A 71129-nucleotide genomic window follows, 5' to 3' on the forward strand; every position below is an offset into this window, starting at 1 on the left:
ATATAACAGAGCATAATCTATGAGTACAAACAAGTATATTAAAAAAGTACATTATGTTTCAAACTTGGGCAGTGGTGAAACACAGTGTCATAGTATATGCTTGTAGAAAACATTTGGTAGAAGCAGTGGGGTCATGCTATTTGATCAGCATCCATAATAAATTACTCTAGACAATATGCTAGGATTTGATATTGTTTCCCACAGGCCACCAACATCAAATGTGACAGATTGATTGTTACACCATCGAGTCATAATTCTTGATAAAAAATAAGAAATAAAAGAACAGAATAAGGTCCAGCACAAATATAAAATAAACAGTGATTAAGATTGTAGAGCGTTTCTATATCTCTATCAAACCAACTTACCAGTGAAATGCATGCAACTGGTATTACTTGGTCTGCTTCCAATACATCAATTATCAAGTCTGCGTAAACCGTTGCATCGAGATTGTGTTCAGAAATCCTTAAGATAGGAGGAGATGACAAAGAGAGATTCATATTCATGTCATCATTTGGGTATTTCTTGTACAATTGCGGAACAATAAATCTCCATCCAGCGGTGTTTAGAAGAGACTGATCTGGTATTTTATCCACAATCCATTGCATAAATTTTGCCTGGCCAAAGAAAATTACAGATATTAAAATCTAAGTCAGGCAAGTAAAGGATATGATTGTATACCACACTAATCACATATCTTCACCAAAATCCCAGCTCAGTTCTTCCAAAATTACCACCACAAGTTTGGAATTTTGGGGCGTAAGTCTATCAAATATGAGTTGATTGGATTCAGTACTGATGAAAGTAGGGTCATCTACTCCAATATGATGAGATAGGTTAAATGACACTCAATTACCCTCTTCATGAATCAATCCTAAATGTCCTCAAATACAACAGGTTCAGCGAATAAAACTAACTTGAGAAGAAGCAGAAGCAACTGAGAATTCCAATGGTCAGTGTCAACAGGCTTTTGGCTCTACAGCATTAACATGGGATTCAGAACACAACAGATAAAATATAACAGATTCGAAACTTACATCATAATATAAGGCTGAAGCAGAATTGAAAACAGCCTCATCCAGAGAAATTCCAAGCATTTTAGTTGGTTCAGTGCACAAAACTGAAGGCAGTGTATTTTCATAGTAATACATGGGGATTGGAACCTTTTTCCTTGCTGTGAATAACCCGTTGATGTCAAACCCAACAGAAGAATTACTCAATGAAGGGTTGTCCACAAAAGTTACATTTATTGAAGCATCATCATCCACAGGAATCTCTTTCGGAAGAGATTGCAGAAACAAATCAAGCTTTAAAATTCCTTCTCCAAGATTCTGGGTAATAGCATTTTCCACTGCAGACCCTATTTGCTCTTCAAATGCATCTATCATCCTGGAATATGAGAACAAAAGGTATTACCATACATGAGATATAACACTTTGATCCTAAGGATCATCATCAGGTAACTTCATAGAGACTAAGTTTCTCCCGTTCTCTACCCTAAACTAATGGGGGTTGAGGAACCTAGGAATAGGGCTTTCACCTCATAAAGGTCAGGGACTAGACAAGAAGGGTTAACATAGTTAGTACCTTTTGATTAAGTTTGCTAATTTGTAGATTTTGTGAAAAAAAAAAGATGGTCAGGCACTAAAATGGTGTGTGTTATTTATCTCAAAATATTAGCTGATCTTTGGAATATACTGGAAGAGGCAAAACATCAGATCTAGAAATAGGTTGTTGGACAAAGAAAATAGTAAACGCTGGCCTATAGTATGCAAAACACAAAAAGCTCAGCCAAGCATTAACAGAATATGGAAGCAACAAATTAGATTTGAGGTAGCATGGTGCTTCGCAATCAAATGGGAGTTTCCTGTAAAGAAGAGCCTACCCTTGATAGAACCAAGATGCTCCTCCATCCAATTTTATAGATATATCTTTAACATAACAACCACAGTCCATAAGGGAGAGCTTCAGAGTTCCCTCCTGGTTCTTCAGGCCTAATGTGAGCCCCACTTCCATGCCTTCAACCTTACCCAGAAGCAGCACTGATCAATTTCCCTTTGTTATCTAAGCGACAAAATATGAGCAGACAAACACAGAGGAAGCAGACAATTATCCAGCTTACATACAAAACATTATACCTTTTGACATCCATGTACACCTCAAGTTATATAAACATTTAAAGAAAAAAAGAAGAGCAAGTTTAGGAACAATCATGAGTTCAAACATTTTAGCCTTGTCAAAATATCTCAACACACTAGCCTAACTGCCCAAGTATTGGTGCACAACATAATCAAACTTGAATTGTATTTAACGCCGACAACGCTAATCAGGATTAAGCCCCGCTTTAACAAATTAAATAAATGGCATTCAACTAAACTTTGAACTCCCTAAGCTGTATACCTTTCCCAGGTCCAATAAAGTCAAATCAATTAAGAAAAACGACATGATAAACAACAACCACATTTGTTCAAGAACACTCAATGAGAAACTCTTACAATGATTCCAATTCATAATCTAATTACATTCCTTCCATAAGCAATTATTGCAACTCAATCAACACAACATAGCAACTAAAGTCCACCCCTAAACACAACCGCATGCCATAAAACAAAACCCACTTCAATGCACTCAAGAAAAGCATCAAGTTTGCCCATTAACAACTTAAACTTCCCTGTAAGCCTAAAAAAGCAAAACCCACAAGCTCAAAACCAATAAATACTACTCTAATAAGAAAAAGAAACTCGTACCTGAACAGAAGCATGGCCTTTATCAGAAATCTCCACAGGAAAAAGCCAAGTACTATATTCATAAGACCAATCCATACTCAAATTACAAGTGGTCCCAGAAGCAACAATTGCAAGGCCAGTATCACCAGGCTTGACATAAGAATCCAATACTTGGAGCTGGTAGATGGTGATATTGGAGAGTAGCATATGGACATTGCCCAAAAAAGGGAATTTAGCAGTTTTAGTAATGTTGGGAAGTTTGAGAGGAATGATTGAAGAAATAGCTTGAGTTATGAGCAAATTCTTGAGGAAATCAAGGCCTTGTTGGGATATGACTATAGTAGTGAAGGCTTCTTGTTCTTGTTGGATTTGCGAGGAGGGAATTAGCAAGAGACAAGTTATTAGGAGACAGAGGGGAAGGGTTTGTGCCATTTTTGGGTTCTTGATTTCCTCTCTATTCTTTTCCTTTGCGTTCTGGAGTGAAGGAAGGAAAAGTAATTATTGGATGGAGAAAAGGAGGAGTATGGTAGTGGTACCGTCGTGTCATTGGCACGTGGCATGTGATGTAAGATTTCTTTGTTACATAATGTCACAAATGCCCATGTAATTCGCTTGGTTTAGTTTACTCCGCACCAACCAAACTAATTTTGAACATAAACTAATTATTCAACCGTGCTATTCTGAGGGTTTGATTAAAAATTGTGTAAGGATTAATTTTATATGTTTAAAAACAACTTTATCAATTTTTAAAAATTATATTGAATAAGAAGAATTTTAAATAATATTTTTTAATATTAAAATAAAATATATTAGATTAATTTGGATTAATCCGATTTAACATGTTAAATTCATAACCTGGATTATGAAATTTTGATAACCTCATAAAAAACAAATCGAAACATAAATTATGAAAATATAACTCTCAATCAATCCAATATTAAAATATAAAATTAAAAAAAAATAAAAAAAAACAACATATAACATATCAAACCTGCTATCCAGGTCATAAAACTGAAATAACATCATAAAAAAATCAAACAAATTACAAATTTCAACTCTTAATTAGTTCAATATTAACGAATGAGATTAAAAAAAATCGATTAAAAATAGCATAAAAAAACAAAGTCAATTAATCAATTTCATGACCATGTCACGAGATTAAGATAACCTCATTGAAAAAAACAAAAAAAAAAAAACATGATTATCCACGGGTTAACCTGCCAAATATGTGAATTTAGTCATGAAACTAATATGTCCTCATAAATATCAAATCAAAATAAAATATGAAGCCCAATCATCAATCGATCTAATTGGAATCCAATATTAAATTATAAAATTTATAAAGAGTTTTAATTAAAAATGACACCAAAAATGAGATAAGGACAACCTAATAAAGCCAAAGCAAAGATGAAGTGTTCATTTCAATTAAAAAGAGAAAAAAATAAGTTAATCGAGTTAACCCGCCAAACCCACGACTCGAGTTATAAGACGGGGACAACCTAATAAAAAACAAATTCAATGTTGAAAAACCAGTGATCATGGTCATGAGACCAACGATAGCCTCTTAGAAAAAAAAATAAAAAACCAAAATTTAACCCATGTAAAAATTACCAAAACTTGTGACATTGATCATGAAACTAAGACGCCCCCTATAAAATAAATCAAAATTAATCATGAAACTCAATTCTCAATTTATCCAATATTGAATGATAAAACTGGAAAAGTTTCAATTAAAAAAACACAAAAAATAACATGAGTTAACTCAAGTTAATTTGTTAAGCACTATTATCAGATCATGAGATCGAAATATCCTAATAGAAATCAAACAAAATAAATTATAAAACTTAATCCTTAATCAAATTAATATTAAATGATAAAAAAATAAAAATTAATTAAAAAAATCTAAATCAATCAAATTAACTAGCCAAATTTATAATCCATATTATGAGAATAAAATAACCCAATAAAATACACACTAATCTAATAAACATATAACAATATATGTAAGAAGGAGATCTTTCTCTTTTAGTTTTTTTTTAATTTTTAATTAATTGCTTTTGAGATTACGATTATATTCTTAGCGAATGTTACGAATTAAATTTATTTAAACCACACGCAAAAGGCAATCGAAATGAACACTCCATCTTTGCTTTGGCTTTGTTGTTGCCTGTAGTTGTCAGCTTGATCTTCCATCGTGATGTGATGGATATTAACTTCAGTTCCTCCTCCCTCCCTCCTAACTCAATTTGTGGCTTGCGTATGTTCTTAGCTCACTGTCTCTATTGAGTAGAGAAAACAATTTGTTGATTATATTATAACCACAATAATTTTGTTATATCATAATAATTTATATTACCATCATTTAACTAATTATCTCAATAATTTATACTTGTAATTAATGATATACAAACAAGTCTTTTTTCAAAAATAAGTTTATTTTATTAAAAGTGTAATATATTTATTAGTAAAAAATATTTTAAAAAAATAATTGTGATTGTATTTTTAAACATTTTTATTTTATATAAATAGATGTAAGAAAATAAAAAAATATATCATTTTAATATATTTATAAATAAAAAAATATTTTAAAAATCAATTATTATAATACTTTCAAACACTCTATTTTATGAAACCGGTGCATGAAAGTGATAAATGAAGATTTCCTCTTCTTATTAATAATCAATGCCACACGTATTTGTATGGAAAATCTATATATAAAATATATTTGTATAGCGTTATTCTGCTAATATTATAGCACATGACTCGATGCATTGTTACATTAAAAAATAAATAAATGTTGTTCATTGAGTAAAGCTCACTCCATATATAAAATAAATTATCTTATCTTTTTATACAGTTTCGCTAATTATTCCATAATTATGAACAATTCATGTGAGATATGGTAACTATAGATAAAAAGAAACTATTCCAAATATTTGCCAACTAATAATACTTGCACTCATTATACCACACCGTAAATAGTTATTATTATTATTATTATTATTATTTTGAAACCTCAATTAATCAGGGAATGATAAGCATGTGTTAAGTCTACATTATATGAAAAAAAAAAAAAAAAACGTACTCAAAAAAAATTGCAATGGATGTTGCTTTATAAAGTAATGATTTTGGTACATATGGTAGTTTTTACAGTTAATATTTAAAAATATAAGTTAAGAAAAGTTATAAATAGTAATTTTTGTAAATAAAATTTTTTTAAAAAAATTTCATTGAATTCATACAAAAATGTGATGTGTATTGATTAATTAAATACTCTCAAAATTATGAGGGTAAAACATAATCTCAACCACGCTATTAAATAAAATTTTAGAGTTTATTTTTATGGTTCAAACTATTTTCTAAAGAGTTTTTCATCTTAAAAGTATCAAATTAGTTTTAACATGTTTACATCAAAAAACTAAATAAAAAAAATTATTTTTAAGTATTTTTAATTAAAAAATACTTTTAAAAATCATTAAACACCGCATTACCGACTATACTTCTTGAACATATTGAACTTTCACTTATTTAATTTTTTTTCTCTCTAACTTGGGGAAAAAAAATAATAAAAGCTTACAAACAAACTTTTGTATAAAATTACATGTAATACATGTGACATACCATAAAACATTAGTTATAAGACACATGCTTGACATGAAATGTTAAAATAGCAAATGAGTGTCATGGAAATTTAACATCATAATGATAGGGCATTCAAATGCAATGGGATGTGCCATGATGGTGTTATGTGGACGCATGTTATATTGAGGGGTTGAAATATTTCTTTTTAAAAATAAAATTCATGACTTAGATTATATAAACCTAATAAGATTAAATAAGTTAATTTTATTTTAATTAGATGATAAAAAATAGATCACAATAATAAATAGATCAAATTAAAAAAAAATCATGATAGCTTAGGAGAAAAAAAACTTTTTTTTCAAAAAAAAATGATGTAAGTTAATTCTTAGTCAATTAAATATAAAATGATAAAATTAGATAAAAAAAATAAAAAAAACAACATTAGGTCAACCTGAGTTAGCTTGATAAACCTGTAACTATGGTAATAAAGGGTGAGCCAACCGAGCTAACTTGCCAAACTCGTGTCCAAGTTATGAGATCGGGATAACCTAATAGAAAAAAAAAAATCACAAAGCCTTTTTTTAGAAGAAAAAATCAATGTTGAATGATGAAATAAAAAACTAAGAAAAAAAACAAAAAAAAATGATGTTAACCCACATTAACTTTTTAAACTTGTGATCCAATTCATTAGATCAGAAATACCATATCTAAAAAAATCATGAAACTTAATCATCAACTAATTAAAAGTCGAATGATGAAATAAAAAAAAATCAATTATACAAAATGATCCAAAACCAAAAATAACAATTAAAAAAATGATGATTAAAATTAAAATAAAAAAAATTAGAAGATAACCATAATTTTTTTTATTGAAAGGTGAAATTAAAAAAAAAATAATTTAATAAAAGAACCCAAAAAAGCAACCAATAGAATGAGAATCAAATTGAAAAAAGTAATATATCACAAATTAAAATTGAAAGATGAAATTAAAAATAAATAAATTATTTTATAAAAAGAGTCAAGAGCAAAAAATAAAAACTAAAAAAATAAAAATCAAAGTGAAAATATTAATAACTAAAAAAACAAATATGAGATTTTGAATGGATGATTTTAAATGATTGGCACAAAATTTAAGGAAAGTAAAGAGAAAAAAAAAATATAAAAAAAAAGTTCAGTGACAAATCATTATATCATCATTGCCATTGCCTCAACTAGTAAAAAGGCACTACGATGAATCCACTAACATGGTAAAAATGATTTTTGTTGTTACACATAGGCACTGTATGAATCACTAGAAGGTAGTGGATGTGTTTCTACTTTTACACTTAAATATTATTTAAAATTTATTAAAAGATCAATTTCACAATCATTCAACTTAATAATAACAAAAAAAAAGTATATAATAAAAAGATGAAAAAGCTCCTAAATGATAATCTTAAAAACTTTGTTTTTGATGATAATTGGCTAATTTTAATGTGATTTAAAGAGTAAAATGACTGGAAAAAAAATAATCCTAGGTGTCAGTTTTAATTTTTTTTTAAAAGTTAATTGAGTTATTTTATTGTACTTAAAATATTAAAAAACAATCATACTCTTGATTAACCTAGTAATGACTATTATTTTTATAAAAAGATTAAAATACCTCCCACACATACCAGGACAATTTATTTTTCATGAAAAGGGCAAAAATGTATCTATATTCTTCCAATGAATAGTTAATTACGTGTATGTGCAGAGTGAAAATGCCCTTCATTTTAACTTCTTTTTTCTTATTCTGTCATGTGATGTATATTAATAATATTTAGTTCATATTGCTTTTTTCATATTTTGTTTTATAACTAGCAAGTGGGCATCCAATGGCTTTCCCCATTATAGCATTAAAAAATTGACGTCTTTATTTTTTGTATATTATCATTGTGCTACTGAACTAAAGAACCAAAAAGTATTATAGAAAACACTAAAATATGTGGTTATATATATATATAGAAAAAACATTGTGCTCCTTTATTCACACATTCATAGATTTGTGTGGATCTATTCTGGTTTTTTTTTTTTTGTCATCAAACTTTTATTTTGGATGATTTTATCCTTATTGAATGTCAATTACTTATGATTTATTGGGCAAAAAAAATTAAAAGGCAAAGGATTGAAATTAAAAAGACACCCAAAATGAGTGGCTTGTCTAGAGTTTGCACAAAAAAGTACTCTTTGGTCATTCATCTTTATAAATAATACAATTTAGATCCCTTTGAATTTCTGAAATTCAATCTTGATCCATAAATTCATTTTTCTTCTATTTTAGCTCCTAGTTAGAAAAAGAAAAGACTAGGTCTTGCTAAATTCCAACGATAAAGGGACAAAGTCATCATTTACAATGATTCTGACCGCGAATAAAGTTGATATTAGATTCAATGGGTTTTATTAGATGATGAGAGTTTATTTTGGGTGTTATTTAACCCAAAAGGTGTTTGATAAAGTAGATCTACTCTCGAGAAGTTGTTGGGTTTTGAGTTGATTTTTTATTTTTAAGCTTATTCTTGATTCTTTTGAAGGCTTAAACAAGTTTATTTAGGGTATTTAAATGGTTTTTATATGTTTTTGGATAAAAAAAAGTTAGGAAATGATTTTTCTTTTTGTTTAAAACCCGCTGGCTTGATTTGTTGATAACCTTCTAGTTGTTGGATTCTAGGTCTACAAACAACAAGTTGTTGCATACGTGTAAGCCACATCGTCTACAAATATAGATGATGTGTTGTCCACACTAAAAGACAATGTGTCATCTAAGTCTATTTCATAGAAAAAAATAAGGATGGACCATGTAATTGGCCTATGTGCCTAGTGTGTTTGCTTTCTTTCTTTTTTTGTTTAATGTTTATTCTATAGTTATTAGGCCCAGCCCAAAACAAGGATAGGGGATCAAGCTAGAAGGATCAACCTGAGCTTACCAAAAATATTCTTTTTAAAAAGATATTTAAACAATATTGTTTTTAATTTTTTTTAGAAAAAGTTAATAGGTATTGTGATGGGTTTTTATTGAATTACTCGAGTCGACCATGTAACAAGTCGACCTATGATTGAATCAAACTGGGTCAATTCCTCCATTTACTTTTTTTTAAGCCTGACATGATATAGACCTCAAGTTAATTGAATTGCATGTCAACCTGTGGGGTCGACTTGGTTTTCATAGCAATGGTGTTTTCAACACTTTAAGCATATAAAAAATATTAACACATTCTTTAATTGGTATTTAAATGCTCCTTTTCTTTTAATTTAATTTTTAAAAAATACTTTTTTCTCAAACTTTTAAAAGGTTAGGTCTGCCTTTTATTTTAGTTTGGTGAACCACCCTTGTTTTTCCTTTTTCATACTTTTTTTTTGTTTTTTTTTTTTATGAAAAGAAACCCTTTCACTTGATTTAGGTATTGTTAAATGAAAAACAAAATTGGATTTTTTTTTTTGTTAATTTAGGTGGGGTGCATGCCATAGATCGCAAATGTGCTAGGTTTGCCCAAGGTTAATTCAGGTTTCTCTCTCTCTTTATTTTAATTCAATAATTTTACTTTCAAATTTATTTTTTGATGTTAAATTAATTGATATGACATTATAATTTATTTTGGTTTGATATTTAAACGTTTATCTTGATCTCAAACAAACACCTCAATATTTAGTTTGTTCTTAATTTTGCAAGTGTCTGTTTTTCTTATCATATATTTAAATAAAAAATTATATAGAAAAATCATTGAACCTGATGGAGTTTATAAGTTGGGTCACAGTTTTAACTGGTTAGCTTTGGTTGGTAAGAAATCAAGTTTTCATAATTTACTTTTTAAATGCACACATAAACTTCTAAATTTACGAAGGAGATTTTTTTTGGTTAAAAAAAACACTTATAAAATGATGTCATATTAATTTTTTAGTTAAAAGAAAAATTTATCCAACCCATAACGATTCATGAGTCAAATAGCTAGTAAATATTGAAAACAAGTCTAACCATATCCTATTATGTTACTTTCATAGTCACACACACTAGCTATTTGACCAGCTCTTTGCTACGGGTCATATATTTTTTTCCAACAAAAAATTTGAGCATGAAGGATTTTTCAATGTGTTTTTTATATAAAAAATTTTAAGTGTAAATTAAAAATTTTATGCACATATCTAATTAAATAAATCAATAACTATTTCTGTTAATAAATGAAAATAAAGTCAATAAAGATAACTAAAGATGTATCTGGAGAAATCGAGAGACAAATGAAGACTAATATATTTGATATCACAATATGGGCTATTTATCTGATTCTGTTCAATCGGTCTGTTTATTGAAATTAATTTTATATTTAATTAAATGATAGTAGAAATAGACACACACATGAGATTGATTGAATAAAATCAAAGATAAAAATATATTAAGCAAGGTAGCACTTATGAGAAATGCTATCCAAAAATAAATATATTTTATTTTAAAAAATAAATTTCATTTATATAAAACATAAAAAAATATAGATGAATTAGAATAACCTCTTCAAAAATTAAATACATACAAAATAATTAAAAAACAACCACTATTTAAAAAATGTTAAATAAAAATATCAAAGATAAGATATACTAATTTAATAAATTATTTAAAAAAAAATACATATTAAAAAAACATAAAAAAGACAAAAATTAAAAAAGGTAAGAGATCATGTATTGTTGGGTCTAACAAGTTAGGCTATCACTCATAACCTATTTGGAAAATACCCTCATATACGGACTCTTATTTTCTTAAAATCCTAATGGGATTGAAAATTATGTAGGTGAATAAAAAAAAAGATAAAAAAGCTCAATTGTAAAATAGCTCGATGCTAAATGATGAAATGTAATAAATATTAAATAAAGAAAAATCATAAACAAACTCAAGCTAAACCAGGTTAACCCGTCAAATTTGCGGTCGGTCTAAATGATAACACCAGGATAAAAGTATAGAAAGAATAATGGAACTGAAAAGGAAAATTAAATCTCAACCAATTTAATATTAAAGCATGAAATAAAAGAAATATCTATTTAAAAACTTTTCTAAAGTAAATTCAACAAAGCATGACAAATAAAAAGAACTGAGATAACATGAGTAATTTTAAAATTTAGTGAAAAACTCCTTAGAAAGCAAATAAATAAAAACAATAGAACCCAATCTCTAATTGAGTAAATGTTGAAGTCTGAAAAAAAGAGAGAAAGAAGCATGCTCTTAAGAAAAAGAAAAAAAAAAACCAAGCAAATCCAAGTGAATCTCCTACATCTAGGTTAATTTCTAAAACTCGCAACTCATAAAATTCTAGATCTGGGCTTAATATTTAATGTTGAATAATGAATTAGAAAAAAAATTAATTTAAAAAAATATCAAAGTAAAAAAATAGCAATGAAAAGAATGATGATCAAATTTGATATGAGAAAAAAACTTGAGGATGAAAATGTAAAAGGAAAATCAATTTAAAAAATTATCTCAAATAAAACAAATAACAATCAAGGAATGAAAACCAAATTTGAAATATATAAAAAAAATAAAGGGGGATGAGGTTGAAAAAGAATTTTAAATTTATAGATTATATCAAATAAAACAAACAATAATAAAAATATGGATCAAATTTAAAGGAATAATAATTTAAAGGGTTGCTTTGAAATTTTGAAGGGAAATACATGAAAATTAAAGAGAGAAAAAAAAAAAAAAAAAAAAAGTTGTGGGCACTTTAAAAAACATACAGTGTCCTAGAGAGGACAAATATAGATGATGGAAGAAAGAGTGTTTTTTTTAACTTGAAAAACATACCTTAATATAGAATCAATATGTGTGGACTTGTGTTACATCACAAAACCAAACTATTTGTTATGTAAAAAATATATTCAGGTGTCATAAATATATTTTAAAATAGAAAAAAAATATATGACTCGAATTATAGACCTGACTAGATCAAATAAATTAGTTTTATTTTAATTAGATGATAAAAAAATAGATAACAACAACATGTGAATCAGATTATAAAAAAATATAATCATGATAATTTTTTTTCAAAAGAAAACAAACAATGTAGCCAACCACTTTTTAATTTATTTTAAAAGTTATATTAATTCATTATCCTTGACCAACCTATTAATTACAAAACAACCTCGAGAAAAAGAAGTCAATACCTCTGTATAAACAACCTATATTTTTTACCCTAAGAAAAATTGTGTAATTATACTATAAAATTAAAAAAAAAATTAAATCACCCTTGAACAACAATGTTAGCTTTTTTAAGGGGTATTTTAATTATTTTTATTGTGCATTAAAAGTTAAATATATAAAAAGCACCTCAAAACAAATTAGTAATGACAAATAAATCTTACAAAAATACCAAAACATTCTTGAATAAAAAGGAATTAATTTTTTAGTCAACGTCATAAACATCACTCCACTATTCTAGTAAATAAGGAAATATTTTCTTGGTTGCAAAGAATTCACCTTTTTCTTTTAGTAACTGTTTGTTTTTGCAGTTAAAAATATGTTTCGTGATTTTTAATTTTTTTTACTTTAATCTTTTTTTATATATATATTTTAAAAAAAAAACACTTTAAAAACAAAACAAAATCATCCACACGTTCCAAAAAGTACCATAGTATATTTGTTACGTTATATTTTTAAATTACAAACCAGCTTTTGACAGCCAAAAAGAAAAGAAGAGAAAATAATCAGTTTTGCCAGGCTGAGGCAGCCTCCATCAAGAAGAAGAAGAAGAGAACGATGGCTTTGCAGACTGGGGTCTCTACGTCCAAAGTTCTCATTCTCGTCGGTGCAGGTCTCTCTCTCTCGTCCCTTCTTTGCCTTCTCTGATCATAAAAGCTTCAACTTTACTTTGACTCTAATGCTTTTCGGCCGCTTCACGATTATTGACCCGATAAACAATTCAAACACCTCTCAATCAGCAATTTCACCCTCTTTTGTTTTTTCTTTAGAAATATAAAATCTCATGTAAATTGAATTGATAAGGTTTTATTTTTTTCTGTTTCTTGTCTGGATGCAAAGATTTATGAATTTTTTCGTCCATGGAATTGTAAACTTACTTGATTTTAGCTTATCAAATTGTTTTCATGTTCTAATGTATGCTATTATATTAATGTCTCTGTGTTTTTTGTTTTAGGTTTGACTAGTTCGATTATTTTGAAAAATGGACGATTGCCTGAACTCATTGGGCAGCTTCAAGAATTACTCAAGGGTGTTGACGAAGTCGAGATCGCTCCTTACAAATACGACACTGCTGTTCTTGCTGCTCGGGTTTTCCAAGTTTTTATTTATTTATAAGAAATGGGTACTCGTAGAAGAGCATAACACAAAGGAAGAAAAAAAGAACATCTTGTTTTGATACATGATGCGAAAAACACATTTTAGCAGATTTCAGTGCATCAAAAAAGTTCCAGAGTTGGACTGTAAATAATGGACCCTGATGCAATGTCAGTTTAAATAGATGCAAGTTTGCATGTGCGATTTTGTATTATGAATTAAGAGAAACTATTTCCTCCTTAGTTCAGGGCTGCTAGTTTAGAGAACCTGGTTGAAATCATCTCACGGAGGAAATCCTAGTGGCCCCTAACTTTTATTCCAAGAATTGAATCAAAGGGGACTTTCTTCCTAGAATCAGAATATAGGAAGCAGAGTCTTCTTAAAATGTTGGGTAATTGAAGTCCATTGGAGGTGTGATAGACTGCTTTCCATGTGTGCTGTCATGCCTGTGAGTTTTGGGAAGGTTTCTGAATCTTCTTAGGTGCACTGGTATCTAAAAGAGGGGATATTAGTTTGTGGAACAGGAAGTGGTTATATTTCTAAAGGAGTCAGGGTATTTGGCTATTGTTAGCAATCTATCATATTTCTCTTCGGATTGACTGTATTTTCTGATGTATACTCATGTGTCTCTGTCTTAGATTCGTCAATTGGCGCAAGAGATTAAGGAGTTGAGCTTATCCAGTCCTGTAACCATCTATAATGGAAATTCTGTTTCTAATGGTAAGTATTTTTTTTAAGAGCTTAAGATTCCAAGTAATTTCCATACTTTTCTTGAAGAGTAATAGATTCTTAATAGTCTACCTTTTGCCATGTCCTTCATTTTATGTTCTTATTGTGTTTTGAGTTGAAATTTCTCTCTCTTTGATCTTCTTTTGATACTTATATGCTGATAGATAACCAACCTTCCAATGGGCTTAGAGTTGATTAAAAGTGCATCAAAATTGCTAAATTTTTGTCCAATCAGTGTGTAAAACTCTTGGTTAGCGTTTCAGGACTCTGATAAGCATGCTTTACTTTTATTAGCAGGTTTAATCTCTTGATTTTACTGTGAGATGCAATGCATTTTCTTATTTTGAAGGACATGTGGATCAACTATTTGCAGAAAAACCAAGTGGCTTGTTAATAGGACATTTCATTCTTCCTTGACCAGTCTCCTTCTCTCCCCTGAAGAAAAGGGAAAGGAAGAGAAAAGGATAAATGCTATTCATAAGTCTTATTTGGAATGACTTAAGAAATAATCAGCAAATTTTAAATCTGTACTGCAATTATTTCAGACTAGAACACGAATTATAAGTTAACTTCAGTTGAGATATCCAAGTCGATCATGAGAAGGCTTTCAGATTGTTTCTTGAATGAAGCCTAAACAAGGACTAGATAACTTGTAAGGTAAAATTATTATAGGATTTAGAATTTCCTCTAAACATTTTCTTTTCCCGATGTTAAAAGGCATTCAGGTTCAGTTATCGTGTTAGCTTTTTTTTTCAGTGCATGGTTCTATTAGATATTTTTGGCAACATCTTGCAACATTTCTATTTTGGATGTCTTGATGGAAGAGTAGAATACGCAATGATGCTTGTGAAATTTCCCGTGCACACAGGGAATTTTTCTTCTTACCTAGTGCCAGCTGCTGCACTTGGAGCAATGGGATATTGTTACTTTTGGTGGAAGGCAAGATTCTTAATGCTTAAAGTGAAAACAATTTCTTATCCCAAATGCCGATGGTATTGCACCTGTTAGCACATTGTCTTTTTGCTGATCAATGGGTGGATGCATCATCTATTTGCTTTGTGGTGCAGGGCTGGTCATTTTCAGATGTAATGTTTGTAACGAAGCAAAATATGGCAAATGCTGTTGCAACCGTGTCAAAACAATTGGAGAATGTATCTGAAACGTTAGCTGTAAGTAGGATGACTTATTCTTTCTAATAAGTCTTATGTCTTAGATAGCAGCTCTATGTTTTGGATTCTTTGCAGTATTCTTAATTCTCTTCGACTGTCAACTTGTGCAGTCAACAAAAAGACATTTGACAAAAAGGCTGGGAAATTTGGACTGGAAGATTGAGGAGCAGATTGAAACATCTAAGCTCATTGCCAATGATGTATGTTCAGTATTCTCCTTTTACAATTGATAGATATTAATCATTTGTTTCTCGCTCTTTTTCTTCCCATTTCTTCCTTGCCTAGGGCATAAGGTATGCTTGGTTGTGTACAAGCCAAGCTAAGGTAACCAACACTTGCCATATCCAGCTCAGCTTGTTGGAATATGTACGACAGTAGGAGCATCAGCTTGAACTTGATTGAGCTACCTAGTGAACCTGATCCTGAACAGAAAGGCAACATGATGTAGATCAGAAAAGAGAAGGGAAAAGGAGAATATTAGAGAGGAAATAGGGTAGAGAAGAGGGACATTTAAGTCAATTCAGAAAATGAAAAATCATGTGCAGAGCATGTTAGATTTGAGAATGAGGTGAAACCAAAGGTTACAACTTACAACAGCGTGATTTTTTAAAACAAGGGTGTGATTTGGAAAACATGTAGTATATAAGCGGTCATTAATAGGTTTCCCTGTTTTATTTCTTTTTTGTGTATCTTAAATAGTTCACTACACTCTATTCTTTGCCTGTCGTCTCATTTGGATTTTAATTTCTACTGTGCATCTGATTCTGTTTCTTATGAATACCCACACCCGAATCTGCACACAATTGGATATGCTCAGAGTAGATATTATTTTAGCTAAATCAACTCATATCAAGATAGATATGTATTTCAGCTATGGTTTTACTTGCATGCAGATAGATGAGATGAAATCAAATCTTTCCCAAATTGGATATGATGTTGAATCAATCCATGAAATGATATCCGGGCTGGTGAGTTGCAATGCTTCTTGTAGCTTGAAATTTATTTTTGATTGGAGGATGCCTTTGTTGATTCCTGATATCTCAAGAATCTCAACAGGAAGGGAAGCTTGAACTTCTTGAAAGCAAACAGGTTTTTTTTTGACTTCCTAATCATTGAGTTCTTTCTAACAATGTGCAATGGCTCAGAAATTTTTGAATCCGTATCACACAGGATTCAACAAACTCTGGTCTATGGTATCTATGTCAATTTGCTGGAGGCTTTAAAGATGGACTTGACACTAAAGCTTATCAGGTCTGGTAACCACCCGCTGCAATTTTACCTCCTTTCTAATTCTAATAATCTTACGTTATGGACGTTTTGCCAAGTCCCTCTCCACTCCCCTCAAAGCCAGCAACCCCCCCCCCCCCAAAATAAATAAATAAATAAATAGAATGGCCCATTTCTTGGCAACCACACGGATAATGCACAGGTTGTGACCCTGCTCTAATCTATGGACTGATTCTGGTCTTACCTTCTCAGTTTTTGTATTTAGTTACTAATTGAACTATTTTACCTTGGAATTCGGGTAGGATGTTGGTGCTAAGCTAGCAAACCATTCAGCTATGGCATATGAAGAAAGGTCTCTAAAGGTATGTTAAGTCACACTTTCTTCATTGTATTCATAATTCGATTTTCCATGACATGGTCCAACGTATTGTTTCAGGGTCTTCAATTTATTGCTGAAACTAAAGAGTCCGTCGAGAAATCTGTAGAAAATGCGAAGAAAAATGATCTTGATACCTTGCCTAGTGAAAAAGCAAGAACTTTGAAAATACACAGGTCATATCCAGGTGGGTTTTCTTTGACCCGAGACATCTTGGGTTCCGGCATATAAACCTTTTGTTATCTTCTGGATGTTATTGATTTTTTTAGCAGATATCCTTTCTTTGGATTCCATAATGTGCATGGTTCTTAAGATTGACCTGTTCGATTCTGCATTGAAAAATGCATGCTAGATTTGGGTTGCTCAAATGTGTTCTTCCTTTCCTTCCCAGGAAAGCATAAAATAGTTGTATTTTTCTGTAACTTCATGTCAATGCTATACGTTTAGAAATAAAGCACAAGCATTTTGTGTGCTATTTGTCAATCCCCAGCATGTAGGACTTTTGGACTAAAAAAATTATATATAAAAAAGTCAACATTTATTTAGTTCTTAAAAATCTTAAGAAGGTTACTTTGCTCTATATCTATTCCTAATTTTGTTTCTTATAAATAATTGTCTGCCTCATCATTTTCAAGTCTTATTTATGAATTTATTTTTCATATTGCAATCTTGAAGGATAAAAAAAATATATAAAATGGGAAAATAAATTTATATAATTACTCTTGGAATCATCTTATCCAAATAAAATTGATATATATATATATATATATATATATATATATATATATATATATATGAGAAATTGCAAATGCAAATGAATAAAAAATGCAAAACATGAAATGTAAACCATTGCATGTATGGGGAAAATAAAAGAATTACAAATATTAAAATATTGCAATTTTCGACATACTAAATTAAGCGACATTTATCATAGGATTTTGTTTAGTTTACGATCGGATTTCAAAGAAAAAAATCAAGCAATTAAAATTCAAATAGCATGGAAAACGTTACAAGCTCAAATGTGCAAGGCAAAGGAAGACTTGAGACCCGTTAAGTTTGTTTTTGAGTTTTTTTTTTATAAAAAAATTAGATTGTTTTAACATGTTATTACTAAACAAAAAAAAAAATTATTTTAATATATTTTAAAATAATTTTTTTTAAAAAACAATAACCACTATAACATAACCAAATACCACACCTGCCTAAATTCAACTCTCGGCTAAAATTGAAGTACATAATACGGAAATAATCTATACCTGATATCATTTATTCCTATTAAAATAGAATGGGGATATGCGGCCAATTTGAAATTTTAACAATGATTATAATTTGAAGTGTTTTTTATTTAGAGATATATTAAAATGATATTTTTTTAAAATTATATTAGTACATCAAAATGATTTGAAAGTATTAAAAAAATAATTTTTCATAAAGTAATTTTTAATTTTTTTAAAATAAAACAGGTGTCAACCATGTTTCTATACAGAACAGATTTCCTTGTATATTACAATGAGACCCAAACAGATATCAAGCTAGCAGCTAGGGGGAGACCATGACTGCCAAGAAGGATTTGAAATAAAGCAGGATCGAGGAAAAAGACCCATCTAGTTGGATTCTTGAACTAACTAATAGACAAAGCAAGGATTAGGGTTGAAAGTAGTATTTGGGGCTGCATTTTTATCTGTGTTTTGCAAAATTTTATTTTTATTTTTTTTGTTAAAATTGAGTGTGGCTTATACTTTTTGGATCGTTTTAATGTGCTGATATCAAAAATAATTTTTAAAAAATAAAAAACATCATTAGCATGTATTTCGGTACGAAAAGCTATTTGAAAAGTAACCGTTATTATATTATCAAACACGCTCCAAATCGAGAGTAGGTGTCATTATTTTCTAGGAGCTGTAATGTCAAGGTGTTCGAAGGACAAATCAACCACCGCATCCTGGAATATGCCGCCCATATATATGTTTATATTTAACCTAAACATTTGAGATACGGCAGCCTCCTCCTCCTCCTCCAGTTATTTACTCAAAAACTAACCTAGACTTGCAACTCTCCATGTGAGGCACAGACATAAAGAAAGAACAAGCATGGGTTATGAAATTTTGAGAATGAAATTTTTTATTTGAAGGGAAGAATGGAATAAACCCTGTTATAATCTAATCCAATTAAAATAATAATAATAATAATAATAATAATAAATATATGAGATGAATGAAATTGAAAAAATAATAATAATAAGACATTAATTAATTTAGAAGGAAGGGATGGGGGCAAAATAGAAAACAAAACACTTAATCTAATGGGGTTAATGTGTAAAATTAGAAAATTTAGGCCATATAAAAGCTCAATTTTCTTCTCTTGGCCGGTGTTTTTCAAGCTGGGGGGGGGGGGGTCCTTGAATTTTCTTTCAAATTCTTGCCAAATTCACTCAAAAAAAGAAGAAGGTGTAATTAGAGAATTTAAGATATCTTTAGGTGTTTAAAAAAAGGCGATTAAGAGTTATAGAGTTATTTTGAAGAGAAAAAAAATAAATAAATTCAAAAGCTAGGGTTTAGGGAGAAAGACAAGAGAACTTGGAGTTTTCTTGCCTTCCATCTTTGAAACATATTTCTATTGAGGAAACGGACCTATTCCTGCATGGATGAAGAAATGCAATTGTTAATATTATGTAAAATTAGGGAATTGTGTTGTGGATTGTTGTAATGATGTAATTTATGGTTTAATGATGATGGTAAGCATGTGATAAGATTGGGTAATTGGCTATTTCAAAAAAAAATCGGAAGAAATAAATTTTTCCTTTTTTGTGGACACTTTTGCCCAAGAGGAAGAAATGAGAAAGAAATCAAAGAATTAATACTATTGATTAAAATTGTCCACATAAATGTAAATGGAGGGAAAGAATAATAAATTAATAAAAAAAGGATCTATCCATACTCTCTTCATTGGTTTCGGCTTACACTACCAAAAAAGAGAGGGTTAAACCTTGGCCTTCTCAGTGAGAGAAACATTTTTATTGGATTAATTGATGTGTTTTAAGAACAAAAAAAAAAAAAACAATAGTAACAACATAAAGAATTGAGAAAGAAATTGTATTCTTTTTGCGAATAAAGAATTTGGCTAAGCTTATAGTGGAACATTGAGCTGGAAAAATTAATGAATCATATTGAATTATATTGATTTTAGATTGAAATTTATATGTAAGATAATATTGATTTTTATGCTGAATTAGCAATTAATAATTATTAATTTTGGTAATGCACATTTATGGCTGAAGAGTTATATCAACAGTAAAAGACTGTGTCATACGCACAAGTATCAAATAGGTATTTAACACCTTGAAATAAACTAGTAGTTTATTTCAATAATTCATAAAATCAATTTCTTTTTATTATAAAATTATAAAATAAAAAATTAGAATAATGGCTTGTCAAATAGGTGTATTGAAAAATTAGGGTTATTGAAAGATTATTTCTTGATTTCAAGGGCATCCATTTCTTATAGGTGAGAGAGAGCGAGAGAGAGAGAATCGGACACAATCGATTATTTCCTGATAACAAAAGTATTAGCGAGACAACCGATTTACTTTCTTTAACAAAAGTACTAACGAGAAAATTAGACGCAATCGGGCTTTTATTAACCAAACCTTCTTGTACATTGAACTCAAGACAAATAAATAGGCCCGTCAACGTGGGCCTGATTTGGATAATATGGGCCTCCAAGCTGAGCCGACATCAAAATGGTGTACAGAAAAAAGAGGTTTAGGTCAAGAAGAAGCTAAGAAAGAATCCCACTGATTGATTTTCTTTTTCTATCTATCTGTCAGCTTCCTCGCTCCTCTCTCACCTTAGCACCACCGCCCAGGTACTGCTCATCTTTCATCTCCCCCTTTTTTTTTTAATTATTTGACCTCATTCAACTAACGCGCAAGCGATTTTATTTTTTTTCCCTGTTCATTTCCCATTACTATCACGCTCTTCAATTGAGAGTCTTGTTCTTGATTTCCAGATTTTAATTTCTGCCTTGTTATTTTCCCGATCTGCGATTGATTCTGTTTTTTGATTGCTGTATAGTTTTCTTCATTCCATTCTTGTTCAGTTTTTTTTTTTTTTTTTAATGATTTAGGGGGGAAAATTCATTTTAAAGTAAAGTAAGATTTAGGTTTTCAATTTATAGAAATGTTTTTAAAATTTTTTTTTTCAAATTATTAGATAACTGATTGGGTATTTGTTATTGGAGTGTGGGAAACAGAATCAGAAAGCATGCCGAAGAACAAGGGAAAGGGAGGAAAGAATAGGAAGAGAGGAAAGAACGAAGCTGATGACGAGAAGCGTGAGCTTATTTTTAAGGAAGATGGGCAGGAGTATGCCCAAGTGCTTCGCATGCTCGGAAATGGTCGTTGTGAAGCCATGTGTATTGATGGGACCAAGCGTCTTTGCCATATTCGAGGGAAGATGCACAAGAAGGTCTGGATTGCTGCGGGTGATATAATTCTCGTCGGCCTCCGCGACTATCAGGATGACAAGGCTGATGTTATATTGAAGTACATGCCCGATGAAGCTAGGCTTCTGAAGGCCTATGGTGAGCTTCCTGAGAATACTCGTCTCAATGAAGGTATTGCTGGAGGTCTTGATGAGGAAGATGATGGTGCTGGTGATGATTATATTGAGTTTGAGGACGAAGATATCGACAAGATCTAGTTTTGTCGTCTTCTTATATTTAGTGCCAAGTGACAGTGAGTGCTGATAATGAAATGCCAGAACCAGAAATGTGCATGATAAGCTTGAATTTGAGATGTTAAACTTGTTATAATTCTCATGAAATGCCTATTTGTATCACTCTTAATATTTCTCATGTGTCCTCATATCTTGTGTTGTTTATGTTGATGCTTGTCTGAATACCCAGTGCTTCATACTGTGTTTGGCCAATGTTTCATGGCTTTGGTATGGAGAGGTACGCTGCTCTGTTTTTCATTTGGTATTTGCATGATGGCTGTAAAATGTAATTGTGTGATTAGGTTGCCAGTCATTCGCCTTGGTTCCTTGTTCGGATTGTGTGTCAGGATGGGGATCATCGCTAACAAACGAAGTAATTTGTTAGCGTTCTTGTATTTACTCTTCCAGGGCTTCGATTTGTAGGCAGTGCTTCTGCGTTTTTATTTATCCTCAAGGGGACTAGAAAGGAAAGCATGTTTCGGGAATTATTAATACTTGATGACATGAGCCTCTAGTAGACAGCAGTTGGTTTCCAGAATACCAGTTCACACTCTCTTCGCACTCGTGCAAATTTAGAATACTAGTGTGTTGCTGATGCCATTAGAGGCCCCATTTAGCGTTCTTTGGTTTCCTTGGGATAGAATGAACATCTATGTTCTGAGTTCTCACATTTTTAGATCTAGCGATTCGAATGTTTCTTGATGTATCATTTGGATTGAGCGATGTTGGGTCATTACCTCTACAGGCAATTTTGAAGCCATAAATCCTTCCGAAATGGATTGCAAGTAGTATGATACAATGTTCCCCTACACACTGGAAATTTCTTTGATGATTATGACACAAGTTACAAGCTACATTGTTTAAGATGAAGCACTGCGTTTCATTTCTTTTCTACCACTTGATGTTGGATTCGGTTTCTGCTCCTTGTCTTGTTCAGTCTCTTTTGAACACCCTTTCTTGATTACCTGATCAACACATGGAAGTGTTAGTGAATTGGAAGTCTGTAAAGAATAAGAAGACAGTGAAGAGGAGAGGAGAGGAGAGGAGAGGAGTTTTGTTATACATGGAAGATGAACTATTACTTGAAGGACTGCAAGTCTACAAAGAAAGGTATCAGAAGCCAGATGCAGTTACAAGAGGTGATTAAAGTGCCCTAGTGATCATATAGTTGCGGGGGCTAGGGACAGCCGACAGGGAAATTTACCTTAGCTTGCTCTGTCGGAAACTGGTAGCTTGGGGCTGTTTTCCGCCTTGATATGGTTCTGGTAGCCTTAAGCCTACTCTTAGTGTGCTTGAAGCCATCCTTGTTTGATGCTATTGATAAGCTATCAAATTGGACAGATACCTCATTAGACCCGCAACTCTCTTTCTCTTCTATTGCCACATCAGAAAATCTCTCCCCGAAATCAAATCTGTAATTGTTGTTTACTGGCTCAAGTTGTTTGCCTGTACAGCTTTCCACTGAGCATTCTGGAACTCGTGTTGCCATCCACCTTTCTAGCCAGCTCCAACTCATGTTGGGTTGGGTGCCATCAGATTTAGTTTGTTTCTTCTTCGAGCAGATTCGTAACTACAGGCAGATTTGACGACGGAAGCAGTGTTAGTTAAAGCATTAAATCTCTATTTCCTGTTTGCAATTCTGTCAGAATTTAAGCATACCTGTTGTGAGAAAGCATATGCCAGTGCCCTTTCTCGCCTGTTTGTTGCTTCCAGTCTGCTCTGAATCCTCTTTTTCGAAATGTTGCTAATCACCGTGCTATCATCCCAATCTTCCTATAGTCCATGCATGTTATACATAGATTTAGTCTAATTCCAGCGGGGTGAAGTTTCAAGTATCCAATTTTCTCATAATTTGTTATGCCATACTTTGAATCTTTATTTATGCTCAAACCATAGAGTTTGATTCATGACAGGTAAGTTAACTAGATCATGTTTCATTTCTGTGTTCACCTTTAGCCTGAAAACCTGAGTTCTGGCTCTCTTTTGCACTCGATGATGCACAGACACATTTTCCTCTCTAACAGAGAGAACTTCCACAGAATTTCCAGTCTGAACTTCAATTGATGTGCCTAGTGAATCTCTACTTGGACTTTCTGTTCCCGGAGCAAGCTCCTGCCCACCCTCCTTTGACGTGGTCTCTTCTCTTTTATGCCTAGCCTGAAATTCAAGAACTTAAGACAACTATCCAAAACAGAAAAGGGCACAAAATCAATGATTAACCAAGTGATGCTTTTCATGATCTTAAAATTTAACCAATGCACGGTCTACTTAGAAATTTCCCTGCAAGATTTCTTGCTTACGATATCACAAAATATTATACCAGAACCAGTCATTTTTGCTCGATGATATCTGTTTATGAATGGCTATTACTTTCATCTTTCTACAATAATCCAGGTTATGGTGTTTCAGCCTATCTGAACGAACCAGAAAGTCTCTGAACGCGGACTGGATGATGATCGCTGCATCTTCTTGACGGAATAATTTGGAAGTTGAATTATGCTTTTCCTTAGGCATTTCTTCTTTGGCCTCTTCATTTTGGACATCTCCTTTGTCTTCAGTGTCCTCTAGCATGGGCTGTGTAACAGTGGCCTCGGAGCTCTTGACTGAAGCTGAATCCTCCTCTGCAAGCACTGAATTAAGCTCTTCACCACAAAGGTATAGCCTAACAGAACTCCACCTTTTCCTGTGATCCCCTGGAGTGATTCTTGCCTGAATTGGTCAACATAACATCAAAAAAGAACATCACAACCAAGTCTCTTAAGTCTTCCTGCTTAGTGTACACTCACTGATCATCAATGGTACAGAAAGATAGGAGGCATCAACAATAACTAGCAAACCAAAGAACTACAAGAAAAGATCGTGTTCATTCTCGAGAAAACTACATGAAAACCAAAGAATTCAGACCATACAGCTTAAAGAAAATCAAATGAAGTATCTAGTTTTATGACTTACATTGCTCTCATGAGTTCCATCGGAGCGGTTTCTGGAGAAGACACTCCTAACCAGCTCTCCGGTGATGCCCATTTTCAAGTGACCAGTAACCCCAAAGCAATGTGTTCGAATAGGGTGCCACCAATTATATTGCAACAACCATGCGCACAGGTACTGAGATTCCCTCAATTATTACTGGTATTGAAAAAAAGTTGAAAATTGCAAGTGACATTCTTCACTCGGTTACTTCACAGGAGTTTCATTAAATTAAGGATTAGTTTACAGGGTTAAGGCAACAACTAACAATAGGTCTTGTTATAATAAGGGACCTGTTAGCTGTCATTAAGCAGGAGATCAGAGAGGATTACAGAGCTTTAGACCTGGAATTGGGCCTTAAATCACATAAATAATTGAGGCTGAAAAGTAAAGATTAGATAGAAAGGATGGGTGGAGTTTGTTTTTTTTATTGCTTTTTGTATCACTTTTTTGCACATGGCTTGTGAAGGACAGGGCAAATAAAGCTTGCTTGCTACTGGGGCTATGTCTATTCCTTTCTAGACACTCACTCACTGCATCTACCCTTCCATTTGTGGTCCAAGTTGCAGCTGTTTAGTTTGTGCTTGGCCTGAAAAGATATCAACAACTTTAAGGACTGTCCAGTTTCATCAGGCTACCTATTGTGTGTTTTAACATTACGCAAAATTGCTGTCATTTCATTGACTTGGATTAAATTCAGTCCACAGCCAAAAAAAAAAAAAAAAAAAAACAGCCATTTAGCCAATGAGCATAGTTAAAGCATTTTTTTTTAATTAACATGGGTTTCTAGATTAATTTGTACAAACTTTAATTAATCTTATAAATCTTGAAATTAATAATTATATAAGTTTCTAAAATAACTACTCTAAATGGCCTCCATTCAAGCACCACAAGATGGAAAGTTGCCCATATTTATGCTTATTATACATGCTATCTAATACTAATTAATGTGGTATATAGCGAGATAATGAGGTTTATTAATTCCCAAAAACTCTTAAAATAAGAACGCAACTTTATTTAAAAAGAAACTTTTAAAATACTTGATTTTTATTTATTGAAGATCTTATTGATAAAATTTATTACAGCTATTTATATAAAAATTAAAAAGAAATAATGAATAAAAAGATAAAAATAGAGAAATTATTTTTTAAAATAGAAGAACTAGAAAATCTCAATAATACTAAATAAAAAAAATGAAATCCTAAAATTATTACTAATTTCTCAATAAAATGATTTTTAAAATAAATAAAACTAACAAATCCTTTAAAATCTTAAAAATTAAATAAATAATTGAATACAAATAATAGTTTTTCATATCCTTTTATATCCTTTTATCGAAGATTCGTACAAAAACCTAGCCAATGCATCTTGTTGATGGTGTGGACAAGGTCTATCATGTCATCAAGCTAGTGGTCATTATTAATCATTTCTACCTTGCACACTCCTTTCTAAACAACTTTATTGGATAATTTAATTAGTCAAATTTTAAATTTAGTTTTTAATAGTTATAGTTGAATTCTTTTAGAGTTATTAGAAGTTTATATAATTATTAACTTCAAGACCTATAAGATTAGTCGATGTGTGCACAAGTTTATTTAGACACCCACCTTAATAAACAAAAGAAGGAACTGGATCATAAATAACCATAAGGGGTATAACTTAACTGGTCAGACTTTAAATTTACTTTCTAAAGGTCATCAGTTCGAGTATCATAAACTTTAGAGTCATTAGAGACTTACCTGGTCATTAATTTCAAAATCTCAAAAAATTAATCGAGATATGCATACATTGACATGAACACCTTCCAAAAAAAAGAAATAAAAAAGAACTTGGCCATGGAATGTTCTTCTTCACTTCGTTGGCCGCTTATTTCACCAGTAAAAATAAAAGAGGGTGATGGGTCCTCAGGATTTCGGTTCCAGGCCATTATCATTGTCTCCCGAGGATCATAAGAGCATCTGCCCACCTCCTCCCCGCGCATGCTTTATTTAGTTTTCTTATTTCTCCAGTAAATAAAAGAGGTGGAGAGAGGTTTGTAATGTTAAGCTTTATTATTATTATTATTATTATTATTACAAAACAATAGTTTAAAATTTGAGACTTTTTTTTATATATATATATATATATATATATATAAAATAACGCCATTTGAGTTGTAATTCATTTGTAGGTTGTTCATCATCTCTTTAATGAAAGAGGTTCACTAATGTTATCTGAGTTGTGAGTAATTGGAGGGAGATTAAGCTTAATTAATACATACTTGTATTATTGTTTTTAGGTAAACATCAAATATATCACCAGATTATTGAGCTTATATCAATTTTAATTTAAACTATCTTTTGTATTAATTTTATCTTGAAACTATTTTGATCTGTCAATTAAGGACTTTTATTATAATTATTTAACAAAATGCTAAGTTTCTTTTTTCAAAATGAAATCGTTTTTACAAAAAAAAAAAAAAAAAAAAAATCCTGGATGGATGTATGAATTAAAAGCCTAAAAAATGAATCGAAGCCCTTATTTGAGAATTTCTATTTGGAACGTGCTTTTGCGTTTTGTTTTTATAAAAAAATATTAGTTTTTTATATTAATATTTAATTAGTATTAACAACTTTTCATTAATTTATCATTTTATGTACTCTTTAATTTATTTTACTAAACATATATAATATCTTTTTATTTTTTAATTAAAAAATTATAATACCCGCACATTTTTTATTACATTAAAAATTAAATTAATATCTTACAAATATTGGTTGTAGAGGACTAGTAATACTGAAAAAAATATATTTATTTGGCGTTTTTCTTTCTACAGCCGTACTAAATTTAAACATGGTCGGGCCGGGTCACCTGATTGGTATTATTGCAGTCTTTAACAAATACAGGTTCCTTTCCCGGATCCACCCGTAGTGACGCGACCACGACTCGAAAACCTTCCCCCTCCCCCTCCCAGTCTTTCGGTCTGTCCAGGGTTACAGTTCAGCGGCAAAAGAGAAGGAAAGTAATTCAGTGGTGAAGCGAGGTTAAGCATCCTCCTCGACCCACGAATCTCTCTCCTTGAAAGTTTCTTGTTGTTTTTTGGCAGTAATTAAAAATTAGAGGAGGAGGAAGCAAAGAAAATGAGCATAGTAGCGAAAGAGACAATCGAAGTGATAGCACAAAGCATAGGAATCAGCAATTTGTCCGAAGATGTTGCACTTACTCTCGCTCCTGATGTCGAATTCCGGATGCGTCAAATCATGCAGGTTTTGTATTCTTATTATTAACACAAGAAGAAAACTAGTGATTCAGTTAATTATTTTTTAGTTTAATGATGAAATCAAATAACAGGAAGCTATCAAATGTATGCGCCATTCCAAGAGGACTAGATTGACTACAGATGATGTTGATGGTGCGCTTAACCTTACAAATGTTGAGGTAAAATTATGAACGACTGATGTTTTGGATAGTTTATTCGTTAAACATCATCAAATCGAAAAAGCTTTAGATGATGATGATGATGATGTATTGCTGTCTTATGCAGAAATATGTTCGTATGTCTGTTTAGGTTTCAATCTATGAACTGCAGCAATTCATTACGTGTATCGATGGGTCATTAGGTTTAAATTTAAGAAAATTTTCAATCGAAAGGATGCAAGTGGCAATAGATTGGACAGGATCATGTGGTCTAATTTATAGTCCAATGTGGATTTTCATTGAAGTGGAGAGACTCTCGAGAAAAAATTGAACTCTTTCTTTCACCTAATGACCGAAAATGAACTTGAGGAAATGCTGGGACATTAGAATGGTTTTTTCAAGCATTATTCTACTCTCTTTTTTTCCCTTTTTGTTTCAGTTTCAACATTATATTTTAGGGTAGAATTTCATTGTCTTGTCTTACAGCTTTTCCATTTGGATCTACTTAATTGGTGAAGCGCTGGAATAGGGTTGCGACAAAAAAAATCTGACTTAACGACAAAAAATGAATCTGACTTTCTTATCATATGGTTCTATTTTTCTTCAGTCCTATGCCTGTTTTAGAAGTTGGGATTATTGATTTTTTGGCTGTGATGAGTAGAACTGCTTGTATGGTAACTATCAAATTTGTTTTTTGTGAATTCCTGGAAATGCTTTTATTGTTAGTGTTCAACCTAATTCTCTTCAATTTTTCAGCCAATATATGGCTTTGCTTCTGGAGGTGCTGTGCAGTTCAAAAGAGCTATTGGTCATAGAGATTTGTTTTATGTTGATGACAAGGATATTGATTTTAAAGATGTAAGGAATTTGAAATTATATAAATTTCTCTTTCGATTGAAATTACTAGAGTACTTTTTTTTTCAATGTTTATGTTTGAGTGATAGGTGATTGAGGCACCTTTGCCAAAAGCACCACTTGATACTGCAGTTGTTTGTCACTGGCTCGCTATTGAAGGTGTCCAACCTGCCATCCCAGAAAATGCTCCATTGGAAGGTCAGTCTCTTAATTTGGGATTTCATCAGCTTTTCATTACTGATAAACATAAGATGATATGATACAAGACCTAAGCTTTAGCAAGCTAGAATATATACCAATACTGGAATTAAGCATTCAGTAGGCTTCTAGTACCTCTGAGCTCCTAAGATGGATGTTATGATCATTTTTCTTCTTTAATTGCTTTGATGAGACAAATCACTTCTTCTAGAACTGCAGTGAGTTTGATCCTGTTAGTTGTCGTTTTTGATAAATTTTTATGTTGCGGTTGATGGAGACAATTCTTTATTCATTGTTTTAGAAATGCTTTTCTGCTCAGTTTTGCTTTTACTATTGGAGCTAATCTTTTGACAGAACATGTTTGTTCTGTAGTTATTGCACCTCCTTCTGATGGCAAAATCAGCGAACAAAATGATGAATTTCCAGTTGATATCAAATTGCCAGTTAAGCATGTATTGTCTAGGGAGTTACAGGTGTGTGATGTATTATCAGCAATTTTTTTTTCCCATTTGTTTCCGTAGTGCAGTGGTTTATTCTCTTTCCCTTTTCTCTTCCTCGCCTTTGCAGCTATACTTTGATAAAATCACAGATCTTACAGTGAGAAGGTCTGATTCTACTCTCTTTAAAGAAGCATTAGTGAGTTTGTCCACTGACTCGGGACTTCATCCGTTGATTCCTTATTTCACATACTTTATAGCTGATGAGGTACTGCTTTCCTGACTATGTCAGCCTCATTAACAGATACTGGATATACATGATCATTCCCTTTGCATTTTGTTTTTCTAAATATTTGCTTATCCAATAACATAGGTTGCTCGTGGTTTAAATGATTATTCTCTTCTCTTTGCTTTGATGCGTGTTGTTTGGAGTCTTCTCCAGAATCCTCACATACACATTGAACCTTATGTAAGTTAACCTGCAGTTTATTTCGTCTTCCTGCTTACCTTTGCAGGACTTGTATAGGTTTATTTATTGACAGTAGTTGTTTTTTCCACGTGGCATATGTTGATGCAGATGTAGCATCATGATTGGATTTAAAACGGCCATTCATAAGAAATGGAATAGATTATAGTTATTATTAGCTTTACGCATTGAAACCTTTGTTCTGAATAATTTGGCATGTTCTATTCTCAAGTAGTCTGGGTTACAACTTCAAATGTAGTTAAGTGAATGATAATGACTTCAGAATTTAACTTTTTCCAAAAGAAATCCTTTACACACACAGACACAGCACACAGCACACAGCACACACACACACACACTATATATATAAACAAGAAGCACGTGCTGTAATTTGTCATTGTCATTGTCATTTTGCCACTATCTAATCAGTACAGCATCCTTAACATCTGTGATTGACTTACTAATTGTGGCATAAGCTTTTTTTTTAACCAGTTGTTTTACACTACGTGCACTTAATTGAATTATGATGACCTATATCTACATTTACATCTGTACTATGTATAAAAACTCAAAAGAGTCAAAACATTTGGTTTGACATAAATAAACCTCTTTTTTTTCTTCTTCTTTTTTAATGACTATATTATCCAACTTAATAGCCTTTGGTTCTATTCTATTCTATTTGTTAATTATACTATTATAGATGGTTTGAAAAACTAACTCTAAAAAAAATGTATTTCTTTTGTGTAATAAACTAGATAATACAGATATACCATTCTATTGATTTTGGAAAGCTCTTTTGTCCTATATAACTATTGCATGAGTATCTGGTGTAAGAAATATAGGAGGGAAATTTAATCTCAATTTTTTTTTGTTACAAATTAATTTTATGTATGATTAATTTAACTGTTATGTTGTACTGAAGAATCATGGCACTTATGAAGTAGGCAATAAACAATACTAATGATTTAACCTGTACAGCTGTCTTCCTTAAAAATATCTATGTTTTCAACTATCATTCATGTTTAGATCCTCCTGTGAAAAGCCAGTGAGGTCATGAACTTGAAATTTCTAATTTGTCTACTGATTCATTTATGTAACAATAGAAAAGATAGTAATCACATTTTCATAAATAAGCTCATCTTCTGTTATTATTAGAATATGACGTGTTTCCTAGTCTTAGTTGGAAAGGAGTCTTTACTAGCAACCTGCTTTTGGTTGTTTGAGCTCATAATTAGCAATAGATTTCTGTTTCCCAGTCTGAGTATTGTATAGCTTTGGGACTGAATCCCTTGCAAATAAAAAGGAAGTCTTTTTTTCTTACCCTCTCTGGAGCCCTTTATCATTTATTCTAGATTTGTCCATCATTGCATTTTTTTTCCCAACAGTTTGAATAGTAAAGTTCTTGTTCCAACAAAAAAGTGTGAATCTAAAATCATGTGCACTGTTAATTTACCAAGTACAGATAATAGTGAACATTCTCTCATTCATATTTAGGATATGAGTAGTATAGATGAATACAAGATAAAGTAAGTCAGCTCACCGACTTTCTCTCTCTCTCTCACTCTCCCCCTTTTTCAAAGAACAAGAAAATTCATGGCGATTGAAATACATGGAATTGATACAATGTACATAATCTTACATGTAATTGCTTATGGGTTCATTTCCCCCCCTGTTTTCTGTGTATGGTTATTTATTCTGACATCAATAACAAAACCAAGCCTATACCCTCTAAAAGGTTATATTTTTTTGTGTTCGTTTTATTATAATAAAAGCCAATATACTAAAAAATAAGTTATTCTTGAAATGAGTGTCTTAAACATGCTGAATTGAATTATACAGTAAAAGTGAAAAAGATGGAGCTTTTGATCTATTTTCGCACATTGTTAAATTCTTTATACCTTAAGAATCTACAGAAGCAAGAATGAAATATTTTACTCAGGCATGTGAATACAGTATTATATGATAAGTGATTTTTATATTGTCAATGCATTGATTTATCAAGTGATATTGCGATGTTCATATGATGGAACAACTGTCATAATAACATTGAAATTAAAAATTTTAGACAACATGTTAGCTGGTCAGGGAAGAAAAGAGATTTTATTAATTGATATAGTAGTTTTCAATTAACATGAAGTAGTTATGAAAGAAACTTTTTAGTAAAAGGATATAGACATATGTTTTAACTTTTAATTGTTCTTTAATATTTTTCGCATGATGGTTATTGTTTGTGTGCTGATAAATGCATACAGCAGCTGATATACTATCAGAGTTTCAGTTGTGTTTTGCTAATGACAAATATGCAATGCAAATGAAAGAAGAAAACTAGTCATAATAAAGGTTTTTGCAGTCTTACAATGGTCCTTGCTGAATCAAAGTCATTGGTTTTTTGGTGCCATCTACTTCTTGAATGCTTCCTTCGGTGAATGCATCTTCTTATTGTTGCTCCCGTGTATGTTTGTTTTTGATTTCCTCCTGTCCTTTGGTGTCTTTAGTTTAAGCATTTCTTCCCGATGCCTTCACATGCATTTGTTTCACTTTGACCAAACAACTTAGACGAAATTTTATTGTAATTATACAATGTAAATGGATATATTCTGTAGTTTTTTTGAAGAGTGCAATCTTTGAAATTGAGAAGGCGGTGGATTTCTTGTCAGCTGCACCAATTGATGCCATCTGTAGTCACCTGCCTTGTTGCGAGAAAGTTAGGGAATAGATTTGCAGACAACCACTGGGAACTCAGGGACTTCACTGCTAACTTAGTTGCCTCAATATGCAAAAGGTAATTCTTCTTGTCCACTATATGTTCTACACACAACAGTGATAATTTGGTAGGGTGCATGGTTGGCAACATTCAGCCTTTATATTATGTAAGCACAGTCTGACTGAGGTTTTTGCTCAAACCATTTGGATTATTAATTTTTATGATCATGCCCGTGGTTGAATAATCTGTGTATGGCCACTTGGACAATTCATGCCAACATTGAATCATTTGATGGGATTTTCCTTGTCTATTTTCCCTCCATGGGTAACAAACACAGCCCAGCATTCCTGACCTGATGTGACTTCATTGGTAACTGCACCAAATTAATTTTAAGTTTGTGTTCTACCTTCACAATATTTTTTTTAGATAACTTGATTAATTCTCAATTGATTGACTTGTCTACTTAGCGACTAAAACTGTCTATTTGTAAAAGTTAATTTGCTTTGTAAAGTATGTTCCGAGAGTAAGTTGGAGTGGCTGTTGCAGATTTGGGCATGTATATAACAGTCTTCAGACACGTTTGACAAAAACTTTGCTCAATGCTCTTTTGGACCCAAAGCGCTCATTGACTCAGCATTATGGTGCGATACAAGGATTGGCAGCTCTTGGACCCAATGTGGTATTTTCTCTTGCATGCTTGTAGCAAGCATAAATATGCAAATTTTGTTTAAATGCTTGTTGGAAATTATTTTCTTGCTCATAATAGTATGAGGTTGCTGTTGACACATAATCTATAAGAATTTAAATAAGCCTCATCAGTTGAGTAATAGAATAAAACTGAAATGAAATAGGAGAAATAATGAACAAAGGAGTAAGCAGAAGATATATGTGACGCGTAGTGATGTTGTCTGCTTTTCTCATTATTCTTACCAGCAGGTGTGCAAACAACTTTTCTATTTAATGATAGAGGTAATGACTTGCTGAGGATGCATTTTGGATTTTAATACAGACAACTGTGAAGTTGATATTGAAGGATATGCTAAAGTAGTTATTCATAGTTTTATAATTAGGAGCACAGTGTCCCAAAATTGCATATTTGATGCTGATCTGAAAAATATTGCATGTAGGATAAGTAGAGATATCTTGATACTTGTATCTCGTGAAGCTAATCAAGCAGCAGATTTTTTTTACCTATTTTGGAAATGGGTTTGGAGATTGGAAGACAAATTATCCTTGGAATTTTGGATAATCTTATAAGTTGAAATTTATGGTAAAGCTTATCATGGGGAATTTTCCATTTTATTTTGTTTTTCAAAAAAGAAATAAAGAGAACTCTTTTTCCTTGAAGATTATTTTGTACCAGACCAGAATTCTGAGCACTGTCACTACTCTTATTTGCTGTCTCTTTATATTTGCGATTCTTAAGAAGCAAGATGTTTAAATTGTAAAGGACATGCTTTGGCCAGATTTTCCATCTTAAATTTCTGGTCCCTTCTTTGTGCTCCCAACCAAATAGAAGTTGAGGTGCTGTACTGTTAAATCAAGCAAGGAGGTTTACAAGAGGGCATCAAGAAATTGTTTGGAAATTGCAGTCAGTCACAATTGGTTAAGGGAATTTTTCTGTGAGCATTCACTTCTAATGCAAACTTTCTTAAACAAAAGTAATTTAAAAATGTAGATCTTAAATGAATGCTTGGACTCCATCCTTTCGGGAGCCATTTCATTTTTTTCCCTTTTGGCCCATGCTAGACCATGGCAATCATTGAAATTGTCACCTATTTTTTTTTTTTTTTTTTTATTCCTGTTTCTTATTTCTACTCATCTTCTAGGATTTCAAGTCATTAATGCTTCTTACTCGACAAGCAGGTTCGCCTTCTTCTACTGCCAAATCTCAAACCATATCTCCAACTTCTTGAACCAGAGATGCTTCTTGAAAAGCAAAAGAATGAGATGAAGAGGCATGAAGCTTGGCATGTTTATGGAGCGTTGCTAGTGAGTTACTGTCTACTTAATATAGAAATGACACTTGTATCCCATTAAGACTAGTTTTACAAGACTGCATATTTTCCAGTGTGCAGCGGGTCAATCCATATACGACCGCCTCAAGATTTTCCCAGCATTGATGTCCCACCCAGCATATGCTTTATTAAGGACCAATGAGAAAGTTGTCACTAAGGGGCCAGGTGATTTTTATGACTTTTCTTTCTTCAAATTATACCATTTGAATGCTACAGTTTGTGATGTTTCCATGCTGATGTATATGTGGTGTGGAAATTAAATTTCAACAGGTAAAGATTGCATGAATGATTCACAATATATTCTTGGATCATATACAAAAATCAGACGCAATTGCTATATTAGTGCGTGCATATTGGCCAGATTGTTTAAGCTATGTTGCATCACCTGCTAATATCGGGAGGGATGCTTAGAGAAAAAGAGCAGTAGTAATTGAGCATTCTGTGAATATCTAAGCTGTAGACTATTTGCCTCCTTGATGTTGTGAGGGTTGCGGGAGAAAAAAAGAGCAGTACTGAGTGAGCAGTCAGTGAATATCTATTTTACATTTTTACCCTTGAGGGCTGCCAAGAAAAGGATCTGTAGTGGCCCTAGTGGGTGAGCATTCTGTGGTCTCATTCGGTTTTGGGCGATTTCAATCTAGTTCTGAAATATTTGAAAACCAAACTGTGATTTAGATAAAACCAAATGACCAGAAACATATTAACCAAAACATATTACATAAAAAATGAGTTAAAGGAATAAACTGAAATAAAACATACAATATCCAATATATGCTACCTGTAAAATTGCCCTTAGCTTCTAACTACATGTTTTTGAGCCCATGCTTTTGAGACTGTTTTTCTTGATTGAGGGTGGAATCTAATCTCTTTCCTCTTATAGAAAACTATCAAGGTAAACGCAAGGCAAGCATGGAGCATATGGAACAGCCGCCACCGAAGAAGATAGCAACTGATGGTCCAGTCGACGTGGTGCCATCGCACATGCAAGTGGAACCAACAGCTCCAGTCCCTTTAGGTGATTCTAAAACAGGATTGTCGACATCATCTGAGCACACGCCTAATTATAGCGAAGCAGGCAGCAGAAATAAAAAAGACAAGGGTGATAGTCAAGCTATAAAGACATCAGCCATTCTCAGTCAGGTTTGGAAGGACGACTTGAATTCCGGGCATCTCCTGGTATCCCTGTTTGAGCTGTTTGGTGAAAGCATCCTCTCCTTCATTCCATCTCCGGAGATGTCATTGTTCTTGTGACCCGTTGTTAAAGCTTGTTTCTTAGGCATGCGAAACGAATCATGATGGATGGAGATACTTATGGTGTCAAATTTAGATAAATTCCACACCAAATTCTCCTCGAAGATTTTATTTATTTAGATTCTCTATTATTTCTGCAATTCTCATCAGTTCCCCTGACCTGATAAGCATGAGCTGTTTTCCCCTTCTGATGCTGTGTTTCACCATTTCCATTCCTGAGAAGCAAAATTCTGAGCTACGATTTTGATGAGGCTTACTCTTAAGATACTTACCACCTTCAGCAAAAACAGAGCATCTCATTTATTTTCTTTGCCACCACACTTGTGAGGAGAAAAAAATTGCGGTGGCAAAAGTAACCTTGGAATACATTGGGAGAGAAAAAAGAGAGAACGAAGACAAGATTAACGAGTCATACATAAGGTAATGGGATGTGAATAATTAGGACATGGAGAATATGAAGCAACCAGCTTAGCAGATTCCCACTCCACAGCTTTCTTCAAGAAACTGTCTTCTTCCAGCACCATCTGAACAGGCAAGAAACCCATCCCACTAGCCATGGCTAGCATCATCTGCTTGGTCTCCGCCTTGAACTCCTCTAAGTCAACTGTCCCGTTCAAGTCATGATCAAATTGGACGAACAGGGAATCATTAGAACCTGAACAAAAGCTCATTCCGGGTCTGTTCCACATCTACTCCGAAGTGGGTTTCCATCACCTCTCAAACCCTGCAGCTCTCTTAACATCTCCTCGTAACGAAAGCTGGCCGTCATTGTTTTGAGTCCAGGGTTGCGGTAAAAGCGTCACAATATCGACGCATTGAAATCGCTTCCTACGTCCTCCAGAAGTTTGACGACGATGGTGGCAAGAACGTCCAAGATCTCCACGCTCATTTTGATCTTTTTGGCGACTAGAACTACAGTAATGTGTTTATTAACCGTAAGATAAAGAGAAGCCTTTAAGAGAATCTAGATTAATGGTGATGAAAGGAGGAGGCTTTGTGCTCATTTATATGGAGGTAATGGCTCATGGAAGTCCAAAAACCACACAAGGTCAAGCACCCTCCTCGGTTTCCATAAAGTATATGCTTTTTGAAAATAGCTTCTGATGAACTCTCCTGCATGCTTCACTTCCTATGTGTAATCTGGAAGCCTTCTAAGGACGGATTCGATCACTAGATTTATTCTTTTGGAACCATTTAAACAGTTGAGTTCTCAGTCGTTAATCTAATGGCTATTGCAAACTTAGTGGGCTAACTCGAGTTGAGTTACCACTGTGCGGGAATGTCGTGGCCTTTTCCTTAATAAAATCCAGTGGGCTAACCGTGTTTTAAAAGTCAAAAATCAAAAGAAAAGTTTGACTTCTTGACAGTTCTAAGACGATATACTGGTAATTTTTTAAACCCGACCTGTTAAAAACAGCGGCCAAGTTTTTCCCTTTTCCTTCAAATAGTCAAACAAGAACAGTTCTTTTGCCATACACGGAGGAAAATTTGTTTAATTTGGGTACCAAATCTTTGATTGATTTTTTTACTTCAGAGCAAACCCAATCTCATATCTACCTGTTTTTTTTTTTTTTGTACAATGAAAAGAAAAAGAAGAAGAACAAACTAACCTCCCCATTACAGTATTGCCAGTACCATAGAATTCAATCAAAGGGATATGAGAAATCGTTTGAAGGATGTAGGATCCATATAAAACTCGAATCATTTCTTTGGTTGATGTTTGTAGCCTTAGAAATATGTCAGTCTACCTATTTATAATTTTCTTCTTTTTAATTCATTTGACTTGTCCGGACCACGTGTGTTTATCTCGACTATTTTCTTTGGGTCTATGAAGTTTAACGACAGGTAAATCTTTTAATAGCCATCAAAAATTAGCATCCATAGAGCTCGAACCCAGAGAAAACAAATCTTTTTATTCCAAGCTTTTACTATTAAACACCCTACTAAAATAATTATTTTAATTTTTTCTTTCTAATGTGGATAGGTGAGTTTTCCTTAAGTTAAGAAGTAACATGGTTGTTATTCGTGCTATCGGGTAAATATTCGTGGCTTGGGTTATAAACATCGAACTGTGTTTTTAATGATGAATTCAATTATATTAATCAAGGGAACTAAAACAACTCTACTATCAGTTTTTGATAATGTTTAAGAAATTGATTGAAATTTTAGAATACAATAAGCTTGAATTAACTCTTTTCCAGAGCTAATTAAACTCTACAAAGAAATAAAGGATCAAATTTTGTACATCATCCTCCCCAGGAGCCAACTACAATCCACCATGGAGTAGCATTAACATTGCATGCAATAACCATTTAGTAGGTGGTTCTATAGTAAGTTATAGTGGTTTTGAGAACTAAGAAAGTTTGTTCTTTATACGTCTTAAAATTTGAGTCTTGTGGTCCGCTAAATGAATGCACTGCTAAGTAATTATATGGTCTTAGTTTCAAAACCCGTAAAATTAGTCGAGGTACATGCAAACTGACCCAACACCTACATTAATTTTTTTAAAAAGGCAATTAAACCATGGTTTTCTAGGCATTTCATAATGCCACAAATACATGTATTACTTCTTTGGACCAAAATTTTCTTTACTTACATGTATTTTACAGAGTTAGAAGTTAAAGATATAAATTTTATTTACAAGATTTTATTATATTATTATATGTATATTTTTGATGATAAAAAAATATTAATATCACTTATTTTTTATTTAAATATCTATATTTATGAATATATTAAGCAATATCATGGTACAATCGGATGGAGACTTTAATTTTGTCGAAAAGTAATGTTATTAAAGATCCTAGATATAAAAACCAAATCCAGTGATCAATCAAACACGTGGTTTTTTTCAACCTCGTCTTTTCTCACCACCTGAGAAACACATGTCAACCGCTGTAACTATTACTTTTTATAAATAAAATTTTGATCATTATTTTTTTATTTGAAAATATATTAAAATAATAATTTTTTATTTTTTAAAAATTTAATTTGATATTAATATATTTAAATTTTTTTTTTAAAATTAAAAAAAAATTTGAAGCCTTAAAAATATAAAGTAAAAACTTATTTAAAAAAAAAAAAATAATAAACTGGAAATACCAAACAAAACATAAAAAAAATTTTACCACTTTTTATATTTTTTTCAAAAATCATTAAATTCAATGTTTAACACGCAATAAGCACCCTTGGTGGAAGGGCTCTTACATCAGTTAGGATGCGTTTTAAAGTAATTTTTTTTTAAAAAATAAGTGACAGTGAGGAATTGGGTTTGGTATTTTTTTTATTCTTGTTTTTGGTTTTTTGTCTAATTTATTGGAAAACTTGGCATTGGTCTCAATCCTGATATTACTCATTTATTAAATGCATCATTAAACGTATAAAATTTATTAAAATTAGGTAACGTTACTTTTCACTTTCATTAAGGTTCGGAATATTATATATCAATATATGCTTTTTTAAATTATAGAATATAAAATATTTTTAAATAAATTATGAGTGAATAAAAAAATAAATATCAATATAAACCTTGGTTATTATAGCATTTTTGACAGTGTGGTTGTGGTTGCTTTTTCAAATAATTTTTCGTGCCAAAATGCATGCTATGATTTTTTTAAAATTATTTTTGATATCAGCACATCAAAATGATTTGAAAATACTAAAAATATATTAATTTTGAAATTTAATGAAAATATAAAAAAATTTTAAATTTTTTAAAAGCGCTTTTGAAATACAGAAACAAACAGATATGATAAAATATAAAACCCTTTAAAGAACTTTATCCCACATTATAAATAAATAAAAATTTCTTAATGGATAGTTAAAAAGTTAAAATTAGGTCTACATAGCACCAAAAACTTTTAAAAAAGAGAGATAAAATTATTTATTTCCAACCTATTTTGTTTAGTCCAGCTCATGAATGATGACAATTTTTTTAAAAAGTATTTTGTACAAAAAAATATATATTTTCAGATTTATGGTCACTATAATTCATATTTTAATTTATGATTTATAAATGATTAATTAAAAGATTAAATAGTGTAGATTAGTTCTTTAACTTTTTAGCTTTCAAAATCCATTATAAAAAAGTGAGGGTGAAAGAAAAGCTTAAAACAATGTTTTGTAGATTTTTATACACTCTTTCTCATCTTATATTTTTGTGTGTTTTTTTTTTTTTTTTTATGCTTTGATTTTCTTTTTAGATCTAGAGTTTAGGTTCAACTTATTGAGATATATTGAGTTACGTAATTTTTTATTCAAAATTTTTATTTAGAAATGTATTTAAATCAAAGATTGTGTTGTTGAAATTTTAAGAGGTATATTACAATCATTATAGTTGCACAAGTGAGGAACAATAAAGTTTTAAAGATAAATAATTCATTCCAAACAAAAATAAAAGATTCATTATTTTAAATGCATCATAAACGTATAAAAATAAAACTTGGATTGGTCTCAATCCTGTATACTCATTTTTAAATGCATCATAAACGTATAAAATTTATTAATTAGGTAACGTACTTTTCACTTTTTTAAGGTTGGAATTTAATATTCAATATATGCTTTTTAATATAGAATATAAAATATTTTAAATAAATTATGAGTGAATAAAAAAATTAATATCAAATAAACCTTGGTTCTTATAGCGTGTTGACAGTGTGTTCTGGTTGCTTTTTCAAATAACTTTTCGTGCCAAAATGCATGCCAAAGATTTAAAAAAAAAAAAATTATTTTTGATATCAGCACATCAAAATGATTTGAAAATACTAAAATATATTAATTTAAAGTTAATAAAAAAATAAAAAAATTTTAAATTTTTTCTAAAACGCTTTTGAAATATGAAAACAAACAGATATGATGAAATAATAAAACCCTTTAAAGAACTTTATTCCACATTATAAATAAATAAAATTTCTTAATGGATAGTTAAAAAGTTAAAATTAGGTCTAAATAACACCAAAACTTTTAAAAAAAGAGAGATATAATTATTTATTCCAACCTATTGTTTGTTTAGTCCAGCTCATGAATGATGATGATTTTTTTAAAAAGTATTTTGTACAAAAAAAAAATATTCAGATTTATGGTCACTATATTCATATTTAATTTATGATTTATAATGATTAATTAAAAGATTGAATAGTGTGGACTTAGTTCTTTAACTTTTTAGCTTTAAAATCTATTATAAAAAGTGATGGCGAAAAAAAAAAGCTTAAAACAATGTTTTGTAGATTTTTATTACACTCTTTCTCATCTTATATTTTTGTGTTTTCTTCTCTTTTTATGCTTTGATTTTCCTTCTAGATCTAGAGTTTAAGTTCAACTTATTGAGATATATTTGAGTTACGTAATTTTTTATTCAAAATTTTTATTTAGAAATGTATTTAAATCAAGATTGTGTTGTTGAAATTTTAAGAGGTATATTACAAACATTATAGTTGCACAAGTGAGGAACAATAAAGTTTTAAAGATAAATGATTCATTCCAAACAAAAATAAAAGATTCATTATTTTAAAGTTTAAAGTGCTTCAACAAGTAGATATCCTCTTTTGTTTTGATTTAAGCATAAATATTTTTATTATTAGCATGCACAATAGGACTTTGAATTAATACCAATTGAAAGTTTGGATACATGTTTAATATACATGCTAGTGTTCTATTATTATATTTTTAAACTTGCATGAACTCAATGCTTTCCTTGAAAATATTCTCATGTTGAACATGTCTTAATATGATAAACTAAATATATTTACACGCTAGTCTAATTTATTTACAACTTTGAAAAATACTTAGCTCTTGAACGATGTTCTCTTGTCAATTCCTTTCAATTGTTTATTATGTCTAATACATATATTTCATTCACTAAAATGATTATTATTTGAAAAACTATTGACAAGAAAATTAATTAATACTAATACTTTCAATCTAAATGCACTAAAACAACAACAATTTGAATAAACTTTGACAAGGAAATTGAAGGGCATTAATTAAAAAAAAAGAAGCTTGGTTGAGAATGTTTTGAAACATAGTTTTATAAATTTTATAGGTTTAGGATTAAGTTGAGAAAGGGTATAGAAGGTGGGACTAAATTGAGGCTTATGTTAATAGATGCTTTTTGATGTATCGTCAAAGCAAAATAAATAAATAAGAAGTTTATTCCCAAATTTAGAAAGAAACAACAATTTGAGACGAGACGGGCTTAACAGAAGACTTTTCTTTTCCAAAATGCGAGACCGTCTCTGTCTACAATGCATTTTCAGTACTTTTATAAGTGTCTAGATTCGATTTTTATACGCCCACAAAAGTTACTTGACAAAGCGGGTCAGATACATTTTTTTTTTTTAAAAAATAAATACAAATCTTTAAAATGTTATTTTTTTATATAAAAAATATAATTATAAATAAAAGTATATGCATGCATTTAATTAAATAAATCAAAACCTTCTGCGTCAATAAATAAATAAAAGTGTTAACATGTCTATTTGACTCACTTCGTTGCAAGTTGAATAATTTTTTTTCTAATGAAAAAGAATTAAGATGTATGTATTATTAACGAGTTTTTTTGACATCGGGTTGAATAATTGTTTTTGGTAAAAAAATAAATATACAAGCTTTTCAAATATATTTTTTTTACAAAACAAATTCTAATTATAAATCAAAAGACTTATGTACGAATTTAATTAAATAAATCAAAAACCCTTTGTGCTAATAAATACAAAAATAAAAAAAGTGTTGATATGTTTATTTGACTCGCCCAACTGCAGGTTAGATAATTTGTTATCTAACACAAAAGAATTAATGTTTAGATGTTATTTGCGTGTTTTTTTTTGACATCGAGTAAAAAATACAAGTGCGAATAAAAAATAGATGCTTACATGTAATAAAATATAATAATGATTATATATATTAATAAAGATATGTAAGATCTCAAGTTAATTTTTAACATATTAGAAAAATAATACAATGTCGTAATTGTTATACTGAAACATCATTTTCTTATTCTTTGTATAATAATCTAAAAAATATATAAAAAAGAAAAATAAAAATAAATCACAAAAGAATTGAGATAAGAACAAAAAAAAAAGGGTATAAATAAGTCAAGTGTAAAGGGATAAATATTCTAAATATAAAGAATAAAAATTAATATTTTTTTTCAAAGAAAAAGTGTAAAGAAAAATGAAGGAAAAAGTAAAATAAAATAATAATAAGAAACAAAATGGTAATAAATATGTCTTGTATAAAATGATAAAAATAACAGTAAAAAAACTCTAAAAAGTACATATTTTTCAATACTACGGTTAAAAATGATAAAATTTATTATTATGCTATTTAAAAAAAAAACACAAAAATTACAAATTTAACACCACGACAATACTCGTCACAGTAAAAGATTTAGCAAGATTTACAATTATGCAAGTTTTGCAGTAACAGACCGTTCCCTTGTAGTAATAATTTGCTTTTACAATGAAAATGTAAAAATCATAAAAAAAAAAAAACAAAAACTCTCAGCTTAAAAACACAATTTAATTTGCTGAAGTGCAAGCGGAGGAAAAGCAGCCTCCTCGCGGAAGGGAGTGTTTTTTTTTGTCACGTGTTTTTTTAAAATTATTTTTTTTGTTTTAAGTTAACTTTTAAATTTTATACTAATATTAAAAATAATAAAAAAATATTTTAATATATTTTTAAATAAAAAAAACTTAAAAATCAACCTCCCCCGACAACATCTCAATTGAGAAGAAAAAGTTTGCCACGCAATTTGTCAAAAAAATACATGAAATCTACAGCAAAGACTGGCAGCTCTTTTCCTCTGGCGGGACAAGTAACGTTTAATTGAAAGTATAGTTATAATTAATTTTTAAATTGTTTTTTATTTAAAAATATATTAAAATTATATATTTTTAGTTTTAAAAAATTAATTTTAATATTAACACGTCAAAAATAATATTAAATTAATATAATAAAAAATATTTTTAAAACATAAAAAAACAACATTATTTACAGAAATACCGGTAGCTCTTTCCCCTCGGGCGGGACGAGGAAAAGCCAAATATTATAAATATAAACCAATCAAGGAGTTGTGTTGGAATTGAGTTTTATTATCACGACAGGACAAGAGCAATAAATTTTAAAATTTCACACAAGAAAAAGTTTGCCACGTCATTCCTCAAAGTACATAATAAAAAAATATATATGTTCATAAATTTAAACAAATGAAGGAGTTGTGTTGGAATTGAGTTTTATTATCAAACAATCAGTCGAAATTATCTCTTTCTGTGCATAGAAGAAGAAACAGTTTGCCACGTCATTCCCGACGCCATCCCTGACCTCTCTCCCTCTATATAATACACATCCTACTTCACATCTCAAGGTTTCAGCTCAAATAACAATGGCCATGAAGCGTGCTGCTACCTCTGCAATTCGCGCTTTCTCGTCTTCATCACCATCATCATCTGTGAGTTCTGGCTCGTCAACTCGGCTTCTCCATGTAAGCAACTCAATTCTATTTCCTTATCTGTTTTCTAAAACAATCTTGACAAATTTTACTTCAATTCAACGGTCTCAAGTCGGATCGAGTCTTTCTCCATCATGTGTGAGGAAAGTTGATCATGATCATGATCATCAATATTTTCCTTTTTTTTTCCCAACTGAATTATTACGATGCATCTGTGAAGTAGAGGGCGACTTCCAACCTAACGCGCAAGAGTAAAGTTGTGGCCTCTTTGTACGTCACACGAGCGCCTCACTTATCCACTCGTTAGCAAGGACACGTGACCTAACACTCTTTCTCATTCGTTGTCCCAGCTCGTCTTTGATGCTCATCCTGGTCACCGTAGCCTTGTCTCGTAAATTGTTTTTCAATGCTGAACGAATATGACCCTGTAGAATAAAAAACTATAAAAATAAATACTGTGAGTTAATTATGATTTCTTAAATTATATTTAGTATTTTTTTCAAGGAAAAACTCAACAGTATTGATGTTAAAAATTTACTTATAATGAGCAAAATAGAATCAATTTCTTTTAAACTTATTTTTTACAAATTACTGTTTGCTAGTTTCTAGAGTGTCTGAACTTCAGAAATGTTTCAATTCAGTCTTCAAGCTCGTAAGTTTTATAATTAAACCCCTCTTAGCATGGCGAGTTACCATACCTTATAACTCAATTAATTAACTGAGTCGCCTTGAAATTCTTTCGGAACTTAGGCAGCTAATTGTCAAAATTAAAAGCTTAAGTGGTGGTTAAAATTGATCCTAAACCACCTTATGGGGATGGATCAAAGTTCAACATGTGTTTATTGTAAATTGGTCCCAGTTGTTGAGTTGCTAATGATATTAGTTTACACTAATTAATGATCAGGTCACAAATAAGTCATGAAGCCAACGAACTGTTACTCAACCAATATTAGTGTCTTCTCCAAGAGATTTCAAGTGTTCGAACCTAACCTTTGTAACAAAAAAGATAAAAGAAAAAAAAAGTCATGAATGATGAATCATTAGTCCACGCGAAATTTGTTAACATGATTGCAGATAGGATGATATCATCTCTTTTATATCACATATTTTTTTTGGGGATAAATAACATTTGATTCTAATTACAAGTGGCTTTCACAAGCTGAAGAATATGTCTCTTTTGATTTAAATTTAAGCCAAAGATACCTATGACTTTTCTTTGAGTCAAAAGTTAAAGAACAACTTAAAATCAATTTGTAAAATTCTTAGTTCTTGCAGCTTATTAAAACTAATTGAATATTCCTTGCAGTGTAATTTCATTGAAACAAACAAAAAATGAAATACACCATTCTGCCTTTGCCCTGTATCGTATATTCAAGTCATTGTTTCATTCATGTGTTCACAGGCTTCGGCAGAAAGCAAAAAAATTGTTGGGGTGTTCTACAAAGCAAATGAGTATGCTTCCATGAATCCTAATTTTGTGGGTTCCTTGGAAGGAGCTTTGGGCATTCGTGACTGGCTGGAATCACAAGGCCACCAGTACATTGTCACTGATGACAAAGAAGGACTGGATTCTGGTGAGTGTGTGTGTTTTGCACACTATTTCGTTGTGTGCGCTCATTTTACGTGTCTGACTTGACATAAACCGAAGTAAGCCTACAAAGCTGGTGTTGTTAAGCATCTAGTTTCTTGGTTCAAGCTTCATTCTTGAATATATAGGATGTTAAGCGCTTCCCTCTTTTCAATGAGAGTAAGCATTTGGCTGGTGGAAGGCGGAGTCATCAATCCAATCGTTCCCTGATTCTCAACTAATTAGGTTAAATATTATAGCCTAACGTAGTGATGGCATTAACAGATGTTGCTCTTTTGGGATATAAGAAAATCACTGTTGAGTTGCTTTAATTACAACTTTAATTGCTTGCTTACCGCATTTTTATATTTAGTGGTGCATGTCTCTGTCTTTTGTCCACCCTGCTGTGATTTATTGGTAATGTTGAGTGGAATATATGCTCTTTTTTTTTTTTTTAACTGTACTTGTTACCATAGCTGCTATGCTTTGTAAATCTCAAATTTTTATCTTGTTAAAATTGTTTGTTTTTATAAACACAATTGTTAGAGAATGTGAGCCTTCTATTACCAAGAATATTAGTATGGCCAGTTTGCTGATTTTTTTTTCTCCTTGCTGTGTAATTGTCACAGAACTTGAAAAGCATATTCCTGATCTCCATGTGCTCATTACTACCCCATTCCACCCCGCCTATGTAACGGCAGAAAGGATCAAGAGGGCAAAAAATCTGCAACTGCTTCTCACTGCTGGAATAGGCTCTGATCATATAGATTTGAAGGCAGCAGCTGCTGCTGGGTTAACTGTTGCAGAGGTCACAGGAAGCAATGTCGTCTCGGTTGCAGAAGATGAGCTCATGAGAATCCTTATTCTTGTACGAAATTTCTTACCTGGATATCATCAAGTTATCAATGGGGAGTGGAATGTGGCAGCTATCGCCTACAGAGCTTATGATCTTGAAGGAAAGACAGTGGGAACTGTTGGTGCTGGACGCATTGGAAAGCTTTTACTCCAGAGGTTGAAGCCTTTCAATTGCAACCTACTGTATCATGACAGACTTAAGATGGACCCAGAATTGGAGAAACAGACTGGGGCAAAGTTTGAGGAGGATCTTGATTCATTGCTTTCTAAATGTGACGTAGTTGTCATCAACACGCCGCTTACAGAGAAAACAAGGTATGATTTTCAATGAAATTTAAATATGGAAGTTTGGATCTTTTGCGTCCTTAAAACCTCTTCATTCCCCCTTCTGAAAATGACCTAAGAGAACAGCAAGATCAACTTGCAGGCATAAATATAAAGGATACTTGATTTCATTTCTGCTACTAAAACTGCTCCCGGTTGATTGGCTTCTGTTCACTAGATTCTAACCTCTTGAATGGCTGCGGAAGACCATTTTGGAAAGGCCATCAATGGTTTGGCAGGCATGCTATCCGATTGTACCCATGTTTGCATCATGCATCAACCATTGAAGTTTTCCTGTATAGTTTTCCATAGCCATTCAAGGGGTTTGTGATTTCTCAAACCTGCTATGTTTATATGATGCGTGGAAAGCACTTTTCCCGAGTGTTGTTGAATCGAGTATATATATGAGTTGAGTTCGATAATGCAACCAAAGGAAACATACAGCTTTATTTGAGTGATGTTGATTGTGTTGTAACCTTCCTGCTCTGGGGTGACAGCTTCGCAACAGTGTGTGTATAGTTGATAAATATGCCGTCAAACAATATAATTTTGTTTAACTTGCTTCTTTCATATTAATCAAATCAATCCCTTTTCGTTTCAGAGGGATGTTTGACAAAGAAAGGATTGCAAAGATGAAGAAAGGAGTTCTTATTGTTAACAATGCCCGAGGAGCAATCATGGACACTCAAGCAGTTGTTGATGCTTGCTCCAGTGGACAGATTGGAGGTAACAAAACTTGGAGCAGCCACGAGGATACCAAGGCCTCAGTTAAAACAACACGAACTATCAATTTGCTGTGTTCCTAATTCCGTCGACACATGATTTGCAGGTTACAGTGGAGATGTTTGGAATCCGCAACCAGCTCCCAAGGACCATCCATGGCGTTACATGCCGAACCAGGCAATGACCCCCCATATTTCTGGAACCACTATAGATGGACAGGTACTTTTGGCTCTTAAATCTCTCCCTCCTTTTTTTCCCCTAAGATATCTGCACTCAATTTCTTCACTTGCTGAATGCAACTCGAATCGTTAATGGAAAATGCGCAGTTGCGATACGCCGCCGGAGTTAAGGACATGCTTGACAGATACTTCAAGGGAGAAGAATTTCCTCCACAGAACTACATTGTGAAGGAGGGCAAACTGGCCAGTCAGTACCTGTGATGCAGAGCACAAGGTCTATGAATAATGAATGTATCTTTAGGGAGGTCTCTAGTTTCCCCTGAGAAATCAATAAGAGAATTGTAATAAGAGAATTCATGATGGTGATGGTCTCATCTACAACCTCGTGATAAACATGCGTGTACCCTTCTTAATTCAGCTTTTTTGGCTGCTAGTGGATTGGCTTTCGTTTGACTCCCTCCTTTTTTTTTCAAAACCACTCCATGCTCGATTTTCTGTGATTCTTAATGGATATATATATATATATATATATATATATATATTTTTTTTTTTTTTTTTTTCTCTCTGAAATGAAACATACGTGAATGATTTTTAGATTAGCCATTTTCAATTGGTCCCACCCATTGTTTCATCCTTGTATTTTATGCTATATAGAAAAATTTATACATTAATTCAGACTAAATCATTTTTTAATATATTATCTTAAATTAAATGTATTTTTTCATATTGAGCTATAGTAATTTTAAGATTAATTATTTAAAAAATTAAAGAAAAGAGCCAAACTTTCTTAATCGGGATTGGGAATTGCTCACACTTTTATTCTACAGTACACGATTAATGATTTGAAATTAGATGGCTAAAAGGAAGAAACATATGCTTAGTACATCCTAGATTACTATTTACTACCATGCTACTCTACATGGTAGACAAAGCTTTTTTAAAAGTATATAAATTAGATTTTTTTAGCCTTGTTATTGAACATAAACATAGTCTGATAAATGAAACTTAAAATTTCTTACTCAATTATTTATCTGACTTGGGTTTTAAATAGTATTGTGTGAGATATTTTGATATTATCTAGTCAACTTGACTGGTTTATGATCTAGAAAATCTAAAAAAAAAAAAAATCAAATCACCAAAAAAAAGTTAAGTTATTGTGATTTGACTTTTAAAAATATCTAAAAATGACTTTTTTTTTCAAAAATATTGAGATATAGATACATTAGTTCAATGATATTTTTTATTATTTAATTATATGATAACAAAATATAAAAATCGGTTAAAAATCAATTAAATATCAAATGATGAAGTTAAAAACAAAAACCAACAAAAACACAATTTGAGTGATAAATTTGAAAAACAATAAATCTAAAATGCCACTTTAGATATGCAAGCCTCAATAGCCCAACGCACCTAAGCCATATTTTTTTTTCTTTTATAAGGAGTAGATGATTTTTTGTTCGCCTCTTTTTTTTTTTTTTAAAAAAAAAAAACAAAATAGACAATGTGTTGTCCGCTGAGTTATATACCTAGATTTTGACCACCACTGTGGTGGTGAGAGAAATGAGAAATGATTTCTTTTTTTTTGAAAATTCATTTTTACAACCCATTGTCATCTAAAAACACCTCAAAAACAATATAAATAAAAATCAACCATCACCTAATAACCCCAAAACACCTCAAAATCACCAAATAAATAAAAATTAACCAAATGAAAAATCTCCTAATCAAGCTCGATCTCCTTATTAAGGATGGTTAGAGAAAAAAATCACCACCATTAAACTCTGCTTGTTGAATGGAACCTGTTGACACCATAAACGATCAGTTTCTTCACTGAAAAGTGGTTCGAGTGACTTTTTCTCTCTCCTATCATTTTCAAGCAATTTTCTCTATCTTCTATCAAAGTTAGAAACTAAAAAATGAACAAAATAATTTTTTAGATGAAAATTAAAATTGTAGCAAATTTGAGATTGGCCATGTGTTTTCTCTTTGTTTGACATTTCAATTCTGTCTTTTTATTTTATTATTTTTATAATAATTTTGAACCTAATTTCATCTAATTAGGCTATAAAAGGATTAAAATGAAAACAAAAATTGTTTCATTGTTCATATAAACTATAAAACCAACCTCTTGTGTTTTAATAGTTTTATTAATTTATTAATATTGGAGGCATGATTTGATGTTGTTAAAGTTGGTTGGTAAGTTAACTATTTTGCATTTGTTTTACTTTTAAGAGATAAATATATCATTTTTGATAATAGATAGATTATTGGCACATGAAGAATCAAATTTCTTTCTATAAAGCTATAATATTTAAGTTATATGCTATATCAACTACACCTACCAATTAGCATGTTTAGGTGAAAATTGAGATAAGGGGAAGTTCCCTTAATTACTTTATTTGATTTGGCTAATGGGATTTTACTTTGATCAAACTTGAAATCACAAAGCTATCTTATATAGAAGATGATGACCTTTGATCCTGATTACATGTTGTCCTAGTCAATGATAAAAAACAAGCACATGTTAGGTATAACATACACTATATAAAGGTATTTGAGTGATTAAAATAAAATTCATCATTCTAGGTAAATTAGAAAAAACTAAATGTTGTACATTTTCAAGTAGTATTTATTGTGAAACTCTTGCATATGGTGAACTAATATTTGAAAAGAGTTTCAAATTTTATTCAAATAACCAATGACTATAGTGCTGAGAATAAACATGATTTTGTAGAGTAGACACACTTCATGCTATAATGTTTAAATTATAATACTCTTAATGAAAAAAAATAATAAACTACACTGAGAGAATGCTCACTAAAAAGTTAAGTCTACCCACTTATGACTTTTTTAATATTTTGAAGATCATGATATGTTGCTAAATGATGCACTTTATCTTCAAATATAAATCAATCAATTATTGAATTGATAATAAATTAAATTAATCCTATTTAATTTAGGATCATGATTTATATTTGATCCAACTTATTAGTAAACTAATTAGTCACATATATAAGAACCATCAGTCAAAAATTAAATTAAGATAATTAATCAAGTGCAACTTGATTGCAAATAAGTTTTAGAGATTAAAGACTAAAAAATAATTACTGCATGAAATTATGATTATAAACCTAGAAAAATCAAGTATAGACTTCATTGAATAAATTTATAAATATATGTGATATTTATTTAAGGGACAAATTGATATCTTGCTTTTAATAAAGTTATCAAATTTCTCTACAACTAGAATGTTATACCTTATATTTTCTATGTAGAGAAAAACTACCAAAGTTATAGAACATACGATAGAAAAACTCTTGAAAACTTGAAAAGAGAGTTAGCATTAAAAAACATAATAATCTTTCTTTTTTAAAAATATTTTAGAAGATTTTTAACTGACAATTTGTATGAATTACTATTAGAAGCTGGATACTTGAACGACTTGTAATTTAAGATAATATAGTCTTAAAAAAATTGATTAAACCTCTGGAAAAAATTTGATCTTTAGATAATTTTTACTCAAACCCTAAATGATCATAGATTATCTAATTAATAGGATTATTGAGACTAAAAAAATTAATTATTATTTTCATTGTGCTTATATGTTTAAGGTAATCCTAATTAACACAAACCAAGGGACACTTATTGATTTTGTGAAAAATATCAACAATTTAGTTTGGATTTGAGATATGTTTCAGTGAAAGAGGGCTATGAGTTGCTTGTTCCCAAAAAAATAAAAAATATGAAAAACGATCTTAATATGCTTAGTGCGATGAACATATAGCATTAATGTTGTCGCCATATAATGTAGGGGAAAGAATACAATACCTAATGTTGTATTAAGAGGTGCATGAACCATATAAGTTTAGTGGTGGTTGTCGCTAACACGCGATATTCTGCCTCAGCTGTGTAATTAGACACGATGTCTTGCTTTTTAGAAAAGATAATATAGAAAACCAACATGATACTGATAAAACATGGGATAAAATAGGAAGGCACCATTATTAGCAGTCAACAAAGTACGAGAAGCAAGTGGAGTAGACACAGGTTTAACACCATCTAGACTAAATTTCTAGAGAAGAGAGAGTAAATGGTGTGTCTGAGTGATGATGGTGGTGGACTCCTTGTGAGTAAATTGCAGTTCTAAAAAGAAATAAACATCAGCAAGATCCTTCATGTGAAATACGGTAGAAAGGTGAGAGATAAATTTACTGGTATGTGAATTCGAGCTGTTGTTATAAGGATACCATCGAAATAAATTAAAATTAAGAGAACCTTGACGATGATAAAAACAAGGATTGATCATGGGGAGGACATTTGAAAACCCATTTGCTGATTATATACAGTTGCTGAACTTCATGTACCAAGCTCAATGTGCTTGTTTTAATCTGTAGAGAGCTTTATAAAGGAAGTGAGTGTCCTTGTTCTTATGGTTGGTTGCAAGATCAGCAACAAAACAAGCAGGTCTAGGTGTCTTGAAGAGAAAAAAGGCTTTGGTCTTAAGTATGCTCATTTAAGTCTCTGTGATCATGCATGGAGTTCTGCAAGAAAAAAAATGGTGAGATAGGCTCAATCTCTAAAGAGCGAAATTCTGATGCATCCTAAATAGTAGTTAAAGGATCCTGACATGGTTGAGATTGAGCCATAGTAGAACTAGGAGCAAGATCAGTAGGATTAAAGTTTTGAACAGTAGTAGATCGATGGAGGATGCAAATGGTGAACAGTAATCTGGTGAGACATGTGAAGTGCACGCACTTTGAAGGAGTGGAAATCAGATCTAATAGAGCTTGTAAACATATGAAGAATGTGAGTTCATTAATCGATGCCTTTTCTGATGATTAGAGCATCCCAAGAGCACGCACCATATGGATTTATACTCCAACTTTGACTTGCCAAAAGGTGGAAGACATGGATAACATGCACAAGCAAAAACTTGCAGAAAAGTATAAGATGGAGGAGACCTAAAAACAAGCTTGTAAGGTGATTGTGATCAAGATTGTGAATAAGCAGTCGATTAATATGGTTTTTACAATATGTCGATGTTTTTACAATATGGTTCTTGGGAAGAAACCCCCAAGGATAAAACTGAAAGTAACAATTATTATCCTTTCGTAGATTAAGAGGCAAATATTAATTTCTTTTTAATGTTAAGGACACAAATTAAGAACATGATGCTCAGCTAGTAGCAGTGTGATGAACTTGTTCAGTATATAGCAGATGGTTGGATCTATTTTTATTTGGAATCTGGATTCAACTAGTGTCAAAACTCAGACTGAGAGCACACAATACCAGAAAACGAGTAATGATTACTTGTTCTTCCTTGAACTTGTTATCATCTTTATTCATCACAGTTGACATGGATAGTGAAAGATACACTGAAACTTAAGTTGCTACTAGGAGCAGGAATTAGCAATGGTAACGACAGACACAAGTGTCATTTGGCTTTTGGAAAAAGAAGCAATATCCATAAGCGCCGGCACCGTACTTGGCCACGCATCCACTGTTGCATTCATCTTTTTGGCAGCCACCTCCATGCAATGGTTTCTCACATTGGGCATCAGCATTCGCCACCATCTTTTCGCTGCCTGCACGCAGTAAGTGATAATCAAGTCAGTGAAATAATCTTTACATAACCTTTATGTAATCAAGTCCACTACTTGCACGTTTTGGTAACAGAGACTGTATTATAAATTTAGGTTTTTAATCTTCAAGCATTTCCTGGAAAATAACCAAATTTTAAAACATGGGTGTGCAGGTTCTCTGTGAAACAACACCTCCACGTTTATATCTAAGCACCCTAGATGCGTGGATGTCGAACAGTTTTTATTGATTTCATACTTTTTTCTGCAAATAATCTGTTATCTACCTCATGAGCGCTGATAAACAAAACAGCATAGGGTAGAAGTAGCATTTTACCAGAAGTGATAAAGAGAACAAGAAAAAGGAGGATGGCGAAAACTGAAAGGTTCTTCCTGGCTTCCATATTTCTTTATGCTAAAGTGTATCCAACAAGAAGCTGGCAGAGATGGCGGTGATATAGACGCTGCTTGTGATTAATTGAGTGTAGGGCGTGTTTGCCCGTATTTATAAGGAGCATTTTTTGCCTGGATTTCTAAATTTCCTGATTTGCTCACCCTTTTTTTTTTAGAAATAATAATCAAAAGTAACCAGGTTTTAATTGTGTTACCATATTATATGATATTGTTATATATAATACCATAAAACGAAGATGCATGAATATATTTTTCTAATTAAGGACAACGAAGACGCATGTATGTACATGATGTTTGTTGACAAGAGAACGATAAAGTCGTTCACTTGTATTTTATTAATATATTTTGTGATGGAAAAGATAAAAGCATTAAAAATATAAAATAATGTTTTGTTATTGTGTTCAGAAAATAGAAATAGAGATAGTAGAAACAAAAAAAGAAAATACAAAACAGGAGATAGATACATAATTTTGTAAAATAAAATGATTGTCTCTATATATATTTTGTTTGATTGATAGTGAACAAGATAAAATAAAATATAAAAAATTTATTTTATTCTTAATACAAGTTAATGGCAGACTTATATATTTTAAAAATAATTAGATATTACTAGTCTAGGTGTCCGTGCTTCACTGCTTCACTGTAGATCTGAACTATTTTTTTTTGTGCAAAAAATAAAATTCAAGTGCCATAAACATGTTTTTTTTTTTATATATATATATAAAAATATGCAACTCAGGTCATAGATCTGAATGGATTAAATACATTGGTTTTAACGGAAATAAGTTTCGAGACTCATCTAAGATTTCAAGTAGACAAAAAAAAAAATAGAAAATAACAATTGATGATCAAATTTAAAAAGAAAAGTAATTAGGATAACATGGGGAAAAATATTTTTTTTCAAAAGATGACAAATAATGTAACTTAATTTATATCCCATTAAATATAGAAGAACGAAATATGGTAAAAAATGACATAAAAAAATCATTCTTGGTTAATCCAAGTTAAAATGACAAACTTGTAACCACGATAATTAAGGCTAAGTCAACTCATGATATCCTGTCAAATCCGCAATCTAGATCATAAGATTGAAATAATATAATAAAAAAATAAAAAAAGATTTTAAAGCTATTTAAATAAAAAACCATGTTAACTTTCCAAACTCATGACCCAGGGTATTAGACTCGAAACACCCAATTTGAAAAACAATGAAGTTCAATTTCCCATCAATCAAATATTGAATGATAAAATTGAAAAAAAAATGAATTTTATATTTGATTAAAGGGTGAAATTGAAAAGATAAATCAATTTAGTAAAAGAATCCAAAAAAATCAAAAGAATGAGGATCAAAACTAACATAAAAAAATAAATCCAATGTTTTGAATGAAGGGTGAAATTGAAAAAAAAATATATTTTTTACAAAAGGGCCAAGAAAAACATTAGAGATCAAAATAATGAGGACCAAATTGAAAAATATAATACCATCAATTTGAATTGAAGGATAAAATTAAAAACCAATAAAACTTCTATAAAAGTGCCAAGGAAAAAATTAAAAATCAAAAGATACGGACTGAATTGGAGAATATAATATTTGGTAAACTGGGATTAAAGGATGAAATTGAAAACAAGTAAAACTTCTACAAAAAAGCCATGATAAAAAATTAGAAATCAGAAGAATAAGGACTAAAGTTGAAATACCAATAACAATAAGAGTCTTACTGTAATTTTTAGAGGAGGAGAGAGAATAGAAGGAAACAAAAAAAAAGGTTCATTTGTAACAAATTGAAACACTATCAGTGACATGTGTTGCACCAATAAAAAGAAAACAGACAGAGCTTCCAAATACACGATGAAAGGGCAATTTTGAAAGTCAGGACGCGCCTCATGCATCGCTCAAAGTGCGATGATGCCTCCCATGTGCCTATATGGTGTTATACGCTTGTCCTTTTTTGTTTCTTTTATTTTATTATTTGGCCAAATAATAAATTTCCCTTTGTTTGATATGTTAATATCAAAAAAGCGTTTGGGAAAAGACAAAAACCTCTTGAGATCAATTTTAATTTTTTAACTTATAAGAACATTTTGGTCATTTCACTTTACTTTTGATTTTTATTTTATTTTTTTATTTGTCCAAATATGAAATTATCGTTCATCTTCCATGATAATAACAAAAAAACTATTTTGAAAGTAGCAAAATTGCCCCTTGATGTTAATATTCAATTTTGCTTTTCAGTCTTTTATTAGTGCTTTTGAAAGGGAAAACGACATCATTTGTCCATATCAATTTGGAAAGGCATGGAAATACCTTAATCCCTTAACAACGAGTTATAAGTTTCTTTTCGTGGAAGGGGCGAAGACATCATATACTATTCTAATGAATAGTGCCTTGAGTATGCATCTACAATATTTTTCCAACCAATTTTAACTTTTATTTTATTTTATTTTAGTTTACATTATGTGTTGAAACTAATAATAATGTAATGACCCTATTTTTCATAATTAAATCCAGTATTTTAGAACAAAGTCAATTTTCATTTCACTATATTATGTATATGTCAATTATTATATTAATTTTTTAAATAATATTATTCATTACTTTTAACAATGTTAAAAAACTCCCTCATTTTATGATAAAATTTCTTCCATGGTTTTTTAATTTAAATCAATTTTTTTTCAATTAATTTTATTCAATTCACAAAAAATAATTTACTCTAATTAATTCGTTTTTTTAATTTAATTGTTACAAATGATTAAATTGTATAAAATAATTTATATTTCTCATGATTTTCAGATATCATAGAGAAAATTAAGTTAATTAAAATTAATGATTTGAATTGAAAGTAAGAATAGAAACTAAAATTATGAAATATCTAAAAGAAAATTTCTTAAAAATTAACTTGTTTGTGCTGAAAATTATTGCTAAGATATTTTTGTCTCCATCTCCCAAGCAAATATATTTTTATCTTTCATGTCTCCACCTCTTTTATCTTGAAATAACAATCAAACATCACTTTAAAAACTTACATAAGGCAACATGCTCAAGTATAGATACATTTAAAGGGCACGGGTGGGAAATTGGTAAGAAATATTAAAGGGTCTTTCACATATTTGTACGTGGAAAACATTTTTTTATCAAGAAAATATTTTATTTCTTTAACAAAAAAAACTAAGAGGTGTAGGGATTTTAATATGCAAACTATTGTATCCTCTTTTACATTTCATCAAGGAATCTCACAATGAATTGTTGTTTTTTTTTTTTTTTTTCATTTTGATCATCAATTTTTTTTTTTTTGTGATTTGATCCTTTTGTGGCTAAACTAAAGATCAATTGCTACCCAGGGGATCATGGTGAAAAAAGTGGAGCAATTAGGTGGCTTTTTCAATACTAGAATGAAAAATTAACTTTATTCTTCTTACTTTTCCATTGAGAGATTATCGGGTCCTTATAGTTTTTAAAAGTTCAAATTTGGTCTAATTTTTTTTTCATTCTTTAGTTTACGAGAGAAAAGAGAGAGTCACTAAATTCTTATTATATAGAGAAAATCTCGGCTTATAATGATTTCAACCACCAAAACGATTGATCTTACCATTAGAAGATCCCACTAGATGAGAGGAGTTTCAATTAGATGTTATTTCACATTGAAATTGCATGAGAAAGTAGATTTGACATTGAAAATTTTTTGGGTTTCGAGTTAATTTTTTATTTTTGGATTTATTATTTTAGTTATTTAAAGGTATAAACAAGTTCACTAGGTTTTTAGGCTGTTTGGGGTAAAAAAAAAATAGTTAAAAATAGTTTTTAGATGTTAAATACCCTTGACCTGATTTTTCAGCAACTTCATGGTCATCAAAATTTAGGTTACAAATAGCATGTCGTATAAAAATCTTAAGCCTAGCTGTACCAGGTCTTGGCTAGTAGGGCCTACATGTTTGTCCTATTGATTCTTTTTTTATTTTACTTAATCCATTTTTCCCCTTTAACTTAAGTTAAAACATTTCATCTTTTTTATTTAAAGGTCCATTTTCATTATTTAACTTAAAAATAATCCTTGTGGTATTTAATTTTTTAAAAAAATAAGCATGCTTTTGTTATTTTAGTCTCACACACCTCGCTTGTTTGTTTTTTTTTTTTTTTAATGCATTTGGTTTTTTTAATGCATTTTTAGTCCTTTAAACTTTCTTTTATTTCAATTCCACATGTCTATTCTATTTCTTTTTTCTTTTTCTTTTTCTTTGTTTTTAACTATTATTTGATACAAGAATGACATGCTTATACACACACACATTGTCATTTAATTAAAAGAAAAACAATCTCATTGACGCAAACTTATTAAATTTGGTGTGGTGCATAACTCGAATTACTAGTTTAACAAATTAATTCAAGTTTACTTAAATTTTTTTTGTGTCTTGCTTTTAATTAAAAATTAATTTTTGTTAATTTACCCTTCAATATTAAATTAGTAGGAAATTGAGCTTCAAGATTTATTTTGATTTGCTTTTTATGGGATATTACAATCTTATGATCTAAGTTGTAAGTTTGGATGATTAATCCAAATTGACTTGTGTCGATCCATTATGTCGTGTCTCAATATTTTAAAAATAAATTTCATTTAATATGTTATTATTTTAATATTTTAAAAAGACTTTGTTGAATATGTGTTAAATTTTAAATTCATGATTAATTTTTTGTAAAAAAACACACACAAGGTAGCGATGTTTTAATTATTTTTTTGTATTAAAAAATAATAATCTGACACATTTAGTAAGTGTAGGCAAACATTCTAGTACTTGCCTGTGTTTTATGATACAATTGAAATAATTAAAAAGTTTAGCTGAAAAATCACTTTAAATTAAATAAAATTTGTAGGATGATAATACTTGCCTGTGTTTTATGGCAGGATTGAAAAAAATAAAAAGTTAACTGAAAAATCACTTTAAATTAAATTAATTTTGTAGGATGATGATATTTGTCATATTGATCAATTTTTTAATCACCAATAATATTTTACTTTTCTATTCGTAATTCCAATTTCAAAGAAAAAAAATTGGTGGAATTTGAATATTTCATTTTACTGTTGTATTATCTCATTTGAAGTGAGGTTTGTCGAATAATAAAAAAAATTAAGGGAAAATTTTAAGGAGCCTCCAATAATTTAAATTTTTTTTTTGTAATTTTAAAAATTTATATTTTATATCCTCAATCAATTTAAAATTTTTAATAGAATAAAATTTCAAATAGAATAAAATTACTTTGCTTCTCTTATATATAATATATTACAAATTAAAGAAAATAACAAAACACTCTCTCTCTCCCCCTACCCCCCCCCCTCCCTCCCACCAACACACACGACCTCATTTTCATAGTTCATCACTCTTCTCTCGTATTCCTACACTGGATTTCAATTTTGATTTCCCCATATGAATTTCAATCCTTCAATAATTTTAGGGTTAGGGTTTTTTCTCTTCGATAACTTCCTGTTTGTCATTTCTAATGCGGATCCGGAACAAGGATACTGTCAGAATCGTGACTTCCATCTTCTGGCAAACCATAATTAAACGGTAGAGAATGCCTGCACGAAAGAATTTAGTGCAAATGGAAAATCAAAAGGAACAATCTAACAGAATCGAGCAATGCCCCTGCCATGATAGAGACCTTCGAGAACAATAGATTAAAAAAAAAAAGGTATTTCAATTCACTTTTAAGATGTGAAAAACTTCATCAAACCACAAAACTTATTTTTAAATTTAGCGTTTGATCTATTGCTTTTTAATATATTGAAACTCTAAACCATCTGCAGTAAAATCCATACACTTGGAGAAACCTGACAAGTCCCAAATCACCTACATCCACCATTGGATGGAGAAGTTTCAATGGCTTTCTCTCTCGGTCCCTTCTTTCTCGTGGCTCCCTTTCTATAAAGATAATAAAACTTGGGACTATACTGAAACTTTGTCAACATTTATATTTTTCAGGGGATGGATCACTGTTCATATTGAACAGTGAAAAAACTCCTATATTTTAGTAGATTACTAGATTCTTGGTCGCAATTCGCAGCGGGTCAGTCCTAGGCTACGTAATGAATCATGAATAAACTTGGCAGATCAACCAAAAAGCTTCTTAAATAAACCTCGCCATTAATGGCCATGAATGCAAAGCAAGAAGCCAAATAAGCATGTATTAATACGGGAAACGTGTTTTAACAAAAATAGTCAAAAGAAGGACAAAATCCACAACAAATGCAAGAGCTTAAGAGGGTTTTGACAACAAGATTTCAAGCTCAAAAGGCAAGAACAGTGGCCATTAGATGGCAACATGTTTTCAGCTAACATAGATAGACTTGTTTGCGTAAGAGAGAGAAAGGAAAAAGGAAAATGGTTTCCAGAAAGCTATTGTGCACATGCTTCGGACAAAGCAACAAAGACACTCTGCTTGCGCTACGCTGTGGTGCTTTTTAATTTTTTTAACCAGTCATTGCTCTAACAAAGAGTAAAACTAATAGAATTCCTTGGTTGCAATGCACCAGAATATGCTTATCTTGATGAAAACAAGCTCAATACCTACAAAAGGAGAAATGAATATATCAACAATGGGGGAAGACAAACATATGCGGACTCATCAATCACTATCTATCTCAACCATTGAATCCACCAAGGAAGATTGCTTTCTGAATTCATTTATCGCATACTTGACTGTGTCTGTCAACATGTTCAACACTTACATGAACATGGGACATTTGCATTTATATGATTGTGAGAGAAATTTTTTTTTAAAAAAGTCAAGAATCAAGATGTCCTTGAGGACCATACACCACCAGCCATCCTTTTAGCAAATATTAACTCCATTTTCTATTTCCTAGATTTCATCATGACATTCCTTTAAGAGAAAGAAAAATTAATATAATGCAATATGACAAAGGATTTGATCAATACCCGAGCTTCTACCTTACTCAAAACTGTTTAAAATGCTATGAGGTCAACACTTGATCCTTCCAGAATCTATACTCTTCTGTAATGAAAACCTTTCAAGGTTTCAAAGGCAAGCGCATCAACTTAATGCAAAGGGGAAGCAATAATAAGAGATAGAAAAACTATAATTTAAAGTTTACTTCCATGAAGGACAATCGAACACCCTCTTTAAGCAAAGACATTGAACCATATTCTGATGCCATCAAGCTTATGGCCATGTTCATTAATTTACTCAAATTCTATAAAAGAACCTTGGTCTCCACAGGGCTTTAAAAAAAAACTAAAAGATATGATTGTTAATTGGTGCTTGTTAGTGAACCACATTCTGATACCATCAAACCTAAGACCATGTTCATATTCTCAAATCCAATAAAACACTCAGAAGATCAAGTCTCAGTAAAGCTTTTATAACCTCTATCATTAAGAACTTAAAACAACACAACAAATAATTAGAGGTAAAAAAAGTGCCAAAGACTTTAAAGGCAACGTATATGATCAAGAACTATAGTATCAAACCGTCATCCAAACCTCAAGAGCGATATAATTTGAAGTTCCATAAGCTGTATGAAGCAGGCCATTATCCTGCCAAAAAATACCTGTTAGTGAAAAAGAATGCAAAGAAATGATCCATAAATGGTATGAAAATATGCTCTATTACATGATAAAATCAATCTTTGGTGAATATTTGACTGCTTTAGAAGATGCTTTATAAAAAAAAATAAGCAAAGAAATAGATGTCTTTCTCTAAGAGCAACATAAAACATATAGCTGTAAAAAAAAGGAGGAAAAAAAAAACACAACAGAGGCTATGGTGAAACAACCACAAATAATAAAAGAAGAAACAACAAAAGCTTCAGCAAACACAGCAAAAGAAGTAATCAAGATTGTTTGCTCTAAGCAACAGAAAGAACCCTACAAACAACAAAAAAATTTGCAATGTAACATTTAACAGCAAAAAAGCATACTGATCTATTTCAACAAAATAACCTAGTTAGAGGCATCATAAGCAGCATCTTCAAACCAATTATGAAAGAAATAAAAAACTAAATGCACAAACACAGACAAAATTTATCAAATATCTTTCCAAAAACCACTTGACATTCATGTCTTTTTCCAAGAGCAAACTCTGACTCAGCAAAAGAATTAAATTTTCACAAAACAAAAAACATAAAACCCAACAAACATCTTAAAAAAAAGGCAAACACCTCTCGGGACTTTCATCGATTCTTGCAATTCCAAAGGGAAGACTAGCCCTCCCACCAAGTATCTCGTGTCCCTTTTAGAAAAAACTAAAAATCAAAATTATTGGGGGGGGGGGGGATTTACAGAACCCACTCACAATCCTCATCTTTTCCCTTGGAAGCCCTTTTTATGGGTATAAAACTGCTTAAAAAGTCATCAAAGAAAATCTATTCCCTAAGAAAAAAGTTTGAATTGATAAGAGAAATTCAATAATAAAAAACCAAACCATATATTCTCACAGTTGAAATAATAAGGTCATCTTAAAGACAGAGAATAAAAGAGCACAAAACATGTCCGAATCTCTTAATCTGGAACTTAGCTACAAACCCAGAAAACATAACACCCAAACAAAAACCCAAGAAAAAATTAGAAAGCTAGCCTAACACCAAAGCACATTTACTAGAAGAAGACGAAAATTGCAGCCCTAAAGTAGCAATATATGACAACAAACTATAAAATAAAAGTAGGAGAAATCTTAATTCAGTGAAGGGCCAAACTTTGGTCAACCTTTTTCTCCAGATAAGTAAAAACACGAGCAGAGAACTTAACAATTCTTTCAACAAATCAAACCCGATGCTCAATATATCAAATCCTCCTAACAAAGAATTATTAAAATCTATAGGTTTTCATATATCAAATCAACACAACTTTTAACTTATTAAACACTACAGCTTAATAATCTATTTTAACTCAATCAAAACAACCTTAAAAAAACAGCCCAGATCCATATTTAACTCAATAATCTATTTTAATCCAATCAAGACAATCTTAAAAAATTAACCCAGTTTTATATTTAACTCAACAACCTATAAATATACAAAACATACCATACCAGCTCTTATTTCATCTTGAGAATCTTAACTTTCACGTGTAGAAGCAGTTTCCAGGTTAGTGTCCAGAGAATCCCAAACAAAAGAGACTAAAATAGAAAGTGCTTGATCAATATAATATGCATTTCACCACAATAGGTCTTCACAAATTCTTTTTTTTTTTTCTTGCTCTCTCCTGATCTTTCTCCCTCCCTTGCAAGTTTAAGAAGACAAAAACTTGTTTCCATGTCTCTCTAAATCTCTGCCTCCCTCAACCCTCTCTTCTATCTCTATAACCCTCCCTATCTCTTTCCAGACTTCTTTTTTTTCAAGCCTTTTAAACTTCCTCTCTTCGCCTTCTATCCCATCCTGGGTAGACATAAGTTTGGATGCCGTTATCTGTTTCCAGAAAAAAAAAAAAAAAAAAAAAAAGTTTGGTGATCTAAAAAGAAAATTTCAATAAAAAATATTAAAAATCATATGTGGATATTTTGCATGCAATTAAAGGGGGGGAAAACAATTAATCTAAGAAAATTATAATAGAAAAATAACAAAACATAAATTATATTTTCATTGAATATTCATGATCATATTTAAAAAATTACATATTAAACTCATATATAATAATTAATGAAATGACTGCTAATATTACTAAAAAAAAAGCTATAACCTTATTAAAAAAATATGAGAAAATTGAATAATATTTTATTCAAAACATAAGGAAAAAAAACTAAAAATATTAAGGAGTAATATTAAAAGAGGTTATGTTCCCGAGCTTGAAAGGATGGATCAACACATTTAATCCACTGTAAATAAGCATAGACTTCCTTATTCTAAAACGTAATTATAGTTGTTTTTAAAGTATTTTTTATATTAAAATAATTGTTTTTATTTTTTAAAATTAATATATAAAAACAATCCAAAATACATAAAAAATTAATTTTTAATAAAAAAGATAAAATTGAATTGAATTTAAATAAAAAAATTAAATAAATATTTTTATTTGGAACTGTTTTAAGTATATTGATTTGAACTTTAAATAAAATTTAATTTATAAAAATAAATGTAAAAATAAATCACAAGGAAGACTTCTAATTTGCTACAATAATCTCTCTTGAACTTAACGTTGAAAACAATATTAAAAATAAAATCACATGTTAACATAAACTCTATTTTCAATGTCTCTATCATATACCTCTTTCTTTCATCCCAAAAAAACCTTTAGCAACACAGTATCATTTCTTTATTTGGCATCGATCATTATCAAGATACCCTTGGATGTGAGACTTTGTAACCCTTCAATCATGGAATATTTTTAAAGGGGTTCAATATTTTTAAAACTTTAAATTTGGTCCTCAAAACTTTAATTTTTCTAAATTAATACAATTAAATCTTCTCTTGTTAAACTAAGCAATAAACAAGCAATGGTTTTTTCATTAATACAGTAAGATCCTTATATTCAGGCTATCAAAATAAATGACCAAGTTCAATCACAAACCAATACAATTAAAAAATATATATATAAGGGTCAAAATAAAAAAATCCAAATATGTTCTTGATTATATATATATATATATATAACACTATTGCATTTCACAATATCTTCTCTTTATAGCCTCAGTAATTTCAAGAACATATTTAGTTTTCTTTTTAAATAGTTTTAATATCAAACTAAAATTTATATGCAAAGATAAATTTTAAAATATAGGGTCTATGAAAAATTAATGAATTAATTAGTATATTTTTTACGAGTCAAGTACTCATCATGTTCGAGTGTCAACATTGATTGGCTTCTTAGTTCTAAGGCTTTAATCTTTTACGGTCCTTTTGATTTCATATTTTCTTTATTTTTTATGTAAGCCATATAAAAAAATTGAATTTTAGTTTTATATCTGATATCTTATATTTTTAAAAAATATATATTTCAGGTATGTCATTTCATCCAATTCCAAAATCAACTTATTTTTTTCATTAATTTTGATTTTAACATACAAAAAGAAATGTATTGTCTCAATTCTAAAATCATTAACTTGATTTCCTTTCTATTGAATTCAATTTCAAAATAGAAGGAAAAAATAGATAAAAAAAAAGAAAGAAATCTACTAGAAACTTTATTTATCAATGTTAGCTTTTCTTATTAACTTTTAATTTATGCAATAAATATTTAGTTAAAAAAATAGCAAGCATGCTTAAAGGTTTCACTAATAATACAAAACTAGATGTGGATCTATACCACATTATTGTTTTTTTTTTTTTAAATAATATTTAAATGCTGCAAACATGTGAAAAAAAATATATACGATTTAGATTATAGACTTGATCGAGTCAAATAAATTGATTCTTTTTAATCACATGAAAAACATTTGGCAACTAGAATAAACGAATCAAGATTTTAAAAAGAGTAATCAAGATAATTTGAGAAAAAAACATTTTTCCATAAAGAAAAAAATATAGTTTGATTTTTAGTCAAATAAATATGGAAGGATAAAATTGGATAAAAAAAAAAAAACTTGTCGTAGTCAATTCGAGTTAGCATGATAAACATGCAACTTGGGTAATAAGAAGTAAGCCAGCTCGGGTTAACCTGTCAATCTCGTAACTCAGGTTATAAGATTTAGATAACCTAACTAAAAAATAAAATAAAAACCACAAAAATCATTTTAAAAAAATCAATGTTAAATGATGAAATAAAAAAAATAAGTAAAAAAAACATCAACTCGTGTTAACTATTTAAACCCTTAACTTGAGTTATTAGATTGAAAACATCATACATGGAAAAACCTCAAAGTTCAATCCTTATCTAATCAAGTTTTAAAAGATGAAATTGGGGGGGGGGGGGGGGAATCAAATTATACAAAAAAAAAAAAACAGCAACTAAAAGAATAAAGATAAAAATTGAAATAAAAAAAAATAAATTAGAGGAAAACATTGAAAAGAAAAATCACTTTAATAAAAGCAAAAAAAATTAAAAGAATGAGAACCAAATTGAAAAAAATAATATACCATAAATCTAGATTGAAAGATGAAATTGAAAACAAATAAAAATTATATTAAAGATTCAAGAAAAGATATTAAAAATCAAAAGAATAAGGACCAAATTGAATAAAAAAATATACATCACAAATCAAGATTGAAGGATGAATTTGAAAACAAATAAAAGTTGTATAAAAGTTTCAAGAAAAAATATTAGAAAAAAAAATAAAGACTAAATTGAAAAAAATATGCACCATAAATTAGAATTGAAGAATAAATTTGAAAATAAATAAAACTTTTATAAAAATACCAAGAATAAAAATTAAAAATCAAAAGAATAAAGACCAAGGTTAAAATATCAATAAGTAGGACATCAACTTTAAAATTTTAAATGCCCAACGTGTTTTTCAAGAGAATAAGAGATAGAAAAGAGGGAAAAAACCCCATCCGCGACAATCCACCCCTTACCAGCGCCACGCATCATCCCACCAAGAAAAAGATGTTGTGAAAATTTATTTGACATGATGAAAGAATGCTTTTAATCATCGAAAAGAGTTACACACACCACCAAAAGATTGTGAATGTTTCTACACATTGGATATTTTAACCATTTTTCTTAATAATATTTTATGTTTATTAAATAAATACATTACCCTCGACCAATTAAAAAATAACAAATTAACAAAAAAATCCCCTAAACACAATCGTTAAAAAAATTGATTAAAAAAATAATTAAATCATTTTATTATGCGTTTATTTATAAGTGAAAAGAATTAAAAACTTTCACATACTAGAATTAAAAAATTTACTATGCATCTAAAGAATATTATGTCTTTTATCAATACTGAAAGGCCACGTTAAAAGATAAAAATATCCTTTACACCAAAACTTTTTTGTTTTTTTGAGAAAGACAAGAAGACTATAATTATGGCCATGTTTGTTTTCCGGAAAGTAGTTTTCGGGAAATCATTTTCCAAATTTTCCTGTGTTTGTTTGTCATTAGAAAAGTTGGTCAACGGAAAACACTTTCTGGTCAACAGTAAACACTTTCTTGTTAACGAAAAACAATTTCCAGTCAATTTCAGTCAAAGAAAAATTTAACTTGGTTTTCAAGAAAGTGTTTTTTCTTTAGCTGTGTTTGTTTTCCGGAAAGTGGTTTCCGGGAAATCACTTTCCAAACTTTTTTGTGTTTGTTTGCCAGTAGGGAAATTGGTCAATGGAAAACACTTTCCAGTAAAAGAAAAATTTGGCTTGGTTTTCAGGAAAGTGTTTTCCTGAAAAATTTAGGAGGAAAACACTTTCTGGAAGTTGTGAAAAATTTAGAAATGTCATTATTTGCTGATTATATCAAATTTGATACTCAAACTTTCGATTGCTATATATATATATATATATATATATATATTTTTTTTTTTTTTGAATATTTATTTTTCAATTTCATCTCTTAAAATTTTATTTTTATATTAATTTTGGTTCTTATTTTTATAATTGCTATTTGCTTTTTCCTTATCATATTTTTATTGAAATTTTTTATCTATCAAATTTGGTCCTCATTCTTTTGATTTTTACTTATTTTATTTGAAATAATTTATGAAATGTTGATTATTATTATTTTAATTTCTTCATCTTTCATTTTTTTTAATTTTTTAGATTTGATCTCTATTATTTTGATTATTATTTATTTTATTTGAGATAATTTATGAAATTATATTTTTTTTTCAATTTCATTCTCATTCAACTTTTTAATTTGTAAGATTTGTTCCTCATTATTTTAATAAACTTGAGAAAAATAAAATATTAATAGGTTATTTTCCAGCTCATTTTCCATGACATAACAAAACACTGGAAAGTGTTTTCCAACTCATTTTCCATTACACTACCAAACATAAAAAAATACTTTCTCGGAATTCACTTTCTAAAAAAACTACTTTTCAGCAAACAAACGGTGCCTGTACTCCAACAGTGAAATGCAATAAATTTGCTTTTCATTTTAGTTTTTATTCCTCTCAATTTCTATCTCAAGAAGGTAATAAAAAAAAAAAAACAAAAAAATTAGACAATTTTATTTGAAGAAAAATTGAAAGCCCAAAAAAAAAAAAATCAAACCAAAATATAAGGAGTCCCACAATCCTGCTCACCCCTGCTTGAAACTAAAAAGGCTTGTCAAACAGTCGTCGTCCCCTATCTCCGCCATGCTTATCAGAATTTAGCCATCTACAGTTAATGTTATAACTCTGACAAATCATTTACATTTCAAGCTAGCCATAACCAGACCCAAATCATAAAAATTATGAACCAGATCCATTTAATTGCTTGTAATTAAACACAAAATCTATCCAAAAAGAAGAAGAAGAGAAAAGTTAACCTGGAGGAAGAAGATGATTGGGTGCTCACGATCAAGGGAACAAAAAACCTCGATCATTTCTCCTTTTAGATTAATTTATGCCAAAACACAATTACGTGTGATGCATCTCTCTCTCTCTCTCTCTCTCTCTCTCTCTCTCCAAATTATCATCATCCCAGCTAGTGGCAGGCTGGAGGCCAGCCGTGTTTTCCACTAACCTAGCTATCCTAGCCACAGGAGGATCAATCCAGATGTCGAAAACATCCACCTTACATCTTTACAATCGAAGAGACCGCGACAACCTAACCTTAAATCGGCCAAACTATAAAGCTGCATCAGCACATGACCTAGCTAGCTGGGATGTAATTGCCAAGAGGCAAACTCCGATGAAACAACCGGAAAATAGCATTTATCCAGCTAGCTAGTGGAGAGACCAGGGTTCCTTTCGTGGGGAGCACCAGCAAGGAACATGCCAGCAATTTGATAAATACAAAATACGACACAAACATTCCACCATCCAAATCTTAGTTCAAGGGCTGGCTCCCTGTGTCACACGTACAGAACTACAGTGCTCCGGTCGTCTTGCCCGTCATGTCTGGTGGATTTTAAGGTCCAACACAGAAGACAACATTGTGTATCGAAGTAAAATATGTCATATATATGATTTATAACATTTGCATGGACTTAACATTTATAATATATATAGTTGGTGAAACTATATATGAAATTACAAATGTATTTATCAGACGTCACGCGCGCAGTGAAACTCTTTTTTATTGAGAATATTCGCCCACAAAGTCGTGTTGGAAACCATACAATATAAGAATATTAATTGAAAAAATCAATATCGTTTTTCTTATGTGAGGGTAAAAAAAAAAAGGGTTGACTCTAGTCATTTCAATCAATAAAAAGGATATATTCTCGACAAAAAGAAAAGAAAAGAGATGTATATATCCTGTGGATATGATAATTAGATTTACCATTAAATTGCCATTTGAAATAACATGAGATTGAATAACGCTGATTGTTTAAATAGTAATTTCAACGTTTTTGTGGTTAAGTGAATTTTTTTTTTTTTTCGGATTATTGAGAAAAAGACTTTCAATTATATTGTGACGATTTGTTTTTACATTTTAAAAATATTTGTGAAAAAATTGATTTTTTTTTTAAATTAATATATTTTTTATGTTTATAGATTATTTTGATGCGTTAATATCAAAAATAAATTTTAAAAAACAAAATAATATTATTTTAATATATTTTTAAATAATAAATTTTTAAAAAAAACAACATAACCACAACCAAAATAAGAGAGAGAGGGGGTGCAATCAGTAAAAATTTAATTGTTCCAAATTCATTAATATCTAACCTTCTTCTGTATTAGGTCCCCAATCTAGATTCTTAACCAATTAGATCTCCAAACATTCAAGAATTCTCAATCGAATGCTCTCACAGGTGAATCTGGCCGAGCCTTTTCTCAACTAGGTCCTCATGTGGAACATATTTGTGGATGGAAGGATCAAACTGACGATTCAGAGGTACATTGAGAAGCTAAGGATTCAGAGGTACATTGAGAAGCTAATTAGTTAAAAAAAAAAATAATAAAAAAAAAAGACTCAATTGAGAAAAGGGTTATTGGTTGGGATGCGCCGAAACACCATTCAATAAAAAAATTAATTTTTTTTATTAAATTATCTTTTTATATTATTAGATTGTTCTGATATACAGATCTTAAGGAATAGATTTTAAAAAATATAAAAATTATTTTAATATATTTTAAAATAAAAACTATTTTAAAAATAATCTCTATTATAATACTAACAACTGTTCAACTAATGTTGTGTGATGCTCAAGCATTGACAAGACAATAAAAACAATCAAAATTAGGTAATGATCTATCCTACCAAAAAAAAAAGGTTTAAAGACGGTTTGGTAATAAATTTGAACATGCGTTTATTGAAATTTTGAATTTTTTTTTTTGTTAAAATTGAGTTTGGTTTGTACTTTTTGAATCGTTTTGATGTGCTGATATTAAAAATAATTTTTAAAAAATAAAAAAAATCATTAACATTTATTTCAACACGAAAAACTATTTGAAAAACAACTGCTACCACACTGCCAAACACACTCTTACTCTTAGAACCTCTAATATTTTTGACCTGGAGGAGGTAAGAAAAAAAGGGGGATATTCACACAAAGTGTTGATTGAATACATCAACAGATCACAGCCATAGATCAAAATTCTAAGTTGATGACATATGAAAAAGTCAGAAGAATCTATGGTTGAAGTGTAATATGGGCCCACAGGAACAATGGAGCTGAGATCCCATGCATGCATGTGGACGCACAAAGTTGTGTACTTACAAATCCATCTCCATTAAGTATATATGATGGGTAGGAAGAAGAAGCAATGAAGCATTCCATCTCTTTCCCTTTTATCAGATCAGGGGAAAAAAATACACGAACTTCTCTCAGTTTCCATTTTTTCCTTTCACTGCAAAGGAAAAGTAGTAAATAAAACCAGAAAAATTCAAAATTTGTTTTATAAAAAATATATAAAAACAGAAAAAGAAAATAAAAGAAAATCAGCTCCTTCCATTT

At 30.6% G+C, this 71129-nt stretch overlaps 7 protein-coding genes and 1 long non-coding RNA gene across 12 annotated transcripts in view; 5 read left to right on the plus strand and 3 right to left on the minus strand.

Annotated features, from left to right (window-relative positions):
- The window catches only part of LOC118034277 (putative BPI/LBP family protein At1g04970), a 4235-nt gene extending 1013 nt beyond the window's left edge, over positions 1–3222 (minus strand). The window contains exons 1-4 of the mRNA XM_035039555.2: positions 2745–3222; positions 1883–2022; positions 1035–1386; positions 366–614 (exon numbers count right to left, since the gene is read on the minus strand). Coding sequence (XP_034895446.1) covers positions 366–614; positions 1035–1386; positions 1883–2022; positions 2745–3155 — 1152 coding nt within the window. The 5' untranslated portion in view covers positions 3156–3222. The remainder of the gene's footprint in view (positions 1–365; positions 615–1034; positions 1387–1882; positions 2023–2744) is intronic.
- Positions 3223–12957: 9735 nt separating this feature from the next.
- Positions 12958–17572, plus strand: LOC118034188 (uncharacterized). Its single transcript, XM_035039451.2, has 11 exons — positions 12958–13114; positions 13457–13590; positions 14235–14316; positions 15194–15264; positions 15393–15494; positions 15605–15694; positions 16388–16462; positions 16551–16583; positions 16665–16745; positions 17024–17083; positions 17158–17572. Exons 1-11 carry the CDS (start codon positions 13060–13062, stop codon positions 17326–17328), a joined length of 954 nt encoding a protein of 317 aa, XP_034895342.1. The 5' UTR covers positions 12958–13059; the 3' UTR covers positions 17329–17572.
- A 3243-nt stretch (positions 17573–20815) lies between these two features.
- On the plus strand, positions 20816–21946 carry LOC118034110 (eukaryotic translation initiation factor 1A). Its single transcript, XM_035039343.2, has 2 exons — positions 20816–20961; positions 21349–21946. The coding sequence occupies exon 2, from the start codon at positions 21360–21362 to the stop codon at positions 21795–21797; it is 438 nt and encodes a 145-aa protein (XP_034895234.1). The 5' UTR covers positions 20816–20961; positions 21349–21359; the 3' UTR covers positions 21798–21946.
- Positions 21947–22561: 615 nt separating this feature from the next.
- LOC118034031 (protein IQ-DOMAIN 33) lies at positions 22562–25166 on the minus strand. The gene is made up of 6 exons (XM_035039220.2): positions 24765–25166; positions 24237–24521; positions 23763–23969; positions 23472–23585; positions 23017–23382; positions 22562–22777 (listed from the first exon to the last, which is right to left on the minus strand). The coding sequence occupies exons 1-6, from the start codon at positions 24834–24836 to the stop codon at positions 22673–22675; spliced, it is 1149 nt and encodes a 382-aa protein (XP_034895111.1). The 5' UTR covers positions 24837–25166; the 3' UTR covers positions 22562–22672.
- A 2464-nt stretch (positions 25167–27630) lies between these two features.
- Positions 27631–36292, plus strand: LOC118033829 (transcription initiation factor TFIID subunit 6). 3 transcript variants are annotated; one of them, XM_035038987.2, is made up of 12 exons: positions 27632–28024; positions 28110–28196; positions 28932–29033; positions 29120–29228; positions 29583–29701; positions 29796–29933; positions 30039–30134; positions 32789–32913; positions 33382–33514; positions 34702–34827; positions 34907–35018; positions 35734–36244. In XM_035038987.2, the coding sequence occupies exons 1-12, from the start codon at positions 27899–27901 to the stop codon at positions 36102–36104; spliced, it is 1644 nt and encodes a 547-aa protein (XP_034894878.1). In that variant the 5' UTR covers positions 27632–27898; the 3' UTR covers positions 36105–36244. The 3 variants fall into 3 exon arrangements, with proteins under 3 accessions (XP_073260627.1, XP_034894878.1, XP_034894941.1); XM_035039050.2 differs by having other exon boundaries at positions 27633–28024; positions 29601–29701; positions 35734–36292; XM_073404526.1 differs by lacking the exon at positions 30039–30134 and having other exon boundaries at positions 27631–28024.
- An 8070-nt stretch (positions 36293–44362) lies between these two features.
- LOC118033743 (formate dehydrogenase, mitochondrial) lies at positions 44363–48654 on the plus strand. The gene is made up of 6 exons (XM_035038874.2): positions 44363–44583; positions 45953–46124; positions 46747–47287; positions 47898–48022; positions 48126–48238; positions 48346–48654. Exons 1-6 carry the CDS (start codon positions 44485–44487, stop codon positions 48457–48459), a joined length of 1164 nt encoding a protein of 387 aa, XP_034894765.1. The 5' UTR covers positions 44363–44484; the 3' UTR covers positions 48460–48654.
- An 11689-nt stretch (positions 48655–60343) lies between these two features.
- On the minus strand, positions 60344–63604 carry LOC118033688 (uncharacterized). 2 transcript variants are annotated; one of them, XR_012167803.1, is made up of 3 exons: positions 63230–63604; positions 61689–61742; positions 60344–60752 (listed from the first exon to the last, which is right to left on the minus strand). It is a non-coding gene; the product is annotated as an uncharacterized lncRNA (long non-coding RNA). The 2 variants fall into 2 exon arrangements; XR_004684902.2 differs by having other exon boundaries at positions 63235–63602.
- A 7352-nt stretch (positions 63605–70956) lies between these two features.
- LOC118033559 (heterogeneous nuclear ribonucleoprotein 1) overlaps positions 70957–71129 on the plus strand; it is a 6445-nt gene continuing 6272 nt past the window's right edge. For both annotated transcript variants that reach the window (XM_035038604.2, XM_035038690.2), the window contains exon 1: positions 70957–71129. This exon is cut by the window's right edge. The gene's annotated coding sequence lies outside the window, so the exon portion shown is untranslated.

The sequence above is a fragment of the Populus alba genome, chromosome 14 (genome assembly GCF_005239225.2).
Source record: "Populus alba chromosome 14, ASM523922v2, whole genome shotgun sequence".
Lineage (NCBI taxonomy): Eukaryota > Viridiplantae > Streptophyta > Magnoliopsida > Malpighiales > Salicaceae > Populus > Populus alba.

Excerpts from the sequence above, each read along its gene's own strand:
- LOC118034188 (XM_035039451.2), top strand. The coding sequence starts at position 13,060 with ATGGCTTTGCAGACTGGGGTCTCTACGTCCAAAGTTCTCATTCTCGTC. Across the intron at positions 13,591-14,234 it reads CTGCTGTTCTTGCTGCTCGG|ATTCGTCAATTGGCGCAAGA; the intron begins GTTTTCCAAGTT and ends TCTCTGTCTTAG. Across the intron at positions 15,265-15,392 it reads ATTGTTACTTTTGGTGGAAG|GGCTGGTCATTTTCAGATGT; the intron begins GCAAGATTCTTA and ends TTTGTGGTGCAG.
- LOC118034110 (XM_035039343.2), top strand. The coding sequence starts at position 21,360 with ATGCCGAAGAACAAGGGAAAGGGAGGAAAGAATAGGAAGAGAGGAAAG.
- LOC118034031 (XM_035039220.2), bottom strand. The coding sequence starts at position 24,836 with ATGGGCATCACCGGAGAGCTGGTTAGGAGTGTCTTCTCCAGAAACCGC. Across the intron at positions 23,970-24,236 it reads CCGCGTTCAGAGACTTTCTG|GCTAGGCATAAAAGAGAAGA; the intron begins GTTCGTTCAGAT and ends CTTGAATTTCAG. Across the intron at positions 23,586-23,762 it reads CTCAGGTTTTCAGGCTAAAG|GAAGATTGGGATGATAGCAC; the intron begins GTGAACACAGAA and ends CATGGACTATAG.
- LOC118033829 (XM_035038987.2), top strand. The coding sequence starts at position 27,899 with ATGAGCATAGTAGCGAAAGAGACAATCGAAGTGATAGCACAAAGCATA. Across the intron at positions 29,702-29,795 it reads TATTGTCTAGGGAGTTACAG|CTATACTTTGATAAAATCAC; the intron begins GTGTGTGATGTA and ends TCGCCTTTGCAG. Across the intron at positions 34,828-34,906 it reads ATGTTTATGGAGCGTTGCTA|TGTGCAGCGGGTCAATCCAT; the intron begins GTGAGTTACTGT and ends CATATTTTCCAG.
- LOC118033743 (XM_035038874.2), top strand. The coding sequence starts at position 44,485 with ATGGCCATGAAGCGTGCTGCTACCTCTGCAATTCGCGCTTTCTCGTCT. Across the intron at positions 47,288-47,897 it reads CCGCTTACAGAGAAAACAAG|AGGGATGTTTGACAAAGAAA; the intron begins GTATGATTTTCA and ends TTTTCGTTTCAG. Across the intron at positions 48,023-48,125 it reads CTCCAGTGGACAGATTGGAG|GTTACAGTGGAGATGTTTGG; the intron begins GTAACAAAACTT and ends CATGATTTGCAG.